Source organism: Pygocentrus nattereri, chromosome 28, assembly GCF_015220715.1.
Source record: "Pygocentrus nattereri isolate fPygNat1 chromosome 28, fPygNat1.pri, whole genome shotgun sequence".
NCBI classification, from domain to species: Eukaryota; Metazoa; Chordata; class Actinopteri; order Characiformes; family Serrasalmidae; genus Pygocentrus; species Pygocentrus nattereri.
Genome location: NC_051238.1, coordinates 8693530 through 8765618, shown reverse-complemented (window position 1 = coordinate 8765618; position 72089 = coordinate 8693530). Strand labels below are relative to the sequence as shown.

At 39.7% G+C, this 72089-nt stretch overlaps 2 protein-coding genes and 2 long non-coding RNA genes across 7 annotated transcripts in view; 1 reads left to right on the top strand and 3 right to left on the bottom strand.

Moving 5' to 3' along the window:
• Positions 1 to 14143: 14143 nt before the first annotated feature.
• pnck (pregnancy up-regulated nonubiquitous CaM kinase) lies at positions 14144 to 35472 on the bottom strand. Of its 4 annotated transcripts, none has more exons than XM_037535896.1 (13): positions 35318 to 35472; positions 35199 to 35251; positions 34595 to 34682; positions 32313 to 32444; positions 31287 to 31361; positions 29865 to 30003; positions 26712 to 26835; positions 25756 to 25831; positions 25291 to 25403; positions 24320 to 24398; positions 20085 to 20172; positions 18217 to 18307; positions 14144 to 14515 (listed from the first exon to the last, which is right to left on the bottom strand). In XM_037535896.1, the coding sequence occupies exons 3-13, from the start codon at positions 34669 to 34671 to the stop codon at positions 14505 to 14507; spliced, it is 1005 nt and encodes a 334-aa protein (XP_037391793.1). In that variant the 5' UTR covers positions 34672 to 34682; positions 35199 to 35251; positions 35318 to 35472; the 3' UTR covers positions 14144 to 14504. The 4 variants fall into 4 exon arrangements, with proteins under 4 accessions (XP_037391793.1, XP_017575941.2, XP_017575940.2 ...); XM_017720452.2 differs by having other exon boundaries at positions 35352 to 35450; XM_017720451.2 differs by lacking the exon at positions 35199 to 35251.
• A 7976-nt stretch (positions 35473 to 43448) lies between these two features.
• LOC108441113 lies at positions 43449 to 44081 on the bottom strand. The gene is made up of 2 exons (XR_001858907.2): positions 44003 to 44081; positions 43449 to 43724 (listed from the first exon to the last, which is right to left on the bottom strand). It is a non-coding gene; the product is annotated as an uncharacterized LOC108441113 (long non-coding RNA).
• Positions 44082 to 56865: 12784 nt separating this feature from the next.
• On the bottom strand, positions 56866 to 57501 carry LOC108441112. The gene is made up of 2 exons (XR_001858906.2): positions 57413 to 57501; positions 56866 to 57146 (listed from the first exon to the last, which is right to left on the bottom strand). It is a non-coding gene; the product is annotated as an uncharacterized LOC108441112 (long non-coding RNA).
• A 12873-nt stretch (positions 57502 to 70374) lies between these two features.
• Positions 70375 to 72089, top strand: part of slc6a8 (solute carrier family 6 member 8) — a 45711-nt gene continuing 43996 nt past the window's right edge. Inside the window, exon 1 of the mRNA XM_017720427.2 lies at positions 70375 to 71348. Coding sequence (XP_017575916.1) covers positions 71108 to 71348 — 241 coding nt within the window. The 5' untranslated portion in view covers positions 70375 to 71107. The remainder of the gene's footprint in view (positions 71349 to 72089) is intronic.

The following is a 72089-nucleotide window of genomic DNA, read 5'->3' as shown; positions in this document are numbered from 1 at the left end:
CTGTCCCAACTTCTTTGGAACGTGTTGCAGGCATCAAATTCAAAATGAGTGAATATTTGCAAAAAACAATAAAGTTTATCCGTATCCGTAAAGTTTATAAAGTTTAAACATCTTGTCTTTGTAGTGTATTCAACTGAATATAGGTTGAAAAGGATTTGCAAATCATCGTATTCTGTTTTTATTTATGTTTTACACAACGTCCCAACTTCAATGGAATTGGGGTTGTATACTAATAGGTAACAAAGCTCCTCTTCTCCTTTAGAAGGCCATGATTGCTTGGCAAGAACCAGCAAATTCTAAACAAACTACATCTTGTGGTGGAGGAACTGTTTATTGCAGAGTGACCAGACTGAATGTGGAGAGAACATCCTAGATTCTTCTGATAATTAAACCCAGTTATGGCCATTGGCCTAACATTGTTTTTACAAGTGCTTGTGAAAAATGAGGGCCAGGTGAGAAAGTAAGAAACATGCTTATTACATGAGCTATGCTGGTTCAGATAATGTTATATGTCATGCTGCTACCCCATATCATGCTGAATAATTATTTGTCTTAATCTGTTATTACGTAGCACCCACCCCCTGCTATTCTTAATTGTTATTAATGTGTTGCACAGTTGCCAGAGTGTTATACAGGTTTTGTTGCATGCTTCTCTGCACAGTCTGTAAGTGGTCTAATGGTCATATTACATGTGTTCTTGACTTTCTAAGTGAGAAAAAGTTAACACATCGTCTACAAAGAACTATTTTAAGAGCACAATTTTATTTCATTTGACATATTTTGAATTTAGCATGTTGGGAAAAAATGCACAGGTCATATTTCTTTCCCTGAAATAAAAACAAGAAAATCAAGAACACATGTAATATGACTAGGAAAACAAACTAAAATATGTGATTTTTCTAAAAATATTTCTGCAAAATTACCAAATTTTGCACAGGCCACCTTTTAGGTTTTATTTTTCCTCAATTGGTTAAATTCAGCAGATAAACACTAATTGTGCATCAAAATGTGTTAAGTGTGGTCTCTTTAGAGGATGTTAACTTCTTTTCAACTGGAAAATCAACAAAACCATTTGACCAAGGATGCCATAAATTTGCATACAACTACGGTCTTCCCATCTCTTTAAGCCAATGTCCTGACGGTCACTTTAATCCTCTACTGCTGTAAAAACTTCAGCAGAGCAGAGACCATGGTGCCAGCTATGGGGAAATAAAAGCAGGAGTATGCAGGACACATTACTCTTCATTATTCCCACCAGCTCACCAAAGGTAACTGGGCTAATTAACCTCACGGCTCTGCCCTGACATGTCTGGATCTGGATTGGAGTGCCAACAAGATGTTTGGTGTCACCTTAAAGATTAGCCCACAGCCGCCTGGAAGTTAGCAGGGCGCTAATCGCCTGCACCCTTTGATGTCGCCCTCCTCTTCGTGTGCAAACTCAGGGTAATAATTGAAACCATCAAAGGCTCCCTGTTCCTAATCCCCGACCATGGTAAATCTCTCCCTCTCTCTTTCTCTCATTCTCTTTCTCTCCCTCTCTCTCTCTCTCTCTCTCTCTCTCTAAACCACACAGCAGAGGAAAAAATGAGGGGGTCTTAAATTAATGTGCTTAGCGTTTCCATCAAGACATGACAGATCCTTGCAAATTATCCCTTTGAATAGGTCACGGTTTCACAGTTCTTCCTTGCTGCAGTTTCTCTCTCCCTCGTTTTTTTTATTATTCCTCCTTTCATATTTTCCAGGGTTTCATTTGTCACTTACACACTGATTTGGGTACACAATTCATTCTTTTTTCCCTTAAAAGCATTAACACCTTCTGTTTGTCTGAGAAAGGAGGATGACCGCAGCTTCGTAACTCTTGTGATACTGCAAAATGTTGGATGATGTGGTGTCCAAGACTGAAACATGCTGTAGTATATACAGTCCTTATGTTAATCTCCATCAGCTCCACCAGTCAGAGTCACTGTAAGCTCCATATCAAACTCAAATTCCTATGGGCAAATATATGGAGTTAATGGGTCTGTTTTACATAAATCAGTGTCAAACCAATTCTAACAATATGACGTACAGTCATATATCAAGAAACATCAAGAAAAGAGGTTCGGATTTGAAGTTTTTCCCCCTAAAAGAGGAGCAAGTGGTAAATTTCATTACATAGGACTAGGCTTCAAAATTCCATAATTTTATAGTAGCGACCAAATTACTTTGGTATTACCAAGTAGTACTACCAAGTATCAAAAAAACTGTCATTCAGTACCAAGTTTCAGTACCTAAGCAGTCACAGTCTTCACATCCATGAGTCAATAAGAATTCTTTTTGGGAGACTTGCTTTCAGTTTTTCAAAGAGATGTGCAAAAATATTTTTCCACACCTCCAAAATCCAGTCTTAGAAATTAAATGCATTTTCATCTCACATTCTAAGTCATCCCAAACACTTTCAGTGATGTTGCGGTCTTTACTCTTGGGTGGCCAGTCCATTGTTCTAAGAACACCAGCAGCTTCTTTGTTTGATTCGCCAATGTTCCTTCTACTTTTTTTTCTCAGTAACAGTTTGACAGATACCCATTCTTCCAGACCCACAGCATTAAGCTGTCCTCTCACAGTGGAAGGATGGACAGAAACTTATCTTGATATTTCTGACTGATTTGTTCTGAGTAGGTTTTTATCAAAGTTCTTCCATCGCTTAATGGAGAAAGGAATATTTATGGGTGATTAAGATTTACTGGGAGGCATGTTAATCCAACCCAAATTACAATCAAGAACCCTCCAAAAACTGACATTTAAGAGTATTTAGAATAAATACCCAAAGTTGGGTGTTGGTATGACTTTTGTTCTAGGATGGCTGTGGAGAGCTGTTCACACAGCAGCCAGCAGCACCCAAACCAAAATCTCAGATCATCTCTTTCCTGCACAGGCCCTGGGTGGAGCTCATCCATCTCCGCAGTGCAGTCACACTGGTGTGCTCTTTGAAATTGCATTTGCCTAATCCTTCACTTCGAAAGGCATTCCCCCAAAACTGTGACCAATTAGGATAAAAATCAAGGAAATTTATCATCTTTTTCAGGCTGAATATTTTACTGTGAAATGTGAAATAATGATGCAGATTATTCATGAAAAGTGGCTGAGCTAATTTGACACTCCATTTTCATGTGCTTTATCAATGTTACCTATCAACCTTAGTTAGATGATGCGCTGTACTTTCTTTATTAGTGGGGCATCGGAGCAGGAAATGGCAGACACAGAAATGGCTTTTTAAAAACACGAAAATACAAGGGGGGTTAAAACGCAATCCATCACAGCGCATTATGCACTACCATCTGCTACCTTTATTCACTCATTTAAGCTTTTAAATGATTTGTTTTAGCATCAGCACTGCTTGATTAACTCGATGAGCGTATTTACTTTGCACAACTCAAACCGCCGTTTCCAAATGTCAATCACATGCTCGGCTGCATGGTCTCACAGGTCGGAAGCTACAGCGCTGTGACACTGCTGATGGACAAGGCCTTTGAACCAAGACGGATCGATAAGGGGGCAGGGAAAGATCCAGTTTCCTTTCCCCCCGTCTGCTACAACAATGACCAGTTGCAAGCAGCCTGTCTCCCACTAAATGGAAACAGTCCGCACACAAAACGGTCTTTATTGCTGCAGAACAGGCCCGTCTCGCAGACACAATGCCGTAGCTCGGTCGTCTCTGTGTACTGGGGACTGGATGTCAGCTCCCTTCGCCTGCCCCCCCAAAGGCTGCTCTCAGCACCACCCCAGCATTTCCATAATCACTTTATCCACGCGATGTGATCGGCCTAGTGCACAAAAAGGAAGACATTACCCTCAATTTGAACCGGCAGAGTTTCTGGCACAGCATAAGGGGGCTGTTTTGGGTAGATAAGAAGGAGAAACGGTTTGGCATGACAGAGATGGTGGAGTGCGGGAAAAAAAGAATGATGAAAACCCTAACTTAGACGACCCTGCTTTTATACTGGCCTAGTGATTACTGCTTCACCCGGCTTGGAAAAAAATAAAAACATTTCAAAAAAAGATATACAGCAAGGAGGTAGAATTTAATTAGTCCCTTTTTCCTATATTCAGTTACAACAACTGACATAGTTTGATATGCCACTAAAATGCTTTAAGGACATTTTCTACAATTACACCATAGTTTATTTGCAGTGCTCCTGTTTTCGATGAGTCACTGTATTTTCTGCCTGTAGTTCACTTCTTTAAACTTTCACTCTGAGTGCTGCTGGAGCTGCAGTCAAGACAAGAGGCAGAATCTGGCTAAATGTTTGACTGATCTGTCCAAGACTAACTCAACTGAAACCCAGCGTCAGATTATGATGGCATACAGCTGCCGAATGTCTTCTTATGGTATAGAAGTCATTGCCTATTGCTGAACCAAGACTACACTGGTAGATCTACACTGATATCTGTTTGTGTGGGATCTACCCTGACCTGCAGTGTTAAAAGTCCGTTTTTTTTTCTAAATTTCTGCTGAAGTTCTTCATTAAGATGTGAACAAAGTCATTCAGAGTGGGTTGATGTGAAATGAAAAAAAAAAACAGACGTCTACCTGCAAAACCTTACAAATACTTACAATTATGCTGCCTAATATCTGAGACATACACTCACCAGCCACTTTATTAGGTACACCTGTTCAGTTGCTTGTTAACGCAAATAGCTAAATCAGCCAATCACACGGCCGCAACTCAATGCATTTAGGCATGTAGAGGTGGTCAAGACAACTGGCTGAAGTGCAGACCGAGCATCAGAATGGGGGAAGAAAGGTGATTTAAGGGACTTTGGTGGGGTCAGAATTTGGCGTAAACAGCATGAAAGCATGGATCCATCCTGCGTTGTATCACCGGTTCAGGCTGGTGGTGGTGGTGTAATGGTGTGGGGGGTATTTTCTTGGCACACTTTTGGCCCCTTAGTACCAATTAAGCATTGTTTAAATGCCGCAGCCATGTCCATCCCTTTATGACCACAGTGTACCAATCTTCTGATGGCTACTTCCAGCAGGATAATGCACCATGTCACAAAGCTCATATCATCTCAAACTGGTTTCTTGAACATGACAATGAGTTCACTGTACTCCAGTGGCCTCCACATTCACCAGATCTCAATCCAATAGAGCATCTTTGGGATGCGGTGGTACGGGAGATTCACATCATAGATGTGCAGCTGACAAATCTGCAGCAACTGCGTGATGCTATCATGTCAATCTGGACCAAAATCTCTGAGGAATATTTTCAAAACCTTGTTGAAAGTATATCTTGAAGAATTAAGGCAGTTCTGAAGGCTAAAAGGGGTCCAACCTTTTATTAGCAAGGTGTACCTAATAAAGTGCCCAGTGAGTGTAGTTTTTTGATAGTTATTAGATAAGATAAGATAGCCTAAGCTCAATTTTTAAAACACATTGGAAAACAAAACAATCACCAAAGAGAAGATTTTGTCAGGTTAACCTGCTTCCTATCACCACTACAGTAAAAAAATAAAAATCTGAATGAGTAATTTTCTCTGCAAGGCACCATTTCATATCAAACAACTCTGAATAATTAGAACAATCATGTTAAAGAAGCCATATCCTCCATTTTTTCCTGGCAATTTATTATTTATTTCCCTGCTGTCCATGCATAGTGTTTGTATATGTATCAAGTTCATTTTCACAGGACCATTTCCCAACCTCTCTTTATCTCTAAGAATTCAACTGGTTGTTTTTTGTTATGGTGCATTTAATTTAGTTTAATTTAGTCTCTATAGAGCTTTTTACAGGCGTTAAGCTTTAAGACAGATATATGTATATGACCTCTGCACTGACTAGCTACTGTATGGTATATACAATATAATTGAATACAATATATTCAAAAAGCATTCCAGGCTGAAACATCCCTTGAAACTTCATGGGCAATAAGTGAGGCTAACCTGCTGTTGGCTTTCATGACGTCAGAAAAACATCTGCATGGGATGGGGAGTAAATCATATCTTTTGTTTTGAAGCCATCTTTACACTTCAAATATTTCCTTCAAAAAAAAAAAAGAATGTTTTTCCACAGTAAGTAGAAAAGGGCAGAAGTTGATTTGAAGTGTTTTTCATGTTTGAATTGACGTATATTTTTGATTTATAACCTGTTCATTTTTGCTTGTCCTGTTTTATTCAAAACATTTGAGTTGAATAAAACCAGATAACCACTTAAAAACCCAGGCTTATTACATACTAAGGCTTATTATTCAGTAGCTACAGGGACTTCAATGCAAACCGGCTGAGTTATTCTTAGGTTACATAAATGTGGAATAAACCTTTGGGCCTGCCGGTGAGCCCTGGCTGTTTAAGGGGTTAAACAGCTTATTACAACATGAATATTGTATTAGGTTGAACTAACAAACCACTTTTTACAATGAACTGTGTAATTCAAATAGAACTCGACATTACAGAGGTTTTAGTACCATTTAGCACCATTTTCAGGTTTTCGTAATTTCCCCTGTAGACCCTCTGTATGGGTTTTGTCACATAGCCGAGGCTTACACTGATGAAAATGCAGGGCACACACACTGTCTGTTGCTAATAATTTGAACATGAAGGGTGATTTATCACTGATACGTTTTCAACCCTGCCTCGATCCTCATATCCCCAAAAGCAGGTCAGGTCAGGCTGGCAAGGCTACTTCTCACACATCACTGTGACAGGCTAATCCAAAGTAAAGTGAGCATTTGGTCTTGTCAAAGCACATGTTTCACTCTGCTCTTCCTCGGGAGAAGCGAACATGCACACGCCCATGAAGTGAGCCTTGAGCAGAGCGGACAGTTCCCCTGAGATCTGCCTGCCAGAGCAACGTCCCTCAGAGCCTCAGTTTTGCTGGCATCAGAAATGGACTGCGTTCATTAGTAACACTTCATTTTGAGGTCTGCTTCTTAATGATTACTATACTGTTAGCAAGCAATTAACAATGCTCTAGTAAATATAGGCACATAATTTGTAAGTTAGAAATATGGTACAAAAGTCTTTATATAATGCGTTAATAAGGCCTTGTGTAAATGTGTTATTAACTGTTTGTAGATGAATAAGTTGATTGTTATCTAATCATAATCTTTCAGTTGTAATCACACTTGAAATATCTTTGAGAGGAAAATTATCAGGTTATAATTATCTGATTTCACACTGCTAGTAAATGGTTACATTTAAGTTGCAAGCAGAGAAATAGTCTACAGGCATCTGTGTGATCCATATGATGGGTTAAGGAAGCGCTTACAAATGTTTCCAAATTCCTTATTCATGCTTAATAACCACTGCCTTAGTAAGTACTATAAAGTAATATTTCCTTGGTATAAACTGCTAAGAATGGACATTTTCCTCCAGATTGTACAGGAAATTACAGTGAAATGAAAACCTTGGTTTGTTACTGTGTTTTTGGAAAACAAATACAGTACTCAGCATCACAGCTGGGATAGGCTCCAGCATCCCCCGAGACCCAGAAGGAGAAGCGGCTTAGAAGATGTGTGTGTGTGTGTGTGTGTGTGTGTGTGTGTGTGTGTGTGTGTGTGTGTGTGTGTACGTATGTATTCAGCATCATTCGAACAAATTATGTAATGTGACCATTTAAATGCGTTTGCTACCATGTTATGTCAATGTGAATTCAGATCATTACCGTATTTTCCGGATTATAAGTCGCACTTTTTTTCATAGTTTGGCCAGGGGTGCGACTTATACTCCGGAGCGACTTATAGTCCGGAAAATACGGACTTCACGGCAACCGGGAGAATGCGCCACGCTACGTTCTCGGAAGTCATTGAATGGATCAGCAAAGCATGGGCTTCCGTGAAAACCGAAAGCATCCTGCTGGGATTCAGAAAGGCTGGAATAATTGCAAATGTAACTGACGACGAGTCTGACAAAAGCGACGAAGAAGAGGAAGCGGCGCTTCGTCCACCTCCAGAGTTAGCGGAGTTGTTCATAAGTGACACTGAGGATGAAGAGTTCAATGGATTTGATGATTTGGAGTGATATAAACTTTGATAAAAATGGTTTGATAAACTTGTTAGCATGTTCTTTGTTATAGTTTGTCATTGTTATCTGAATAACTGTTCATGTTACGTTAACTTGGATTTTATTAAACCCCCCCCCCCCCCCCCCCCCAAATGCGACTTATACTCCGGTGCGACGTATAATCCGGAAAATACGGTATTTCCTGTTCATATTTTTTCATTAACATAATTTCAAGTATGTCTGCAACTGAAAGACTGCAAGTAATTAACATTTAACTCATTAATCAACAAATAGTTGACCTTATTCACGCATCATATAAATACAATTACACCACAAGCAAATGATACGTCTCTATTTACAGCGGCAAGCTTGGTAATAGTTCATAATGCATGCTAACAGGGGTCAAAAGGAAAGCACAACAAAATATTTACCGCAGGGTGGAAAAAAAGCTCTATTAAAGTGATTGGTCCAGCATTAGGGGTTGCCTGACTATTCATTTTTACTAGACAACTTGTCATTCAAAAAAGTAGTCAACTAATGATCATTCCTATATATATGAAAAACGTGATTCAGAGGCATCGCAGAAGAGTATTTTCTTGTATTTTCGTAAGTGTCAGGCTCTACCACTCTGCCCACAGTCATACAGACTGTCCAATGTAAACTAAATCCTAAAATCACCACAGCTCTCAGAATCTCACCTTGCACAGAGAATTTAAACTGACTGTGGCCTTTTGTGCACATTTTATCAGACCAATAAGAAACAAATGATAAATGCTAGTAGCAAACAGCTGAATCTATAGATAAACTGTTGAGAACAAGAGGCTTAGTCAGTGAACCAGAAAACATTCACAATATCCATTTTATAAATTTATTCCTATTTTTTGGTTAATAGTAATATATATACCATGGCGACCACAACTCCACTTAATCAAACACCAGTTTGTTTTTGTCTCGCTGAACACTTGTGATTTAGTTGTTTTGCATGTCAGTCAAATGGCCCTTTCCTATTAGAGACAATGATTCTACCTGGTCTGACTCAGGAGTACACAGCTTGCCATGGAATTGGTTTCACTACTTTCCACACAAGTAAAGTACTTTAGGCCACTGTATTTCAGGTACTGTCCTCAGCTAGTCAACTGCTGCCCACAGCACCAACAAGTGGATTTATTGCTGGTCTACGCCGCCCCTAATGCATGCAAAACTTTCTTCCTGTGATAATGTGAACAGTGCTTAAGAGAAGAATATCAGTCAGTCTACATTTGTGTTTTCTCACAATAAATAGAATACAAATATCTTTTTTCCCCATCAGATCACGTTAAACACGTTGCCACTTGTAAATGATCCAATTAAGATGGAATTTTGACTGTGATTTAAAGAGAAACGTCTTTGACAGGAGAGATATGTATTGCAGCAATGGCGGGATGTAAGGAGAAGACAAGGCTAAATCAAACAGAAGTTTATACTCGAGCATGTCAATATCAGAGCTGATGAAGCATATCGCTGCTGTCAAAAAAGAACAAGTATCTTCAAGTATCTTACAGGAAAGGTGAAAACATTGTTTACTTTCAGTAAGTCAGTGTAAATATATTTTTTTATTCCAAGTAATTTTAGGGCATTGCTTTTGCTCCGTTCACCATGAAATCTTCACACAAGGACGGCCACCATGTTCAAATGATGCAGAAAACTGAAAATCAATAAAAATGAAGAAACATGTTTCTCTTTGGGCAGTGAAGATATATTACATTTGTGTGTTGGAAGTGTCAGAGAGAGCTCCAACACTCCATCTTTCTCACTCTGGGAAACATCGCAGCACTTTCGACTGTTCACAGAAGACAGAGGTACTGGAGACACAGCCAATGTCTCCTTGATTGGCTTCTCAATGAGCCGGACAGATTCCATAATGATCAAAGAACAAAAGAAGTTGCTTGACATTTCTTTGCACAATGTGAAAGCTTGAGAAAAGGCCCAAAATCATGAAAGCCACAGCAAAAAGGTGAATAGCCATGAGAACGAGGACAGTTTGTAATGGACGCAACATAAGCGTATGTTCATTTTGTCCAAAGTTGTGTGATTTGCGAGTATACACCAAATACTCACTAGGACAGCAATAAGACTTGCATGTACCTTCTAAAGCATACCCAATCCCTTGTATATATGGCCATTAATACCATCATATGTGAACTATGACCCTTATAAATGAACACTTAAGCCTAAATCTGAACTGCCACAGAAATAACACCGCTCCATCACTTCTTACAGGCTCACAAATTGAAAACCTAACCTTAAGATATTCTGCAAATGCACTGCTCTGCGGCTGCTAGGTTAATCTTGTTAACAGCTAGTCACAGTATGCACTTTTTTAGCCTAGACTACACCACTGGCTCCATCACATTCCGAACATCTGGCTCCAGTGCTGGGCAGCGGGGCGTCGGAGAGGCTTGTGGACGGCTGTCTTGCTCGAGCGGCACTAAGATGGCGGACAGTGCGAAGACTGATGTCGCCAGGTGTTGTAGAACCATCTCAGCACTGCTGCACGCACCACTTGTCACCACACGTCAGGAAGTGACTCAGACTTGAAAAATCTGCGTGACTAAAGGCTCTCAGCCTCCTCCCTTCCTTATTTTGTAGAAACTCACTGTCTTAATTAAAATGAGTTATGCCAGATGGGAAGCAGATTGCAGTGTGAAAAAAATGAGCCAAGTTAGCAGTAAACACAGTTCTGTTTAGCAAGGTTGAGTGTTCAGTAATTACTGTGCATTTTATTAAAAAAAAAACAAAAAAAAAAACAAAACAGTTATCATGACTGTCCTTTTTTGGGGACTTTTGTTTGAGCTTTAGAGTCATGTGGTCCACATGTCAGTCTAGTTTGTAACACAGAGTTCTCTGCTCAGCTAACCTATAGCTTCCTTCTTATCAGCAACACCTTCCCCATCAGACTGACACCTACAGATGGGCGTCAAAGGAAAAACTAACATACAATGTCTTACTCAGGTGTAAGGCCACCACGAGCTGCCAGAACAGCTTTGATGTGCACTGGCATAGACTCTACTATCTAGAACTACATCAACCCTCCAAAAGATATTTCCTCAACTGGTGTTTTGGTCCTGTGCATTACTGTACATGGTTAGAAATAAAGGTTCTGTGCAAGCACATTTTTCATTCACCAAGATCCAAACAACGTAAATGTTCCCTCAAAAGGTACAACAGTAGTTTTAAGGTCCAATTGTGTTCTTTACTAAGTTTTTCCTAGTGGAAAAATGTACATTATCTGTATCTTTTCATAACCTAATGTTTTAAAACAGAGCAATAAAATAAAGTCCTGGAGGCGAGACGGGGTGTGTGGAGTCAAATTTAAAAATACAGTTTCAATGGATTATTGTACAATTATGTTCCCTGACTAAAGATGTACCCTTAAGGGTATCACCCCAGTGGCAAGACAGGAACTGCCCCAGTGACAGTTTCGTACCTTTTTTCCTGAGACTGTAAAACGATTTTTAATCTGACATCTTGGAGTCACCCACTCACTTTTTTCACCTTTGAAATGTTGTAATAAAGCATTGTTAGAGTAATTAATTTGTTAGAGGAATAAATTTTTAATTAATTTTGGACAGCTCACTTTTTGACTACCAAATTTTTTAAATTATCCATGGTCTAACATCCTGTGATGGACTGGCAACTTTTCCAGGGTGTTTCCTGCTTTCCTCCCAATGGCCGCTGGAATAGGCTCCAGCTCCCCCGCAAACCCAGAAGGATAAGCTGTTTAGATAAGTGGTCCAGCAACAGCAATGAATTTTGCTACTCAGAAATTTGATAAGAACTATTTTGTCCAGTTTTATTCAACATTTGTGATGATGAGGGGGTAGTTCAGGTCAGACTTGGGTAAGTTTCAGACTCTTAACTTGATGCAGTGATTTGGATCAGGTTCAGACAAAATTTTGGCTTGGGTCGCATTCACAAAACTTAAATTATGTGATTCGGGTCGATTAAAGTTTTATCATAATTAGTTTTTTTTGCTGGACTGCATGAATACTTCGATTCATCAAGATACCCACAAAATCTCATGTGTAGCTGTGATTGGTTGCTCAAAACAAATAAAACAATGACTACTTAGAGCACTAATTTGCATATGGCAGCCTTCTGTTACATCACTACTGCCAAGGCTAATATTGCAATAATGATTAACAGATGATTGTGCAGCTCTCACAAATACACGCTTTCCAAATACATCTATACATTGTACCTATGGGAGGCAAATCCAGCCAAAGAGGAAATGAAAATAAAAACAGTAAAATGTAAATGTAAACTTCCTTTTGCCATTTCTCTTTCCAAACATCTGAGCAAATATCCTGCCAAAACTGAAAATGAAATGAAATGCCTTTAATTGCAATTTCATTTTTCACATGAGCACGAGCCGTTTGAGACAAAAATAAAAATAAATTGAAAACGCCTATTTTTTTGTTTTGTTTTTATTTCTCTTTTGTTTTATTTCTGAAATTTGCTCAGATGTTTGGAAAAAGAAATGGCAAGAAGAGGTTTACATTTACATTTTACTGTTTTCATTTTCATTTCCTTTTTGGCTGGATTTGCCTCCCATACTGTACCTACACTTTGTCCATGACCTCACACGCACAGTAAGAGCAAGTGCTAGTGCTGGCTCCCTCATTCAGTCCTGTCAGCAGTAATCCAGGTCAAACCGTATATTACATCAGCCCTTGCCATCTTGCATCGCTGCGTGATTAAAAAACCTCCATATTAGTTATTTATTCACTGCATTAGCTGGAGCTCCCACTACAGAAGCCACGCTTTCAAATCGACTCTCCGACATAAATCGCTTCCCATTGGTCAGCAAGTCATCAAGCTCCATCCAATCTGAGATCTTTGTACATTTTTCCCTCCGATGTCTTGACAACACATTTTAAGTGCTGGGAGTGCCCTTACCAAGCCGCCCTGGGCAGGGACTTATATATAATTGCTAAGGGGTTCTCCAAATTGCTTCCACATGGGTGCTCTAAAATCACAGGAGCTGTGTTATTACTAGATATTTGTTCTTGAGTAGCAGTGGAAGATTCCATGTTGTTGATCTTTCATTTTGGCTTTTGCAGGAAATCAGGAAGTCTGCATCATGCATAAAAAAATAGTAGCACTATTTCCACGGGCACTAGGGCTACTCCCACCCTTCGGCCCAAATTGCAGATTACAGAACAGCCACTAAGAGCTGTTGGGTCAGTGTGACACTTCTCAAACACACTGGAGTGCTTTCAAGAATGTGTCTTGTTGGTTTAAGGTAAGGCTGGCTGGTTCTGAGTGTAATGGTGGTATTTTACCCTCCATTTCACCTCTCTTTGGACACCTGCCCTGAGATCTGTCACTGTATTTCAGCACAAAAAATATCTATTATTTCTGACTCAAACAAAAAATGCACCCAAATAATCTAATGATAATAATTTTACAGTGAAAGAAGCATGAGCTTTTTAGTCACATACTATAGCCTATATATCTCATATTTCCTGTTAAATAGGTGGACAAAAACAGTATTTTAGAACCTGATTCATTATTATTGAGGTGACCTTGGCATACTTTCATTAAGACACTTTAGTGATGACAGTCTGCAGCGTTTCCATTAGGTTTTCCATTTGAACAGCCCTTCATTAGGCTGTCCATTAGAATAGTCTTTTATCAGGTTTCTCATTAGAGTAGTCTAATCAAGATCTCAGTTTTCTGTAAGTAAGATTTTTTATGCTAATGTGGTGATGTCCACTGAGAGAGGATGCTTGTTATGGTGCAGGCAGATACAGTCTGGTTACCTGCATCTCCTCGTCCCTCAAGATTTGCTTAAAAAGTGAACTGCACTGCCCTCTGCTGGACAGAAACACATCATCGTTTAATTAAACAGAAATTTCTTCAGCTCACAAGTCAGACCATTTTGAGAAATAAACTTACATCACAGTAGTTTGTTCATCACACAGGGACAATTTTGTTTTGCATGCAAATATCAACCAAAGGTATTCCCTGCATCTATTGGGAATGAACTTCTTCACTCTAATATGACTAAAGCAATATAAATATTGTGTAAAACAAGAGACCATATGGTTATTCTTTCAATAATCCATTTAAGCTGTATTAATTCCCAGCATATTATTTTATCATAGTGAATGTCCATATGTATGCTTGTATGGCCTGCACAGATATATTTGCCTCCAATTTCTCAACAGCTTGGAATGTTTCCAAGTTAATAATTGTTGGTAACATAAATAGCAGCACGCTTTTATATGTAAACACACACAGAACAGTGCAATTAAGCATTTCTTACAGTAATAGTGCGGTAAAATGCAGCAGTAGCGACTTACACAAAAGGAGGTTCCAATACAGTTTCCATCTGGCACCAGTACAATTCATACTGGTTTGTGTCAGGCAAAGCAGAAGATAGCGCCTACATCAGCAGTTCGTGGCACAGGCCCTGCTAGGACAAGTGCGCAGCCAGATTTGTGAAGTTGACAGACTTTTGGTCTTCTGCCATCGGGTCTTCATGATGTCCCTGCAGCAAAAACCAGAAAGGAAGAATGTCTCCAGTTCTTTTACAAGACTAAGAGATAAAAAAATAACCTTGTTCAGGGCTACAGTGCTGGTCCTAAGACAGCGTAGAACAAATTAAAATACTGTAGCACTGAAGTGAAACTTCTCCAGCTATAAAGCCTAATTAGCAGGACAATTTGTCATCTTTACTGAGAAAAAAAAAACAAGCAGCATGTAAAAAACTGAAATTTAATGTTCATTTGTGAAATACACAATTTCTTTTCTCCACAACAATTCAGATTCCCCATAAGGGCTCAGGATTAGCACTCAAGTAAGGTTTATGTACATCATTAGGGAGGAGGTAACACACATTAACCCACACCAGGAGACTGTTTTACTGGTTGAATGGTTGCGGTCACAGACCTCAAAAAAGGAAGCAAAACATTTCATTAGCGAAAGGTTTGTTATTAAATGTGTGAGTTTTAACCTAATCAGTTCATTTTAAAAAGGTATTACAATGGCTAAAGATAGCAAAGACACAGAAGGAAGTGCCTCAGCCTCTGAATTTTTTCAGCAAACTCCCAAATTACAGCTGGCTTTACGGATGGTATTACCCCCGTCCCCCCAACAGCCCCTAAAATGAGCAACTTGTGCACATTTTTTACACTGGGAGGATCTTACATACACACCAGAACAACACTGCAGTCCACATGACCCCACTGAGGAGATGACTAGGGAAGCAGGAAAAACTTCTGATATCACACAAGTCATGTAGCGAGAATAATTCACGAGTTACTCATCTGACTTCCAGCTTTCATGACTGAAGAGAAAGATTTTAACCCACTCAATTTAAATGGTATTACTTTACAACCATCTTGTCACTAAGCCTCAGTCAGTATTATTTCTCTCACACACACACACACACCCCCTGCTAACCACACACACACACACGCACGCATGCGCACGCACGCACGCACGCACACACACACACACATCCACACCCCCTGCTAACCACACACACATACACACACACACACAGACACACACACGCACGCACACACACACACACACACGCACACACACACACACGCACGCACGCGCACGCATGCACGCACACACACACACACACACACACCCACACCCCCTGCTAACCACACACACATACACACACACACACAGACACACGCACGCACGCACACACACACACACACACACACACACGCACACACACACAGACACTTCTTCCTCTTTCTTTTCTTCTCACACTCATTCTCGCAATTTTCTGAGGTAACTCAGCTAGTGCCAAGTAACCAGCTGGTGTAGTAATGTTCAATAAAAGTAATTAAAGAAGACACTAGCTAGCATTACCCGAAACCTGCTTATTAACTGTACACAAAATTAATGTTATCTAAAAAACACACTTTACAGCCAAATTCAGTCCACCAAGAAAGAATTAATTATCACTCCCTCTCATGAATACATGTCAGCATTGGCCTTTGGATCGACTAATTTTGGTGCTCTGTGAAGGTTTCAAAATCATTCTGACTGATTAGCTCAGCTGCAGCCACTGAAGCGAGTCTCTCTGGTCTGATAAGGAAAAACTTATTTGCTTTTCATAACCAGTATGCAAACACTGCGGGAAACATATTTATGTTCTCATTATGGCTCTCAGAACACATTTGTTTTTGCTTTGTAAAATAATCTTAGGCCAGTTGTCATTTTTACCTTGTACAAACTGACACGTATATTTAATCATCCATTTGTCTGACGCTATCTTTTACTTGCCTCGGACAATCATTAATGTGGATAGCAGAGGCGATTCTAAGATCAGAGCTTTAGGGTTGAGACCGGTCCCCAGCCCCCCATATCTTCTATCATTCTATAACATTAATTAGCTGATACAGACAGTACTAGTCTAGCACCTTGGCTCTAATATCAACATACATGCCTACCATTGGCACAACAAGTAACTTCTCTCACTCAAATTCAAACATGCAACATTAGCTTGCTTGATAAAAAAACATATCAATTCGCTAACAATAACAACATAGAGAGTGATCTGTGACTCAGTGCAGCAAACATGAGGACCACTGCGAATGACTGTAATGTGTTGGTGCTGGGTGATAAGAAATCCTCATCTGCACTACTTACTGGAGCCACCACACCACACAGTCACACTGTAACTGGCTCTAGTGCACAACTTCAGGGAGACGGGGGCAGAGGAAGAGTAGGAAAGAGAAAGAGGATCATGACATCTGCTTATCAGAAACAAACTTCCGATTAAAAAAATAAATAAATAAAAACACTGCTTACTCTTATTTTTAGGTTGCGCTGGGACTCAATTTAGAGGTGCTTGTGCACCCTTAAAAGGGGCCAGACATGCCTGGGGTGGATAAGGTTGTATTTTTCCAATTAGTTAAAAAGCTAAAGCGTGCATTTACTATGTTATTTGTCATGTTATGTAGTATACTGTTGTGCAGCTTTGCATCTCTCAGCCTCATCAGTATAATAGAATTCACACTTTTTGGCATTTTTGTCCATCAATGTTGAATTACTACAACACCAAGCATGCATCACACAAATATGACAACTATGGGGATGCTAAATAAATTCACTGATGTAGAGACTAGTAAACACAGATGTGATATTCAGTTTGTTAGCAGTAAAATGATCAGACTTCATTGTGCATCCATTAGCTAACAGGAGGAACATTTCTAACAGCCCGTCCTCAAATACGCAGATAAAATCACTTGCTGTTTTTTAAAGTTCCACCCACTCTCAAGCTATATCATCTGAAGGTTGTTTTCCTAGTTTCTAAATTGGGAATTTTGATTCTTGTCTGGTCATCATGGGCCCACTATAGAGGACGAGGAGGCATGTTTACAAAAGATGAGACAATGGCTGCATTTTTCATTTTGGCCGAAGTGCCCCTTTAATGTTTTGCTGATATATTTACAAACTGTACGCTCTCAGAAAAAGGGCAACAAACTGTCACTGGGGCAGTACCCCTCTTGTCACTGGGGTGGTACAGTCAAGGGTACATTTCAGTACCTTTAGTGAGGGAACATAACTGTACCACAATCCACTGAAACTATATTTTCTTATATTAAGTTGTACTGACTCTACACACCCCGACTCACCTCCAGACTTGTTATTTCATTGCTCTGTTTTAAAACATTAGGTTATAAAAAAGGAACAAATATGGTCTTTTCACCTGGAAAAAAAACTTATTTAAGCTACACAATTGGACATTAAAACCACTGTTGTACCTTTAAGGGTACATATTGTTTGTACCTTAATGAATGAAAAATATACCTGCACAGAACCTTAATTACTAACAGTGCACTAAAGTACATAACATACGTTTTAGTTATGCATGTACAAAATGTATAAGCTGTTATACATATCCATAAGGATTTATGTACATCACAGCAAGTCCCATTTGCATAATGCTAATCATGTGGGTCAGCGTCCTCCCACATAGAGATTTATTCTACTGTCAGAATTTTCAATGAGAACTTCTGAGACTATACATTCATGAGGGATTAGGCATTAAGAAATATTTCACTCAAAAAAGTTAACATGGCTAACAGTAAATGAGAACTATGGTGATCAATCAGCAAAATCTTATATGCATAATCCTAACTGACCTTGTTAGAATTATTAGCATCATCAGCGGAGTTGGGTGACTCCCTTGATCAGTGTGAATCAGTCATAACTCACCTGTTCTCATGGATGTGTCCCCTTCCTCCTCCTCGCTGGCATGAGCCTTTTTCCTGAGGTGATGCACCACCATAGTGGCATTAAAGGCTCTCTGAAACACAAGATCCATCATGCTTTAAGGCCAAAAAATGTAAAATCCAACTTCAAAATACTTTGGCAATTCAAATGTTCCAGAAACAATGGCGGAGAAGTCTCCAATGACAATCTATTGCAAACTGACCCAATGTTAGTTAGATGTTAGTCCACTGTGGGATGAGCTTCAAACCCAGCAACGTAGACCTATGAAATTGTGTGACCAGTCTGTTGTCAGGATCATGTCCATATAAGTCTAAGCGGATTTCTTTTTGGGGAAAGATTTATGGAGTTTTCAAATATCATACCTTGTGGCAAACAAACAAAATGTTTAAAAGTTGATACTTTTTGCCTTTCAGATATTTTTATTCCTAAATGCTCTGAATAATGAGGTGGTTAAATAGTCCAAACATGAATATTGCTACATGTAAGCTAACAGTGTGCACTGAACTGACAGCAGAAAAGTGGCATCCTTACCAAAATACCCCACACAAACCAGCAGTCTTCGTAAAGTATGGTAGTTAGGTTGCTTTGGCAGTAGAAGCCTAGAATTCGACTGGCTTGTGTTGGTATATAACAGCATTGAAATTTCATAGTAGACTACATTTCATGCAGTGTCATTTCATTGAACAAAGGCGCTAGGTTGCTTGTAGCATACATGCAGCAAAATATATTACATCAACACTGTTATTTCTAAACATAAGTAAACTTGCTATATTAATATAAGAGTGAACTACTGTACAAATGCTTGAGTTACATGCTGATGTTCTTGTGCCTAGTAAACATGAAATCTCTATGCTAAATCCAGGAAAGATCGTTCTTTATATGTAAACACTAAAAAAACTAAAGAAGAAATGGAATCCCACCAATCAAAATTTTCCACATTATAAAATCATTCATTTGCAAACAAAGTCATTCAGAGTGTTTTGATGCTCTAGAGAAACTTACCAAGGCATAATTTTTTACATGATAAGAATCTGATTTTCAAAGAGTTCAATGCTTTTAAAAGCTACATCTGATCAAATTATGACATAAAATGGTTATAAAATTATTACTGATAGATACACTTTGTTTATAAGTGTTGAGATAATCTTTTGGCCTAAAACATGTTTTTAAATACATTCGTGGAGGAGAGGTACATGAAAGGTGCTAGGAAGCAAACCAGTATCCAAATAAATTTTTCTCAGATGTACCACTATTTTATCATGATTAATAAGGAATATAAAACCTCAGAGGATGCATTTTATTCTCACTGATAAATATAAGAGCCATATTTGTTGCAGACATCACAATCCCAGAGATCAATTACCACCAGTGTGAAAAAAGTCCGTTTCTCTACAATGTACCATTTCACATCAGACCACTCTGAACGACATTGTTTACATCTTAACAGCAGCATTATCAAGAAATCAGTTCTTGGCTTGGACTAAGTAAAACCTATTGGCACTTTTATTTTATAAGAGTGTAGGTCTATGGTCATCACGTACTAACAAGGCCTGAGCCAGCACTCTCTTCAGTTTCCAGGACATATGAGTGAAATCCAGCATTTGACAGCAACAAGCAGCTTCGATTATGTATCCAGTCACACATCTCGTGTGAAGCAGCGGGGGAGAATGTGCTTTAATGATGAATGTTCTCTAAGCAGCCTGATATGAGGTGCGAGCAGATGTGTTTCTCTCAAGCGCTTGCAGAAGGCTCAGTGTGATCTGTGAGATGCAGCGGTAAGTAACAGAGGCTTCACACGACTTCACACATCAGCCATCACCATCCACCACTTGAAACAAGTGCTGTCTCACCTTCCACTGGCTCTTGGCAAAGTTCTTCTGAATCTGCGCGGAGACCGAGCCGTGGATGTTTTTCTCCAGAGCAGCTCCCCCTGAAATCCTGACACAACATGGAATAAAACAAATTACACTGCTGTTCAACAGCTTGGAATCACTTAGTCATAATCGATATAGGTATTTTTTGGTATTTTTAAAACTAAAAATAATCTATACAATATTTAGATTTATATGGTTTTAAATTAAATGAATATAATATATGACGTGTGTATAGTAGATTTAAACTAGTGTTAATAGATGTTTTATGCAATATTTCAGGATTCAATATTCAGTATTTTAGGAAGTGTACTGCATAAATAAATGTCTATTTACACACATTTTTTGTCAAAGCCATCTCAATATTTGATCACCACTTTTGAAATGCACAGCATTCTGGTTATTAATTTGTGCTTCTCAGAGTAACACTCAATGCTTTCAGGGTCATCTGTTGATCATTCTGGACATGTTTAACATTTCTTTTGTACAGCTTCTTTGTGATTATTTGAAACTTGTGAAGGAGCACAGCAGGTTTGTACAGAGCCCAGCTAATGACATCCTGTATGATGTCACATGGCCATGACTTTATTATCTCATTCCCATGCCTTGCTGAGTCGTGGCCATGCATTAGGTTCTAATTCCCACACGTTATAAGGCGGCGTGGGCATGCATTATTTTCATTTATACAGGATGTCACCAGCAGGGCTCCATTGGTTTGAGTATTCATTTTAAATAGTGCATAATTAGGCCTGTTTGATTTAATACAGAACTAAAAATCGTGATACGGCGCTGATGGTTCTTTTTTACCTGTTCTAACACATCAGTTGGAAAAAATATCATGACATCTTGAATTATTAAAAGTCTTTAAGTATAAGTGACATATTTTTGGCACTAGCTCTAGGTCTAGCTATTTCTGCCTGACAGAAAGCTGGAGCTGTCATAATAATAACTAGATGTGCATTTCCTGAAGGAACTGAAAAACTGCTTGAAAAGAGCTGCATGTGTGTGTGTGTGTGTTTCTGTGTAGGTGAACAACATCTCTTAGGTATGTGTGTGTGTGTGTGTGTGTGTGTGTGTGTGTGTGTGTGTGTATGTGTGTCTGTCTGTGCAGTGTAGTCATTCAAATTAACAGTCACTCTGATGTCATGCAGCTCTTAGTGGAGAAGCCTTGTTTGAGTCTGATTTGCAAACTCTGAACAAACAGGCATAACTCGGGAAATGTTTACTCTATCGCTTAACCAGATAGATGGTGTGAGATAAGACCCCTTGAGGATTATTTTGGTGTAGTTGTGTGTATTGAAAAGAAAATGTCTGAGTTATGATGAGTTAAACACAGAGAAAATCTTGAAATAAGCAGAGGCTGATTTTGAGAAATGTACATGCGAGTGAATGGGGCAGTTTTCTGTGCCTTGTACCAAACAGATACTCATAACTCTTATGGGAGGTTTTTAATTTTTAAACTTAATTTTATTAAAAACTCCCAATCCGATTGACTCCAACAACACATAGTACAATCACAGTGCTGAGAGCCTCGAAACGCAGTTTGAACGGAGTCTATATGTTAAGCGGTTCGGTCTGCATTAATCGCAGAAAAGTGTGTAAGAAGAATAAGAAGAAGCATGAGAGATAACGACAGAGCGCTTCTTCACTCTAATTAATTGTCTTTGTGGTCATTTTATGCCACTCTAAAGCAACTCATTTGCCAAACCAGCTACCTTGCTTGCCGATTAGCTTAATTTATTGGCTGACAGTGAAACAACATATTACTATTTTGCACTCACTCTGAAGTATGCTATTACTAAATCGTGCAGAAATAAACTAAGCTTCTATCTCTGCTGAGTGTGAAAAAATTCATAGTTAAACCTCTTATGTGAAGACTAGCATAAATGCTAAACTAGCTTAAACTAGCTTACCTTATCAAGCTCTTTACAAAGTAATAATTCTACAAAAATCAACATAAACACAGTTAAGCTACATTATGGTGCACATTGATCATATAATAAAAATTTCCACATGGAAGAGTAAAGACGTCGTTGTGTTGGCATGAGCTAAAAATGTTAGCTAACTAGCTACCAAAGTCAGAGGAGTAACGTTATGATCAGTAACAGACAGGCAGATGAAACAGTCATTTCTGATCCAGCAACAGAAAAGTATATATATATATATCAATCAATGGAAATCAAATTTATGTATACACACACACACACACACACACACACACACACACACACACACATATATATATATATATATATATATATATATATATATATATATATATATATATATATATATATATATATATATACACTGCTCAAAAAAATAAAGGGAACACTTAAACAACACAATATAACTCCAAGTAAATCAAACTTCTGTGAAATCAAACTGTCCACTTAGGAAGCAAAACTGACTGACAATCAATTTCACAGCTGTTGTGCAAATGGAACAGACAACAGGTGGAAATTATTGGCAATTAGAAAGACACACTTAATAAAGGAGTGGTTCTGCAGGTGGGGACCACAGACCACTTCTCAGTACCTTTCTGCTTTCTGGCTGATGTTTTGGTCACTTTTGAATGTTGGTAGTGCTTTTACACTCGTGGTAGCATGAGACGGACTCTACAACCCACACAAGTGGCCCTCCATGTGCTCGACAGAGGTAGCCTGACTGCCATTAGGTACCGAGATGAGATCCTCAGACCCCTTGTGAGACCATATGCTGGTGCGGTTGGCCCTGGGTTCCTCCTAATGCAGGACAATGCTAGACCTCATGTGGCTGGAGTGTGTCAGCAGTTCCTGCAAGATGAAGGCATTGAAGCTATGGACTGGCCCGCCCGTTCCCCAGACCTGAATCTGATTGAGCACATCTGGGACATCATGTCTCGCTCCATCCACCAACGTCACGTTGCACCACAGACTGTCCAGGAGTTGGCGGATGCTTTAGTCCAGGTCTGGGAGGAGATCCCTCAGGAGACCTGTTGTGGTTGGTTGGTTAGTGTAGTGGTTAACACCTCTGCTAACTACTAACACTTCTACGCTGTAGACTGGGGTTCAATCCCCACCTGGGCAAACAGCCTACACTATACCAATAAGAGTCCTTGGGCAAGACTCTTAACACCGCCTTGGCCTACCTGTGTAAAATGTTCAAAACTGTAAGTCGCTCTGGATAAGAGCGTCAGCCAAATGCCGTAAAAAAAAAAAAATGAGACCATCCGCCACCTCATCAGGAGCATGCCCAGTTTTTTAGGGAGGTCATACAGGCACGTGGAGGCCACACACACTACTGAGCCTCATTTTGACTTATTTTAAGGACATTACATCAAAGTTGGATCAGCCTGTAGTGTGTTTTTCCACTTTAATTTTGTGTGTGATCCACAAATCCAGGCCTCCATTGGTTAATAAATTTGATTTCCATTGATGATTTTTGTGTGATTTTGTTGTAAGCACATTCAACTTTTTACAGAACAAAGTATTCAATGAGAACATTTCATTCATTCAGATCTAGGATGTTATTTGAGTGTTCCCTTTATTTATTTGAGCAGTGTATATATATATATATATATATATATATATAGAGAGAGAGAGAGAGAGAGAGAGAGAGAGAACAGATATCTGTTACAGGGGAAACATTTCTCTATATAAGTGGTGAGATGTAAGCAGATTGATTGATGATTGAGTTTAATGCATCTAAAAATCACAGAAAGCCAGTTAAATGGTTACAAATACTCTGCCTGATGCCTGAGACATTGTTTTAAGATAGTTTACGATGGGCCCATACAGGGCGATGTAAGGCAAAGTTGTTTGTATTTTTAACTATTTCATCATTATCAACTTGTGCAGGCTCATTGGTCATTTTGGTTTTTAAAATGGCTGTAATTATGTTACAGACATTGAAGCACCTGGTTCCTATCACCACAACTCTAAAGAAATCCAAGTGGGTAAATTCTCTAGAATGGAGCATTTCACATCAAACCACTCTGAACTACCACTGACTACTTCTGTCAGTGACTAAATTAAGCAAACATTTTGAAAAATCATTGGAATTTTCCTTTAAGTTGTGTTTCTCAGACTGCAGCTCAAACTGTGTGTAAACTCCTACACACAGTTGCAAACACTCTCTCTTTCTCTCTCTCTCTCTCAAGGCCAACGTCTTTTTCTCCAGCCATCGACCCTTCCATTCTCCCACCACTCGACCGCTGCTATTTATAAACTCACCAAGGATGCTGCAAGGCCTGCTCACAATTGAACCTCCTCTCTGGATCCTTCTGCAGTAAGTGGACTATGAAGTCTTTGGCTGGGAGCATTAATGGAAAACGCAGGAGAGAACAGGATCAATACCATTTAGTGAGCATAGAGGGTGGTCCAGGGTGGAGATAATAGAGACTTTTTTTTTATTAACTCAGTGTGAAATTTTAAAAAGGCATTTTCAAACACTATTTTGGGTTTTCCTTAGTTTTAGGTTGCCCTAAAACTTTTCTGTAGGAAAAAGTGATCAGTTTCTGTGTTCTACAGAGTGTTTCCCACTCTCAGCTCTGAATAACCCCTGATCTTCCTTTTGTTCAAACCCAAACACTACTCCTGCAGGGCTCTGAAACCTGGCTAAAAGTTCTATTGCACTCTTATAATAAAGATGCCACAGAGAGTTCTTTATGGAAGCCCATTCCCATCATGTACACTCTCAGAAATAAAGGTACTAAACTGTCTACAGTGTAGAAGAGAATAAACATGTCAAAACATTAGCTTAGCATCTCAAAATCTTAACTAACTAGGTTACAATAATGACTTTATATCTTGTAATAATGATTTATCATTCTTGAAATTGAATGTCATTATATTGATGTACCTCAAAATCTCAAGAAAAAAAACAACATTTTAGGATTATAAGTCACTGTTTTGAGATACTAAGTGAATATTTCTGGAAAAAAATATTATTTCAAGATACCAAGTCAATATTTTTACACACAACAAGTTTTTTGTTTCCCTAAAAACGGGCTAAAAACAGATCTGTGAATGTTAAGAACCTTTAAAAAGCTTAAAGACCCTTCACATCAAGTAAAGGTTCTATATCAATTTAAGGTTTCCTGCTAGAACCTTTACATTACGTGAAGGCACTGCAGACTTTAAAAACTACCACTGTAATTATATAGGCACAACAGTTTTGCCTCCACTGACTGTCCTGGCAGTACCTGAATGTGAGATGTCATCCCAGTATGGCGAGTCGAACTCGAAATCAGCCTTTACGATCTGCTTGTAGAGCTGAGAGTCATTTTCATCGTAGAAAGGAGGGTATCCACACAACCTGCAGAGACAGAGGACACTCTCAGTGAACTGTCCATCAAGCAGCTGGGTTAGGACAGTGTTGTTTCAGCCATTTAGTCCATCACATTGGATTTAGAGTGAGAGGATTCAGATGTCAGAACTACCTGACTTACACAAAGGCCTATGGGCAAGTAACAAAGTTATTACGGTAACAGTCCCCAGTCATGGTAAAAACACTTGTTGTTCAAATGTTGTTCATTTATTGAGTCATCATAATGTCAGTGCCAAGACCAGGGTGTTCATTTGTCAGTTTATGGCTAATCATTTACATCAATACTTTGTCCCTGTAATAGGACCTGCTTACAGTGATGTATACATGTTTGTACACTTACAGTATGAATGAAATAACTCCCAGGGCCCAAAGGTCGACTTCTTTGCCATACGTCTTCTGTTGTAACAGCTCAGGAGCTTCACACACATAAAATCGAGGAAGAAGCATGCATACATGGCAAAAATGAGTGGGCCATATTTAACAAAAGCATTACAGTTTTTAAAGCTTAAAAGTTTTTAAAGCAGCAGCCACTCTATCACCTGATGATGATCTCTGCGCTATGATGCTTTTGGGGAAACTCAACCCAGATTACTGAGAGCCAGAATAAAAAATGGGAAATGAGTTCATTAGACCTGTTAATGTTAACCTGGGATGAAGTCCCCCAAAGGCACTGTAGTGATAAGATAAAATGGCAGAGAGGGAATCACTCCAACTGTCGTTCTGAACTGAAAAAGTAATGCATTGAATTTAAATTGAATCATTTCCACATGAATGAAATATTTTACATCCACACAGTTTTGGTTTTCAGTTTGCTTACTTTAATAGTTGCATTGATGTAATGTATTTTATTCAGGTCAATATGACGTACATTCAGTGCATCAGATTTTTCAGCATTAAAGCCAAAGAATGTATGAATCCTTTGGGAATGAGCCACAAGCTCATAGCTCATGTTGGCATGGTTTTTGCTATAATAATCTGTCTGGAGATAGGTGGTTAAAGATTTTTAGCAGACTTAATTAAATGCGCTTAAATATTATAAAGCAGTCTCCTACCAGTGTAAGCATTATTGTCATTACTATTCTGGGATGAGTTTCTCCGGTAACATTATGGTACTATTGAACTCTCGCTAAAAGCATTAAGATGATGTTACAGCCAGAGAGTGTCTGGGAAACTCACAAGCCACAAGCATGCATAATGATCCATATCACCAACCATAAGCTAAATCTGTTTGTAAAATAACTTACCAGAATAGCTTTTAAGACAGAGTTAATTAAATATCTTATAAGCTTCTCTTACCTACGTAAGCAGGAGTTCCACAAGCTGTGGATAAAGCGCCCTGGTCCTCCATCTTAGACAGTCCAAAGTCACTGATGACAATCTTCGAATCTTCTAATGGAGTTTCGTACAGCAGGTTCTCAGGCTGGTAGTAACACAGAGAAAGGTTGAGCAGTCGACTCTAATCACACATTTACTTTATAATAATGTAAAGGAAAGTAACATAAACAGCTATGTGCTAATCCTTTGGGTATTTTCAGCGTGAACATATCCTTAGCATTAAATGTTTCTGTTGGTTCTTGACATTTTTTAAAATTTATCTTGGCTTATGGCTTGGGTTGATGCATTATATGGACAAAAGCATTGGGACATCTCCACATTACACCTACAGGAGCTGTTATGACATCCCATTCTAGATCCATAACCGTTAATATGAAGTTGGTCCCCATTTGCAGTTATAACAGCTTCCACTCTTCTGGGAAGCTTTCTACAAGATTATGCTAGAGCAGAAAAAGGTCTTCACCAAACGGTTCCCACAAAGTTGGAAGTGTACAATTGTCCAAAATGTCTTGGTCTGATGAAGCACTAGGATTTCCCTTCCCTGGAACTAAGGGTTGTAGGCCAACCCCTGAAAAACAGGCCCATAGCATCATCCCTCCTCCACCAAACTTTACAGTTGGCACAATGCAGTCAGGCAGGTAACAATGTCCTGGCATTCATCAAATCCAGACTCATCCATCAGACTGCCAGTAGAGAAGAGTGATTAGTCACTCCACAGAATACGTTTCCAATGTTTTAACACGTGACCAATGGCTGATTCTAAAAGCATTTGATGGTTGCTAATGGGGTCTAAATATGAAACTAGTGGTCTCTACTCCAATTCCCATTAGAAAGCAAAGATTAGGTTTTAATTCTATTGGTTCCTAATGGTCCTTTTTCAGCTGGGCAATACTTTGACAGCTTTCAGTTCTAAACTGTTGTTATAAGCACATATTGAAATCTTTTGGTCCAACGGTGGTTTAAACAGCTGAAGAGTTTGAGTGTTGATAAGTGCTTACATTTTAGCTATGGACATATGGAGTTTTTATAAAGAAAATTGGCAAAATCTAAACAGCTTTCTGCATAATATGTCAAGTTATTGGAAAAGAAAACATATTATTGGAAAAGAAAACATATTATTGGAAAAGAAAACATATTATTTAAAGAATTCTTTAAAAAGGTTCTTCTATTGTTACGATAACAAGCTTTTTACAGTAGAAGAACCCTTTTTGGTGCTATATAGAACCCTTTTTAAAAAGGTTCTACATAGAAAAATACACAACACATTCTCCATTAATCTTTCATGATGAAAACGATCATTTAATCATGCAAAGTGCTCTTTAAGTGTTTATGTGTAGTCCTATATAGAACCATTTTTTCTTTACTAAAGAATCTTTGAACAACCATCTTTTTAAGAGTGTAGGATTTGCTGCACAATGCTGTAACATCAAGCAAACACCTCACCCAACTTGAATAACCATGCCCACTCACCCAGCCTTCATACTTTCACCACAGCAACTAATGTTTTACATACACAGGTGTAAACCCAAATCATGTACACATATGAAATTAAGTTAACTTAATCAAGTTGTATCTAAATGAAGTTATGTCTCAGTTTAGTAGATATACAGTTGTATAAGGTAAATTGAACCTAATACACCTTCCTGACCAATAATTGTGATGTGCTCAGATTTGTTTTTCACTTTCTGTTTCTGTTTTTTTTATTTATTTAAGACTAAGCCTACAAATTAATCTGAGCAGGCAGCTGGTGGTGCGGTACCAGCATAGACATATTCATTTATGTGAAATTCTTTTGTTGTGTGCACAAATGTTCTGATTCTGTATTTATAAATGAATATGATGACCATAGTTATATATCAGAGTCATGGAAATCGAAATGGGATGTTGCTACTGATTTTAAAGTTATATACTATACAGGTATCAGTTGTGGGTAGAGTAGGGTAAATCAATACTCAAGTAAAAGTATTAATATCTAGGTAAAATAATGACACAAGTAAAAATATATTCTCAAAAAAAAACAAGAGCATAAGCACAAAAGGTCAAAAAAACTAGTATGTACTGAGTAACTTATAGAACTGCATTGGAACTTCTTAGTAAATTCAGCATTTATCAGCAGGAACTGAAGATTATACAGCTCTATTCTTCTTGTTTTGCATTTCTTTTGGTCTAAAATAAAATGATAAAACTCCAATCTGAGAGATGTGACCAATTACGTAGCAGCACAGATGTCACCAACAAAAATAAATTACACAGAAATGAGTTAGTAACTGAATAAAATGGCTAAAATGTAACTGAGTAAGAAGGAGGTTTCTTTACTCACTAATATACTTGAGTACAAGTAAAAGTATTATGATTTGAAAATAATTAAGAGTACAAATCCATCAATATTTCTGTACTTGATTAGATGTAACTGTTACTGCCCACCTCTGAGGGCATACAGAAGTTTCTGATGAACAAAAAAATGTAAAGTGGCAATGTGATGTCATATAATGCTAATATGAAATTTCCAATTTCATTAATGGTAACAGCACAGCAGTGTTAGCTTGCATGTAGCATTACTTATATTTTAGCCTTTAACAATCTCTTAATTCAGATGATCTACATCCCATTGGCCAGATCAGGCACGCCACACAATCCTATCCGGCTCCAAATATTTTTATTTGTGTTATTTGTTTCAACAAGCACAAGGATCTATATGTAAAGGGCCCATATAAAGCGAAACAAGCTTTTCTTCTTTGTTTAAAAAATTATGTGGTATGTAAACATTGCAAGGTTCAGCTAATCTGCCCTATTGTATTTACATATATCAGGCGCAGAAAGAAAAGCATCCTGTTTAATTCTAAAAGATAATAAGTGGTTTTGCAAATGATCATAAAAAAATTAATTAAGTCTTTTTTGGTACATAAATCCACCCACAAAACTATAGGCAGACAACAAGGAAAAGAGTAAAATACAAGAAAACTGTAATATATGGGCTTTTGAGTTGAAGAAAGAGCATTTAAAACATTCTGAAAAGCCAGCTGCCATGACTCTTTTGTGGGCATTAAATGAATTAATGATCATTTACAATAAAAATCGCAAAGTGAGAATGGTTGAATGCATGTTCTTTGTTACCTTTAGGTCTCTGTGTACAATGCCTAGCTGATGGAGGTACTGGACGGCCTCTAGCACTTGCTTTATGACCCGGCTGGCGTCCTTCTCTGTATAGCTTCCCCGCTCCAGAATCCTGTCAAGCAGCTCTCCTCCGGTCACCCTGCAGCACACACACATTCCACATTCAGCACACCACAGGCCACTGGACAGGGATCAGACTTTTGGTCCCTTCATTATTTTAACTGCTGGGGGTACAACACCAGTCTGGCTCAAAACCAGCCTTTAAAGAGATGGCACAGCCAAAGATCACACTTGTGTAATTTTTTTTGCTTACCACAAATGTAGCCGATCTGCAAAGAGATGTTTGGTGTCTGTTTCTTTATTTTTGCACTGGAGTGCATGTTATAGATGATTCTATGGCTTGTTATACCATATGGTTATGAGCCAAATAGGGAAATCTGTCTGAGATTAGTTAAAGGGCCCATGTTCTGCATTTTTCAGAGGCCTACTTACTTCGTGTTGATGGGGTTTTTGTGTACCAAAACCATCCTAATTCATTTTACATGACCATTTTCCAACCTCTCTACATCCCTTACACCAAAGCAGCTTTTGCTGCTGTGCCTTTAAGACTAATATATGTAAATAGGCTCAATTCTGATTGGCTGTCCTGTACTGTATTGCATTCAAAATGCAGTCGTGCCTGAACCACACCTCATGAATTCAGTGTGAGTGGATGGGGCTAAATTGCTGTATGCTAAATAGGCGTACATGTACAAATGTTTTGGTTTTTGTGGCATCACAAAAACAGTGAATTCAAATTAGCTGTTTTTGCAGCTTAGTTTCCATATATGGATCATATAAAGTGTGCTGGGAACTTTAGCAGTGTTTACATACTATATTTATCTCTTTACTTTAAAAAAGTTGGGTTTTCCATTCAATGGGCTCTTTAACAATTTTTTGTGGCAATTATGTTTTGAAGCTTTAGGTAGATGCAGTTGCACAATCCTAATAGGTAGAATATGTATTAGTGTACATTAGCATAGCTCATATTGCTCTAGGGAGGGCAAAACTAAAGAAGTAAACCTTAGACACTAAAAGTGTTGGCTGAAGTACATTTGGGTTTAAGGGAAAATGGATTAAATTAGATTTTTCATGTTAAAACAAGCTCTGGCTCCAAAAGCAGACAGGCAGGAGCACAAATTTAGCTCTACGTCTGTTTCTTTCCAAGCATTTGAGTCTGTGATCTTATGTTTCCATTTACTTTTCAGCTATGACTTGGCACACATACAGATGTACATACTTGAGTGCAGCGAAAAAGAAAAGCTGAGAGATTGAGAAGGGAGATAGAGACCAAACTGAAGTTGTGTGTTTAATTCTTCCAGTAAAACAGGCTACTGTATGATGGTATGCTAATCCCCATGCTTGCTGAATAGGTCTACTCACAGTGTCATTACCAAATAAAGTTTTGTAGGCGTTTCGAAGGTTTCCTCCAGCGAAATGATATTTTCATGCTTGATTCTGGAAAGAAAATGAAAAAACATTACCTGTGTACAGTTAAAGCCATCTGTCTATACACACCCATATGGAAGACATATATCGCTGTCAGATGAAAACCTCGTATCTCCATTTTTGTCATTTTTCAGTTTTTGACATCATTTCAAAGGACCCGTTGCCCTTTACATTGTGCATAAATTTCATGATGAATGGAGCAAAAAAACCAGCCCACAATTACTTGAAAAGACGTCTGGTTCCTTTGACTTGCATTAAAACTACAGTAGGTTTTCTCTTTCTCCTGTAAAGTTCTAATTTTGGACATAAAAGGTCCATCCTTTTATCCATCCTTTAATCAGTGAACCATGCTCAATGACAAGCATCAGCCAGAGGGGCATTTAGCCTCTCAGCACTGGGCTGTGGAGCAGTGGCACATCTCTTGAGTCATGCTTTTGCGGCTCATCGATGATCAACATCTAGTGGAAAGCTTTCCCAGTAAAGTAGAGGCTATTACTGCAGCATAGAGGGGACAAAGTCTCTGTTAATGCTCTTGATTTTGGAAGAAATCCTACAAATCTTTGGATATGTAAAGCATTTTGTTTTACATATGTACTTCTCCGCCATGAGTGGATTGTTTTAGGCCAAGGCATTAGACAGTATATTCATAACCAAAGTCGTGTAATGACTTTCTGTGAGGCAGCTTTCAGAGGCATTAAACTCTTCAGACATCTGGTTCCTATCACTACCAGTGTGAACAACTCTGATTAAGCATGTTTCTCTAAAAAAAAGAGTATTTCACATCAGAACCACTCTAAACATATGAAAATATGAAAAATTAGAGGAATTCCCTTTTATTAGATAACATGTGTAATTGGTTATGCAGTCTTGAGTAAAGTACACAGTCAGAGTGAATAGAACTGCATCTCAAATTAAGAAATTCCATAAATAAATAAAAATGCAAACACACAAACCACTAACCGGCGTAATACTGCAATCTCGTTCTCCAACATGGATTCCTTGCCCTTTAGTGCCCTCTTGCGGATGCACTTGACCGCTACAAGCTTCTGCGTCCTGCGGTGCTGAGCTACTCTCACCTCCGAGAAGGAGCCTCTGAGAGAAATAAAATTCCACGCTGTATGAGCTCAATGCAGTACTGTTGAATTTAGATGACATTAAAGCATTATGGGTGTCAGAGTCTGGAGCTCTCCAGCGCTGCGTTCAAGGCTGCGTGCTGAGAGCACAGAGGGAATGATTCGCAGCCATTGCTGCAAGCAGAGCTGAATGAGCTCTAAAGAAAAAGCATGATTTGCGTCCTTAATGTGACTCTGTGACCCTCAAACAGGCTGCTTTGTGTGCATGTGTGTCTTCTCTGTTCTCCCCCAGTGTGCATGACAGCCAGAGTCTGAAAAGAATGATGCAGAAAAATGTTCCACATGCTAGAAAAAATCATTTAAATTCAAGCCTGTTATTAGTAAGATATTATGTATTTTATCATGCACAATTTCACTTCTGACTAGTGAGAATTCATGGCTTTTTCCAGCTCATTTTAATGAGAGCAATAATGTTTAATAATATGAAACACATTTTAGATGTGCCAATTCCATTTTCACAAGCAGAACTTTAAATTTGAACTGTCATCTGTGCAAATTCTATTATTGAGAATAGAAAGTTTGCCTTTTACATGCAAGTGCTGCATTTTTACATGTAGCAAAAACATTTTCAGTATACAAACCTGTCAAATTTCAATTTCACTTCTGAGAAGTTAATTAAAGACCCATATACACTGATCAGGACTAACAATATGACCACCTCCTTGTTTCTGTTTCTCTGTATACTTTGTTACCCTTTTACCCTGTTCTTCAGTGGTCAGGACTATTCTCGGTCCAGCAGTTACACTGAGGTGTTAAAAAACTCCAGCAGCACTGCTGTGTCTGATCCACTCAGACCAGCACAACACACACCACCGCCACCACGTCAGCGTTACTACAGTGCTGAGAATGATCCACCACCCAAATAGTACTGAAGAACAGGGTAAAAGGGGGCTAACAAAGTATGCAGAGAAGCAGATGGACTAGAGTCTGTAATTGCAGTGCTTTTTGAATGTGGGCAGCCAATCAGAACAGAGCTCACTTACATATATCAGTCTTAAAGGTGCAGTAACAAAAGAAAATTGTTGAATTCTAAGGAATAAAGCTGAAAAATAGTCATGTATAAATTAATTATGGCCAACTTTGGTACATAAAACAACAAAAATGTATTATATATGCCTTGTGAAAAAAAATGTAAAAATGTAGGATATGTGCCCTTTAAACGTTTATACGAATAAGAAAAATTACTACCACATTTAAAAACTCATTATATCAAAAACTGTTACAAACACAGTATATTGAAATGAGCAGCACTAATATAAGCAAGGTGGCAAATTCTGTTTGGTACTGTAGCACTTTAAACTGTACACTCTTCCAAATAGGTTGCCAACGTTCTATAAAGCTTGTCCAACCTAGCAACAGTTGCTATGAAGGAACACATTTGTGAATGGAGTATGGATACAATGTGGATAAAATTAGCGCTGGACACAATTGACTGTTAAATTTACTGTAATTTACCAGTAAAATAGAATATTTACACTGTAATCAAAATACAGTAATCTCTTGTATTTTTACACAATAACTGTAAAATTAATCCAGCTCAGTTACCAGTAATTCACTGTAGATTTATATTTTTTAAATGGCACTGAACAGTACCAGACATATACATATATGAATTAAAAAACAATGTCAATGTTATATCAATGTTATAAACAATAACATATTTATTCATCATAATTTGTGTATAAACAGAATGTCCCTTAAAATGCAAATACATATTTAAACAATCCAAAAAAAGTAACATTTTAAAACAATAAAAGCTGAATTGTAAGAATAAAATCACATCGTTTCTGCCCCTTTTTAACTATTAGTTGCTGTTATATCCCGAAATTGCTGCGCAATTTATCTGCACATCAACCTCACAGTACTTTGCTGTAAGTTAATTAAAGTAAAATGATGAAAAAAGTATTTGTCTTTGAAAAAATGGTGTTAAACATTGTGAAATCCAGGCAGTGATGAACAGTAGGGGACAGCCCTTATGTTTTCCACATGGATCTCAAGGTAACAGATAAAATGATTCTCCTGCCAGCATCGCATCCTGATGCTGGCATTAACAAAGCCAGTGCACAGTGTAGAAACACAAGCCATACATGTAGAAGAAACATGACTCACTCTCCTAGTTTCTCCCTCAGCTCATAAACAGCGTTGATGTCGTCTGCTTTCTTATGCACATCTCTCATCAGTGGCATCTTCACCCTACCTGAATGAATAACACAAGCACACATACACTTACACTAAAATAACATTTATACTGCATCTGACCACACATGCCTTTTATATTTGCTCGAACTAAACATGCACTCAGCTTCCCCCAGCACATTTGCATCCTTGCACAGAAACTGTTCCCTTATTAATTCCATATTAGAATCCAAGTGACTTATGATGGTCCTTTCAAACGTTTCAACAAGCTAATCTCATATTCCTGCCAAATTCACTGACAAAAGACAGCAGACGGAGAGGTTAGTTTTCTCCTGCCAAATTGTTTGCCGTTGGATCCATAGCTTGCTGTAAGCAATAATCTAGCTATTTATATATAGTATTATAGCAGTTTTTATTATAAGAGTATTTATTTACAATGTGTGACAAAGCAATAACTGAAAAGGAATGGCAACATGCTATTTCCCCCTATCTTCTATAGGTCAACATCCACAAAGAAAGCCTATTCTACTGATAGGAAACTGTCGACTAGACAGGCTGAAATGATTAATCATGTTACCTTTATAATCTCCAGACTGATCTGCTCAGTTAGTCACAGTCGCCTGATGAAACCTGGTGAAACAGAGCTCTGCTTATTATGAAAGGCCAGAAAAAAAGAGGTACAAAAGAGGCAATTACCTGCTGTAAGCTGCCACCAAAATGCGTTAGGTACCGTGTGGAATCAGGTAGTTAAAATTTTGCCTTGTGTGTCCACCTCTCTCAACTTCCACCCTGCTCTGAGCTGTGTAATTGAAAATCACATTCACTTTACACAGGCGACCTTGGCCACCCACACACTTTAGAGAGGAGAGCTGACTTAGAGAACGAGTGAAGAGTATGTGTCTGTGGTGTGGGAGAGAGAAAGAGGGAGGGAAAAGGCTCAAGCGAGAGAGATTCTTGGCCTTCTTTTAATTTATTAAAAGGTATTAAAGGTATTAAAAATGTTATTTGGAAGGATGTGGTAGGTGTGGGATGAAGATTTTTCATCATTACACATATTCATAGTAGAAATATAGAAATATAGCATTTAATGCATAATTACTGTTTATTTGCTAAATAATAGAACATAAAAACTTGAAATGTTATGAAAAAAGGTTATGACATGGTGTGTATGTATATATAGAGTATATATTATATACATACTCGAATATGTAACGGAGGTGTTCAAACTTTTGCATTGTCGGAACAAAACATTTTATGTCCAAAATGATCACTTTACAAGAGAAGGAAAAAACATACTTTACTTTTAATGTAAGTGAATGGAACCAGACATTTATTCTAAGTCATTTTGGGTTGCTTCTTTTGGTCCATTCATCACGAAATGTACATATAATGTAAAGAGCAACAGGCATTTTCAAATTATATCAAAAACTGAAAAATAGAGATACAAGGTTTTGTTCCGACCACAGTGATATGTACCTATTTTGCCTCTACAGCTAAATGTAATACTAAGTTTTCCAGTATATTGTGTTCTTATCTTTTTATTACATTCTTGACTTTAGCTTTTTAAAGAAATCTCTTCAGGCATATTTTTCTACATCTCCAAAGTTCAGCAATCCTAAAAACATTCAGTGACATAGAGGCCTGGACTCTTGGGTGATCAGTCCTTTGTTCTAAACACCATGGTAAAGGTTCTTCTTTTTCACTATTGTCTTTTCTCAGTAAGGGCTGAGGAAGCTACACATCCTTTCAGACCCATAGCTTTTCCACTCTCACAGGGGAAGTGGTTGGTGTAGTGTAGTGGTTAACACCTCTGCCTGCTATGCTGTAGACTAGGGTTCAATCCCCCACCTGGGTAAGCTCCCTACACTAACATCACCTTCGTCTACCTGTATATAAATGGTCAAATTGTAAGTCGCTCTGGATAAGAGAATCAGCCAAATGCTGTAAATGTAAATGGAAGGATGGACAGAAATAAGCACCTGTGGATTTTTCAGACCTGAAGCAGCTTGATTCTCCCCTCTCACTCAGTATTTAAACAGGACTTTAAATACTCTTTATCTGACAGTGCTAAAGAAGTAAGAGTGATATTTTTGGCCTTTTAATTTATTCGTCTTGCCTGCCCTGAAGAAAAGATTAAAATAACCTTTAATTTAGAAGGGAAACTAATCATATGATGGGCATTCTGTAACTATTTTTCATTCTAAATCGCTGGGCTAAGTTAGTGATTGTCATATCTCATGCGTGAATTAACAGAGCCTCTGTCTGTGTTTACATTGCTGCGTGTGTTTTCTGTACAGTGGAAGAAGTCTAGGCCTCCTCGCTCACTCCTTGTATGGGCACAGGGGTAACCCACCATCTAACACTGTCCTCCTCTCTTGGAGAACACTTTGCACCCAAATGCATAAACTGTTCACACCCGGTCTCAGAAAGAAAAGAACATTCTCACAAAACAGCTCCTTAGCTAAGGCCTTATCAAGATCTGCCAAGTATGTCTGTGAGAGGGCATCTAACTCACTAATGTCACAGTCTACACTGAATATTTGTTTATTTTCTCTGAATTTTACCCACATAGATGCTGCTGTCCACCAAATTTAAAGTGGACCTTTTCTTTTTTCAAAATGTCAGCATGAATACATCTTTAAGAAGTAAACAAAGTCATTTGATGCGACATGCTCTGTTTTAGAGAAACTGAATCAGAATGGTTCACAGTACTAAGGCTATTATATGAAATGGTCGATGCCCGAGACATTAGTTGATAGCAATTTTCACATATTTTTAAATTAATTATTTTTATTTACAATGATTTCACCATAATAAACATAACATATAGAAACACACATTTAGAGGTTCACTATTTATTTTGGATACTAAACAAAATCTATATTTGTGGTATGATACTGTATCTCGTTTTCTGTCCGCACCACTGTAAAAAATTCAGAATCAGCTTCTTTAGTTAACTTTTACATTAAACCATTCTAACTGACTTTGGCTACATTTCAGTAATTACATTTTACAGGATATAATGATCCCTTCCTTGATCGGGGCCTTGTCGTGGCGGAAGGGCTTGTGTGGTCTAGGGATCTTCAGAGCTAAGTCGTCGGGAGCAATATGCTCCTGGTAGGGTCTCCCAGGTCAAACAGGTCCGGAGTGAAGACCCAGACTAACATGATCCAAAGTTTCTCCATGCATATCGTGCACAAAAAATGTGGTGCAGTGCCATATTGGCAGTGGGAGATTGCGGGGAGGCCCTAGGTGGCCTAGGCCCCTGCAGCAGAAACTAGCTCTTGGTACATGGAATGTAACCTCACTGGGGGGGAAGGAGCCAGAACTTGTGCAGGAGGTTGAGAGGTACCAATTAGATATAGTTGGGCTCAACTCCACCCACAGTGTCGGTTCTGGCACCAAACTCCTGGATGGGGGTTGGTCTCTCTCCTACTCAGGGGTTGCACAGGGTGAGAGGCGCCGGGCGGGTGTGGGGATACTCACAAGTCCCCAGCTGGTGACCATGCAGTAGGAGTTTGTCCCGGTGGACGAGAGGGTCGCCTCAATGCGAATTAAAATCGCAAAGAGGAAAACTTTGACTGTTGTCTGTGCCTATGCACCAAACAACACGTCAGAGTATTCAGCCTTCTTGGAGCGAGTGGGCGGGGTTCTGGAAAGGGTCCCGTCTACAGACTCCATAGTCCTACTGGGAGACTTCAATGCTCACTTTGGCAATGACTGGGAGACCTGGAGAGGCGTGATTGGGAAGAACGGCCTGCCCGATATAAACCCGAATGGTGAAATGTTATTGGACTTCTGCGCCAGGCATGGATTGTCCATAACGAACACCAAGTTCGAACAGGATGTTCATAAGTGTACATGGTACCAGAGCTCCTTGGGTCAAAGGTCAATGATCGACTTTGTTGTTGTTTCATCTGACTTGGGACCATATGTTCTGGACACTAGGGTGAAGAGAGGTGCTGAGCTGTCAACTGATCACCATCTGGTGGTGAGTTGGATCAGATGGCAGGGAAGACTGATGGTCAGATCCGGTAGGCCCAAGCGAATAGTGAGGGTGTGCTGGGAACGACTTTCAGAGGCCCCTGTTCTGAATGATTTCAACTCCCATCTCCGGGAGAGCTTTTCTCACGTCCCGGGGGAGGTAGGGGACATGGAGTCTGAATGGACCCTGTTCAAATCCTCCATTGTGGAAGCTGCCAGGCGTAGCTGTGGCCAAAAGCTTGTGGGTGCCTGTTGGGGCAGTAACCCAAGAACCTCCTGGTGGACACCAGTGGTGAGGGAGGCCGTCAAGATGAAGAAAGAGGCCTTTAGGGACTGGTTGGCCCGAAGGACTCCCGATTCAGCAGATAGGTACCGACAGGCAAAAAAGGTGTCAGCTGCAATGGTGGCAGAAGCAAAATCCAGGACATGGGAGGAGTTTGGCGAGGCCTTGGAAAAAGACTTTCATTCAGCCTCAAAGAGGTTCTGGACAACTGTCCAGCGACTCAGGAGGGGTCGGGATGGCTGCGTCCAAGCTGTATTCGGCAAGGGTGGAGAAACTCTGACTTCGAATGAGGATATTGTCGGTCGGTGGAAGGAGCACTTTGAGGAACTTCTTAATCTGGGAGACGTGCCTCCCTCACGGGAGTCAGGGCCATAGGCTTCTTGGGTGTCAAGTTCCATTTCTCTGGTGGAGGTCACTAAGGTAGTTGGTAAGCTCCTCAGTGGCAAGGCACCTTGGGTGGATGAGATTCATCCAGAAATGCTTAAGGCTCTGGATATTGTGGGGCTGTCATGGCTAACACGCCTCTGCAATATTGCATGGACCTCGGGAACAGTACCCTAGGATTGGCAGACTGGGGTGGTAGTCCCTATTTTTAAAAAGGCGGACCGGAGGGTGTGTGCCAATTGTCGGGGTATCACACTGCTCAGCCTCCCTGGGAAAGTCTATGCAAAGGTGCTGGAAAGAAGACTCCAACCGATAGTTGGACCTCAGATTGAGGAGGAACAATGTGGATTCCGTCCCGGCCGTGGAACAATGGATCAGTTTTTCACCCTCTCACAGACTGTTGAGGGGGCATGGGAGTTTGCCAACCCAATCTACATGTGTTTTGTGTACTTGGAGAAGGCTTATGACCATGTTCCTCGAGATATTTTGTGGGAGGTCCTCCACAGTGAGAGCTGTGTCCGTATACTCGGCATTAAGTCAGACTCTTCCAGTGTTAGCGTTGGACTCCACCAGGGTTGTGCTCTGTCTCCACTCTTGTTCGTGATATTCATGGACAGAGTGTCAGGGTGTAGCTGGGGTCAGGAGGGCATTATGTGTGGAGGCCGGAATTACATGGATGCCTCCAGCACTCGCTGGAGCGGTTGGCAGCTGAGTGTGAAACAGTTGGTATGCGGATCAGCACCTGCAAGTCTGAGTCCATGGTCTTGGCCCGGAAAAGGATGGCATGCCCACTCCAGGTAAGGGGAAAGGACCTGCCCCAGGTGGAGGAGTTTAAGTATCTTGAGGTCTTGCTCACGAGTGACGGGAAGAGGGAAATTGAATCCAATCATGAGATTGGCCGTAGGCTGGGACAGGCGGCAGTAGTAATGCGGTCACTGTACCGAACTGTAGTGGTGAAAAGTGAGTTGAGCCAAAAGGCGAAGCTCTCTGTTTACCGGTCGATCTACATCCCAACCCTCACCTATGGTCATAAGCTGTGGGTAATGACTGAAAGAACGAGATCGCAAATACAAGCGGCGGAAATGAGCTTTCTTCGTCGGGTGGCGGGCTACACGCTAGGCGATAGAGTGAGGAGCTCGGTCATCCGGAAGGAGCTCAGAGTAGAGCCGCTACTCCTCCGCATTGAGAGGAGCCAGCTGAGGTGGTTCAGGCATCTGATCCGGATGCCCCCTGGACACCTCCCGGTGGGGGTGTTTCAGGCACGGCCTACAAGACCACGGGGTCGTCCTAGGACCCGCTGGAGGGATTATGTCTCCAAGTTGGCCTGGGAGCGGCTTGGGGTCCCTGGGAATGAGCTGGAGGAAGTTGCGGGGGACAGGGTAATCTGGGATTCTCGGCTCTCCCAACTGCTACTGTCTGGAATAGCGATCAACAATGATGGATGAATTGAGGATATAATGATCAAATCAAAGCTTGACCAGAGGAGGATGGGCTCCCCTTTTGAGTCTTGGTTCCTCCCAAGGTTTCTTCCTCTTGCTCTTAGGGAGTTTTTCCTTGCCACTGTCGTCACTGGTGACGCTCATGGGGGCTCAGACCCAGATATTTCTGTAAAGCTGCTTTGTGACAACACCTGTTGTAAAAAGCGCTATATAAACAAACTTTGACTTGACTTGGCTTGACTTCAAGTCACCCACAATAATGATGCCATTTCAATATTTATGACTGAATTACTAGACAGTATTCAGTGTGGTGTGCAGTCAACTGAATGTTTATTTGAACTGATTTACATGAACTGATATTTAAAATTAATTAAAACGTGCACCTTTTTGGAGAGATCTTTTGGTGCCCCTAGAGCAATCATCGCCCACATGGCAGATCCAGCCATGGCTACTAATGATGGTGTACTATTTTGACATAGTGTTTAGAATGTGGTATGTGGTTTTGGACTTTGTGATATAGTATCCTTGTGTGAAGTCCTGACTAAAGCTATATCAAGAGCATATGTGACCTAAGTTACAGTGCTTTTTCAAATATGCAGCGCAGTTATTCTTACATGTATAGCAAATCTTAATGCAAAGTAAAGTCCATAGTATGTAGTATTAACAGGTTTAAAATCATAATGTTACATCACACAGAGGTATATATTTTTTATACTATTATATATATATATATATATATATATATATTGGCATTTTAGATGACATGGACCTGGACTTTACCTTGCAATAAGATTTTCCTCTAAATCTATAGTGTTTACAAATATGCATAAATTATACACATTATCAGGCATAAATTCAATTTTGACGGTTCACATTAATGATTATTGCAACACAGTTTCTGTTAAGAGCAACCCATATTGTCTTATGCAACAGTTAAAATGGCTCTTTAAAGTCTCCTAAATTATAGTATGCTATGTAAAATGCCACCACCAGATGACAGTATTGTCAAACTCTAATCTACAGCATGAAAACTCAGCAAAAGTTGAGCAAAAGTAAATAACACATGCTTATATACACAAACAGTACTGTCCAGAAGTTTGGAAGTTGTCATATTAATAATTGGTGTTATTTTACAAATATATAATTACAGCTAAATCTTGTTAAACAATAAATAATATACTGTATTAATTTTTTTCCAACAAATCCTTGATAGGTTATCTGCCTCAAGATTTGATCTCGAGGCATTATAGATGTTAATTTTATTATTATTTGTTTTACAGCTTTCTAAATTTTTATGGAATCAACTCCAGGTCTGTTCATCACTCTGGACTCATATAACATCTCTTAATTTTTACACTTTCATACAAATCAGCTGAAACCTAAACATCTGTAGGATGCTAGCAATCATCTTATACAGGTACATGCAGCATTGGTCATTTTTAATAATCTAAATGAAATCATAAATGAAAACAGCGAATCTTGTGAATCTTGTGAAACTGTTCAAAGGTTTCAGGAACAAAGTGTCTGATAGGCCAGGTTGTTGACAAACATGCAAATGTCACTAATGTGAAGACAACTTTGGTCTTTCCCAACATGGCTCCACAAGCACACAGGCCTGTTCTGGATGTTCCAGCCAAGTGATGACTCTTACTACAACTATATAAGTCTCATTGTCATCATTGTGATTTAGGCTCAACAAAAAAGCCTGCAGTGGCATTCAAAACAGCACTGGAGAAGACCCTGTTCTTTCCATCATGCTAATCACTCTTATTAGCTAACATGTTTTCACTACAGGTCAGTTCTGATTTCAGGACATTTTTATCACTCTAAATTCTGGTAGCAAACATCTTGATACCTGATCATTTCAACATGTGCCTCCAGAGCAGAATCAGCTCTGCACATCATGACCCACTCATCTCTCACATACTTACTATCTTCCCTTTAACACTCTTAAGTAACACATATGTGTAGTTAGTCAGATGCACATGAGCTTCCAGAAAGTGAAGGACCATACAGCCGCCAGTGTTTTCAAATAGTGTAAAAAAATACACCAACAGTGACCAACGTGGACAGCATTTTCAAAGACACAGACTGATTTGGCTTTGGATGCTAGGAAATGCTATAAGCAGTAGTATCCATCAATAATAGTATAACCAATGTATTTTATAAAATTCTACAGCCAATGCTAAACCCAGGTCTGTTAGAACACACTATAACCAATATATGTCAGTAAATGCCACAAATAATGCTAAACCAGTGTAGAAAATGCCAACAAATGCTAAACCAATGTGTGCTAGAATGCTAAAACCTATGCTAATGCTAAACCATTGTAGAGTAGAAAATACCTCAACTAACACAACGCTTAGTAGAAATGCTATCAGTGTTATTTTTTATTTCATAAAACAGAGAGTAACCAGTTCTAAACCAATATACAGGTTATCAGTTCAATGAAAGCAGTAAGGACTGGAACTGAAAACCATTTTATGAAGCTTATTATTTAATAAAGTACTTACACTATATACAACCAATGCTATCTTCTTAGCTAACATGATAAAGATGGTATGAATACCTAACTGTACTATTCGCAGTTCCAAAAGGGCTAAAACAACATCAAATACTACCCTGTTTTAAAAAAAATAGTAGAAGACATTGTAACAGTAGAAGAACCCTTTTTTGGTGCTTCTAAGGTTCTATATAAAACCATCTACAGCATATTCTCCATCAATCTGAACAACCATTTCACCAAGCAAAACACCTTTTATTCATTCTTACGACCCAATCTAGGGTCAGGCCGTAACAGAAAATGAGAGTGGGCTCTCTCCAGACCTGCTGCCAGACCAAACACCAGACACCACTTAAACCAGAAAATGGGAGGTTTATGTTCTTCAAAAGCTGGTCTGGTCTGGACAGGTGTTCTTCCAAGTGAAGTCACAGGGGAGAGTGCCCTAAACATCTCCGAGATGGTGGCTCTCCCAAGAGTCATCAGTGCGCCCTCGTGTGGACAATCACAAACCTGCACATCATAGGAAAACACAAGGTAAAACACAGAGGCCACAGAAAGACACAGAAAATTACTTAAGACTGGGAGTCGTAACATCATGCAAAGGGTTCTTAGAGTGTTCTTGGTTCTAAAAAGAACCACTGAAGAATCTTTTTAAGAGTTTACTATGTTGATAGGCATATGATTTACATTTTAGCCAACATTAAAGTGGACCAAGAATGCAGTTTCACACTAAGCACATAATTAGTGAGTTTAATGTTAGTGAAGTCATTTCTCTGATTTCTATTCACCTCCCTCTGAGCTAAAGCCAGAGTGCTGTAAAACATTTAAGGAGGGTCTACACTGGTTTGAACAGCACCACAGACATCCATGCTAGGCCTTATCTCTGACATCATAAACTGGTGACCTAAATTAGTCTTGAAAATGAACAACACCTGTTTAACCTTTCATCACCGCACTTCCAACTGCTGCCATGGAGCAGTGTCCAGCTGCTGGAGTCAGACAACAGCACACTGACCACCATTGCCTACTTTTGAAATAGAAAGCTAATGATTCTGTTTATGTTGACAACATTAGTGCCATCCAGACATAACAGTTGTTGAAGTGGTTTAGTTTGATAAAAAGATGCTATGATTCATTCGGTCATTGAAAATTGATTGTTTTCTTGCTGTGATGCAACGTCATCTTTGCTCCCCAGCAATGAAACTCACACGTTGTCTGTTCTGGCGCAGGCCAACAGCTTGACCATCATGTGACTTGAGATATATGGCAGCTGTTTTGATAGTGAGTCTGACAGGGATGGCATGAGTCAGAGTTAGCACAAAGGTACACGATGCTCCCAGGCCAAAATAGCCATAATGTAAGCGATATGTCTTACAGGTTTCTATTTTTTTGTAATTCTATAGCAATTTTCACATATTTTTAAATTAATTATATTTATTTTTTTATTTACAATGATTTCACCATAATAAACATAACATATCGAAACTCACATTTAGAGGTTCACTATTTATTTTGGATACTAAACAAAATCTATATTTGTGGTATGATACTGTATCTCGTTTTCTGTCCGCACCAATGTAAAAAATTCTGAATCAGCTTCTTTAGTTAACTTTTACATTAAACCATTCTAACTGACTTTGGCTACATTTCAGTAATTACATTTTACAGGATATAATGATCCCTTCCTGGATCGGGGCCTTGTCGTGGCGGAAGGGCTTGTGTGGTCTAAGGATCTTCAGAGCTAAGTCGTCGGGAGCAATATGCTCCTGGTAGGGTCTCCCAGGGCAAACAGGTCTGGAGTGAAGACCCAGACTAACACCATCCAAAGTTTCTCCATGCATATCGTGCACAAAAAATTGTGTACCCTGCCCAGGAATTGGCATATTGTTGTTTAACACTAAAAGACTGGTTTCGGGTGTGAAGAAAAGGCTACAGACCTGAGCAGTTTGACATGAGCATGTGGGCTCGGGTGACTGACAATTCAACTGAAGCATGCCATCTGCCCCTGAGAATGGGGATTGAGTTCTGTGTACGCTATCCTTGTGAGGACTAGCGTGGGACGAGTGTTTGGCTAAAGCACATGCTGTGCCGGCCACCCTCCTGATTGACTCTTTAAGTCACCCAGGACAGGATGTCCATTACCAGCTATTCCAAATGTATTATTGCCATCCTATTTGGATTGTGTACTGACATATTACTAGCTTCCTGTAATATCATACAATATACTGATTTTCTTTCCTTTTTAGCAGACTTGGGAAGGTAGATGTATTTGGGAGGAATGGTAAGATGTAGTAAACTGTATTTAGAAACAGACACATTTATCAACAGAATCATTTATCCAAGAATCACAAACAGAAACATTTAATCACTTGATAGCTATTATAAGCATATATAAACACAGAAGATGTATGGTTCGCGACTATATGTCGCGAAAGGGGGAATGATGTAAATTAAAGATTCTCAAAATTAAAATGCCATGTATTATACAGGATAGATCATAAATAAGGCCTAAGCACATTGGAGCAAGTGCCCTAAAACAAGCTTCCTCAGTAGGGTGTAAGAGAGAAGACAGATACTTTATAGGGAGAGAGTGAACTTGTGAACCTTTCAAGGCCAAAAGCCGAGATGGAAAAGTACCAGCATGCGCCTGGCACAATGTTTTTTAAAAAGGATTCAGACTAGACTTGGAGATAATGGTTCACACAAGACCCTATTTGATAGACATATGAAGGTCAATTTGGATATAATGGTTGTTTTGTGAAGTCAGGAGATGACAAAAAAGAGGTGGGGCGATGTCACCCCACCTTCACCGAGGGTATAAAATGTGTACAAACTCTGTATATTTGGGAGTGTCATCCAACGGCCTTTGGAAAACATTGTCCATGCTCAAGAAATAAAGGACCTGCACTTCTGAATTCTGAAGAGTCTTCTCGTATTTCTTAGTTCGTTCGATTCTTTTTATTTTCTTTCAACAAACAAATTGAATTCGTTTTATTTTACAAGCCATAGATAGAACTTAGGCTTGGTGGTCAAACAAGTGTCAAGGAACGACAGGTGGAGAAACTGACTTCGAATGAGGATATTGTTGGTCGGTGGAAGGAGCACTTTGAGGAACTTCTTAAGACAAAAAACCGTGTACCCTGCCCGGGAAAGGGTCACCGGGACCTACCCCTGGAGCCAGGCCTGGGGGTAGTGTTCCACGGCAAGCGCCAGGTGGCCGGGCAGCCCAAAGAGGCAACGTGAGGAGGCCATGTGGGGCCACCACCCGCAAGGTCCAGCATGGGGGAGCGGTGCAGTGCCATATTGGCAGTGGGAGATTGCGGGGAGGCCCTAGGTGGCCTATCCAGAGCGACTTACAAGAAGTGCTTTGTCAATCTAGAGAAAGTATCTTTGCTAGTTACCAATAGCTTAGAGAAAAAGACAGTCCTGAGCTCAGATACTGCTAGAAACACAGTCACTGCAGACACCAAGAGAAAAAGAACCAGAGTTGAACGCAGAACTCTGTGCCATTCAATGCTATACAATAACAATAGGATACAATACAATAAACTACAATACAGAGTGCAGTACAATAAAAAAGTGCAGCTTATAGTTCAATGCTCATTTAAGTGCTGTGTAAAGAGATGAGTCTTCAGTCTGCGTTTGAAGACAGCAAGAGACTCTGCTGTTCTGAGTTCATTCCACCACCTGGGTGCCAGTACAGAGAACATTCTCGACGCTTGTCTTCCGTGTGCCTTGAAGGATGGCGGGTCAAGCCGAGCTGTACTCGAAGCTCAAAGGGCTCGTTGTACAGTTCGAGATTTCACCATTGCCATCAAGTAGGTAGGGGCTGGTCCATTTTTGGCTTTATAGGCAAGAATTAGGTTTATAAATCTGATGCGCGCAGCTACAGGAAGCCAGTGAAGGGAGCGCAGCAATGGGGTGACGTGGCTGAACTTGGGCAGATTGAAGACGATTGAAGTCGTGCTGCCGTAAGGCTGCCGCAATGACCCGGAACTTGTGCAGGAGGTTGAGAGGTACCAATTAGATATAGTTGGGCTCACCTCCACCCACAGTGCCGGGGTGGCTGTGTCCAAGCTGTATTCGGCAAGGGTGGAGAAACTCTGACTTCGAATGAGGATATTGTCAGTCAGTGGAAGGAGCACTTTGAGGAACTTCTTAATCCGGGAGACGTGCCTCCCTCACGGGAGTCAGGGCCAGAGGCTTCTGGGGTGTCAAGTTCCATTTCCCTGGTGGAGGTCACTGAGGTAGTTTGTAAGCTCCTCAGTGGCAAGGCACCAGGGGTGGATGAGATTTGTCCAGAAATGCTTAAGGCTCTGGATATTGTGGGGCTGTCATGGCTAACACGCCTCTGCAATATTGCATGGACCTCGGGAACAGTACCCTTGGACTGGCAGACTGGGGTGGTAGTCCCTATTTTTAAAAAGGGGGACCGGAAGGTGTGTGCCAATTATCAGGGTATCACACTGCTCAGCCTCCCTGGGAAAGTCTATGCAAAGGTGCTGGAAAGGAGACTCCAACCGATAGTTGAACCTCAGATTGAGGAGGAACAATGTGGAGTCAGGGCGTAGCCGGGGTCAGGAGGGCATTATGTGTGGAGGCCGGAGGGTGGCGTCTCTGCTATTTGCAGATGATGTTGTTCTTTTGGCGGAATCACATGGACGGTTGGCAGCTGAGTGTGAAGCGGTTGGTATGCGGATCAGCACCTGCAAGTCTGAGTCCATGGTCTTGGCCCGGAAAAGGATGGCATTCCCACTCCAGGTAAGGGGAAAGGACCTGCCCCAGGTGGAGGAGTTTAAGTATCTTGGGGTCTTGTTCATGAGTGACGGGAAGAGGGATCGTGAGATTGGCCGCAGGCTGGGACAGGCGGCAGTAGTAATGCGGTCACTGTACCGGTGAAGAGTGGTGAAGTGGTGAAGAGGGAGTTGAGCCAAAAGGCGAAGCTCTCTGTTTACCGGTCGATCTACATCCCAACCCTCACCTATGGTCATAAGCTGTGGGTAATGACTGAAAGAACGAGATTGCGAATACAAGCGGCGGAAATGAGCCTCTTCGTCGGTTGGCGGGCTACACGCTAGGCGATAGAGTGAGGAGCTCGGTCATCTGGAAGGAGCTCAGAGTAGAGCCGCTACTCCTCCGCATTGAGAGGAGCCAGCTGAGGTGGTTCGGGCATCTGATCCGGATGACCCCTGGACGCCTCCCGGTGGGGGTGTTCCAGGCACGGCCTACCAGGACAAGACCACGGGGTCGTCCTAGGACCTGCTAGAGGGATTATGTCTCCAAGTTGGCCTGGGAGCCGCTTGGGGTCCCCGGGAATGAGCTGGAGCTGAAGGAAGTTGCAGGGGACAGGGTCATCTGGGATTCTCGGCTCTCCCAACTGCTACTGTCTGGAATAGCGATCAACAATGATGGATGAATTGAGGATATAATGATCAAATCAAAGCTTGACCAGAGGAGGATGGGCTCCCCTTTTGAGTCTTGGTTCCTCTCAAGGTTTCTTCCTCTTGCTCTTAGGGAGTTTTTCCTTGCCACTGTCGTCACTGGCGACGCTCATGGGGGCTCAGACCCAGATATTTCTGTAAAGCTGCTTTGTGACAACACCTGTTGTAAAAAGCGCTATATAAACAAACTTTGACTTGACTTGGCTTGACTTCAAGTCACCCACAATAATGATGCCATTTCAATATTTATGACTGAATTACTAGACAGTATTCAGTGTGGTGTGCAGTCAACTGAATGTTTATTTGAACTGATTTACATGAACTGATATTTAAAATTAATTAAAACGTGCACCTTTTTGGAGAGATCTTTTGGTGCCCCTAGAGCAATCATCGCCCACATGGCAGATCCAGCCATGGCTACTAATGATGGTGTACTATTTTGACATAGTGTTTAGAATGTGGTATGTGGTTTTGGACTTTGTGATATAGTATCCTTGTGTGAAGTCCTGACTAAAGCTATATCAAGAGCATATGTGACCTAAGTTACAGTGCTTTTTCAAATATGCAGCGCAGTTATTCTTACATGTATAGCAAATCTTAATGCAAAGTAAAGTCCATAGTACGTAGTATTAACAGGTTTAAAATCATTGTATATATATATATACCCATATGATATGTGTGTGTGTGTGTGTGTGTGTGTGTGTGTGTGTGTGTGTGTGTGTGTGTGTGTATACGCATGTTAAATTATCATTTTTATACTAGGTCTTGGCATTTTAGATGACATGGACCTGGACTTTACCTTGCAATAAGATTTTCCTCTAAATCTATAGTGTTTACAAATATGCATAAATTATACACATTATCAGGCATAAATTCAATTCTGACAGTTCACATTAATGATTATAGCAACACAGTTTCTGTGAAGAGCAACCCATATTGTCTTATGCAACACTAAAAAATTGCTCTTTAAAAGGGGGGCTCACGTGACCCTGGCGAGGATGGTTGCATAGTGTAGGGACTCCTCTCAATTTCGCACAAAAACTACCCCAAACATTTACAAAGTTGACCCACTACTCGGCTTTGATTATGTCAAATCCTTTGTCAGTCAGGGAATGCGACGTTTTCACTAAAGCACGCAAGACAAGCTCGCGACTTGCGAAAACGACGCCGTCGGCTGAGGATACCGAGGCTAACGGCATGGCGAGTGTAGCTGAGGTGCTAACCGTTCTGAGTTTGGGTCCAAGCTCGACGGAATAGACAACCGCCTGGGCGACTTGCCGAACTCTGTCACGGTGATAGAAAACAAGCTAGCTGACATCAAAGGAGACGTCACGGCCAACAGAAAATGCATGGAGGAAGCCGAAGCCCGTATACTAGCGGCCGAAGAAACGCCGAGTCAGCGTTGGCTTCAGCTACAAAGCGGCTCGTGTACCTGGAGGCAAAGACGGACGACTTGGAGAACCGCGCGAGGAGGAAGAACATTCGGGTGCTCGGTCTTAAGGAGGGAGCTGAAGGTAGTCGCAGCCTCTTACATTTTGTGCACGACATGCTTCCCAAATGGTTGGACCTGGGGTCCGACAGATCCTTCATACTGGAAAGAGTGCACCGTACCCTGGCACCTGCTAGACCTCACCGCAACCGAGCGGTTCTTATCCGTTTCCTCAAATTTCAAGACAAAGAATTCGTCCTACGTACCACAAGGCAACGAGACATCACATATGATGGAACCAAACTCTCATTTGCCCAGTATCTCTCTGCAGAAACCATCAGACGGAGGCGCGAGTTCGACGGCGTCAAGAAGTTCTTCATTGATATGGGGACTTTCCGCGGGTTCCATCATCACCCGTGTAAGTTGAGGGTGCTACACCGCGGGAAGATCCAGCTGTTCGCATCACCGCAAGAAGCCGAAGATTTCTACCATAATACCAGTGCCAGGTAGACTGAGTGGTCTTTAGGGAGAAGGGGTGAGAGTTCACACTGATAAACATAAGTATAAGCGTATTATCCCAAACTAAGCTTGACTGAATTATGATGTAACTATGTTACAGTGATCAGTGGGACCGGACATTGCAGGCTGAAGCTACAGAAGGTTCTTGTGAGGTTTAGTGTTCAGTTTTTTGGATAGGATAATGTCGTTTTGTTTCTAAGCGTAGCAAGTTTGCTTGGCCTGCATTTCTCCTTTAGCAATGGTTGTATGTGTCTGCTTTCCTGCAGAACTGTTAGCTCTGGGAAATAGGCACTCTTTCTTTAAAATAATTAGATAATAATTCAGGTACATTGTGCAGTGTTGGGGGGGCGTTTGCTGTGTGCCAGTCTAGTTGAGGCTCTATTTGTTAACAGAGGGCTGTCTTGTCACCTGGGGACAAGGCTTTTGCTTTGGGGAGTGGGGTGGGATTTTTTTTTTTTCCCCCAAATGGTCAACCATTATCAACATGACATACAAATTTCATTATGGCTCACATCCTTAATGTGATGACATTTAATGTCAGAGGTCTAGGTCACCCAATTAAGCGTAAAAGAGTGCTTACGTTTCTGAAAAGGGAGAAGGCAGAGATTGCCTTCCTACAGGAGACGCATCTGTCCAGCGAAGAGCACAAAAAGCTTAAGAGAGATTGGGTGGGACAAGTTTATTTTTCAGGCTTCACAAGTAACAAAAGGGGAACAGCAATACTCATTCATAAAAAGCTTCCTTTTATTTTTAAAGAACAAATCACTGACTGTGAGGGTAGGTATGTATTGGTTCGTGGGCTCCTATATGGTCAAGAATTTTCATTGCTCAATATCTATGCACCAAATGAGGACTGCCCTAAATTTATGACAGATAAGATCACATTGTTCAGTCAGTACACCTCAGACTTCGGAATAATTGCTGGGGATTTTAATTGTTGCATGGATAGTAATCTAGATAAGTCTTCAATGTTAACATCTAACCCTAATGCATCAAGGACCTTAAGTGTGGCCTCTAGAGAAGCAGGCCTTGTTGATGTATGGAGAGAATTCAATTCCACGTCAAAAGACTATACTTTTTACTCAGCCAGGCACAAAACATATTCCAGATTGGACTTTTTTCTTCTACGTAAAAATTATCTTTCTTCAGTCATCTCTTGTAGTATAGGATCTATCCTTATATCGGATCATTCACCGGTTTACCTCCAACTCTCTCTTGCTCAGCAGACATACCAAACTAAGTATTGGAAGTTTAACTCTTCACTTCTTACAAACACAGAAGCCTGCGATAATATTAGACTTTGGCTGGAACAGTATAGACAGGATAATGCAACCTCCCCTGTCACCCCTGCTGTAATCTGGGACGCAGCTAAGGCTGTGATTAGAGGACAGCTGATTTCATATACTTCTGCTAAGAAAAAGCTAGCAATTAAAAAATCAGAGCAACTTAAAAAGGAGCTTCTTAATTTGGAACAATCGCATAAACAGTCACCTACAGATGAAAATTTCAGGAAACTAAAGTCTGTTAGTAGTAGCCTTAATTCTATTCAAACTGAACATGTTAAAAAACTTATATTTTTCACTAAACAACATTACTATGAATATGGTAATAAACCTAGTAGGCTCCTAGCATATCAGCTTAAAAAAGAACGTTCCGATCGCACTATAAAATGTATACGCAACAAAACAGGTCAATTAAAATATGATATACAATCACTACAGTCCTCATTTCTTGACTTCTACACACAGTTATACACATCAGAAAATCCCCCAGAACCAGATATCTGTGCATTTTTAGAAAATATACATCTACCCTCAATTTCTGAAGATGACAAGGAACGTTTGACCTCTCCATTTACTGCAGAGGAGGTGTTGCAGGCAATCATGTCACTGTCCTCTGGAAAAGCTCCAGGAATGGACGGCTATCCTGTAGAATTCTATAAGGCCTTTTGGCCTCAAATTGAACGCCTTTTTATGCCCATGCTTGCAGACTTTTTTGAAAACGGAACTCTTCTGGAGTCGATGAGGACAGCGGTGATATCGTTAATACACAAAAAAAGATAAGGATGATACAGACTGTGCCTCTTATCGACCAATTTCATTACTCCCAGTTGACTTCAAGATTATATCTAAACTATTTGCCCATAGATTAGAAGCTTTACTCCCCCAGCTTATTGATCCAGATCAGACTGGTTTTGTGAAGGCCCGGTATGCTTCAGACAATATTAGGAGATTATTAAATATAATTGACTACTCGGCCCTACATGCACAACCAGTGTTATTAATATCACTTGATGCTGAAAAAGCGTTCGATAGGGTTGAGTGGCCATACTTATTCTCCGTCCTAAAGAAATTAAATTTTGGTGATAGATTTGTTGGGTGGATTAAATCTATGTATAGTAAACCCCAATCCCAAATATGTGTAAATGGCTCCCTTTCCGAAAAGTTTGACTTGTCTAGGGGCTGCCGTCAAGGCTGCCCACTATCCCCATATTTATTTAACTTGGCTGTCGAACCATTTGCAGCAGCCATACGGACGAGTGGACAAATTTCAGGAATTACTATTGGAAAGATGGACAACAGGATATCATTGTATGCAGATGATATTATGTTGTTCTTGACCAGCCCAGAGCAATCAATTCCAGCAGTATTGGATCTTATAAATACATTTGGAAAGATATCAGGTTATAAAGTTAATTTAACAAAATCCAATGCATGTTTATTAAGCTCCCCAGTATCTAGTGAACTCAAGAGTACATCACCCTTTGCTTGGGCACAGGAAGGATTTAAGTATCTGTGTGTGAATGTGTCCCCTAAGCTTAAAGGCTTATCTCATATAAACTATACCCCATTACTTCAAAGAATCAAGGAGGAATTTGAACACTGGCATCTGCTTCCCATCTCATTCCTTGGACGAATCAATGTGATAAAAATGAATGTCCTACCTCGACTTTGTTATTTATTTCAGTCATTGCCTTGTTACTTAAGGATAAGATTTTTTTTAGATCCATAAATATATCGATAAGCTCTTTTATCTGGAAGAAATCCCTACCTAGAATAGCTCTAAAAACTTTAACCAAATCCAAAGCAAAAGGGGGATTGGGACTCCCGGATTTACAGTTATACTATTGGGCTGCTCAGGTGAAGGGTTTGATTGGCTGGTTACAGAACTGTGGATCTGCTCGCTGGACAGATGTTGAGGGAGAACTTTGTTTTCCTACCCCTCTAGATTACCTACCATTCATTACTAATATAAATGTATTACATTCAGTGCCAAGAACATTTGTAATTTATAATATTTTTCAGGCTTGGCAAGATGTAAAGAAGTTCTGTGGTTCTTTTGGCAAAATATCTTTGTTAGCTCCAATATCCTCCAATCCGGATTTGCCGCCTTCAGTTGGTAAGTCCCTATTCATTAAGTGGAAAGAATATGGTATATACAAGTTTCAGAACTTGTTTAGTGACGGCTTCCTTAAATCTTTTTCAGATTTAAAATTGGAGTTTAAAATTCCGAAACAGGATTTTTATAAATACCTACAAATTCGGCACTTAATTACTACACTGAGGAGGAATGGGCGTCTGACTTTGGGGCTGTCCGGTTTGGAGGAGATTTTGGAAAGTTCCACGCCATTGAAAGGAAAAATTTCCCTACTCTATAGTACCTTGTTAGACAACCATAGTTCCTCTTTGACGTCACTGAAGAGTGTGTGCCAGAAAGATTTGGGATGTGTTCTCAGTGATGAACAATGGGATACTATCTGTCAGAATGTCTTTATCTCATTGTCTAGCAACAAAATAATTGAACAGAACTATAAATTCTTACATAGGATGTACCTCACCCCAGTTCGTTTAAACAAAATATACCCTAACTCATCCTCCAGATGTCATTGCTGTAAAATGTGCTTAGGGTCATTTATTCATGTTTTTTGGTTTTGTGGGGCATTAAAACATTTTTGGAAAGAGATACATGATTTAACTGTTAAGGTTTTGGAAATCCCAATACGTTTTGCACCCATATGGTACCTATTTGGTACCGATCTGGACAGGACATTGGATCCCACAACTGTCAAGAGGATTGGCTTAATATCACACATAGCAAAGAAGTGCATCTTGCTTAATTGGAATCAACAAAGGCCTCCAACACTCAGTCTGTTCAAAAAAACGATGAATGAAACATTGCAATTGGAACAACTTACTTACTGCTTGAAAGATAAAGGAGACATTTTTCAGAAAATATGGGAACCACTTATGGACCTCTGACTGTTTTATGTAGCCGCCACCGTCTGTTGTGATTGAGTAGTTACAGGATATGTATTGTGACCATTATTTATTTATTTTATATGTATGTGTATCTATTATTATTATTATTATTATTATTTTCTTTTTTTCTAAATTCTATTATATTTGATGGGATTTTTGTTATGAAAAAACATAAATATGGTAAAAAAGAATTATTTAAAAAATGGCTCTTTAAAGTCTCCTAAATTATAGTATGCTATGTAAAATGCCACCACCAGATGACAGTATTGTCAAACTCTAATCTACAGCATGAAAACTCAGCAAAAGTTGAGCAAAAGTAAATAACACATGCTTATATACACAAACAGTACTGTCCAGAAGTTTGGAAGATGTCATATTAATAATTGGTGTTATTTTACAAATATATAATTACAACTAAATCTTGTTAAACGGTAAATAATATATTAATTTTTTTCCAACAAATCCTTGATAGGTTATCTGCCTCAAGATTTGATCTCGAGGCATTATAGATGTTAATTTTATTATTATTTGTTTTACAGCTTTCTAAATTTTTATGGAATCAACTCCAGGTCTGTTCATCACTCTGGACTCATATAACATCTCTTAATTTTTACACTTTCATACAAATCAGCTGAAACCTAAACATCTGTAGGATGCTAGCAATCATCTTATACAGGTACATGCAGCATTGGTCATTTTTAATAATCTAAATGAAATCATAAATGAAAACAGCGAATCTTGTGAATCTTGTGAAACTGTTCAAAGGTTTCAGGAACAAAGTGTCTGATAGGCCAGGTTGTTGACAAACATGCAAATGTCACTAATGTGAAGACAACTTTGGTCTTTCCCAACATGGCTCCACAAGCACACAGGCCTGTTCTGGATGTTCCAGCCAAGTGATGACTCTTACTACAACTATATAAGTCTCATTGTCATCATTGTGATTTAGGCTCAACAAAAAAGCCTGCAGTGGCATTCAAAACAGCACTGGAGAAGACCCTGTTCTTTCCATCATGCTAATCACTCTTATTAGCTAACATGTTTTCACTACAGGTCAGTTCTGATTTCAGGACATTTTTATCACTCTAAATTCTGGTAGCAAACATCTTGATACCTGATCATTTCAACATGTGCCTCCAGAGCAGAATCAGCTCTGCACATCATGACCCACTCATCTCTCACATACTTACTATCTTCCCTTACACACTCTTAAGTAACACATATGTGTAGTTAGTCAGATGCACATGAGCTTCCAGAAAGTGAAGGACCATACAGCCGCCAGTGTTTTCAAATAGTGTAAAAAAATACACCAACAGTGACCAACGTGGACAGCATTTCCAAAGACACAGACTGATTTGGCTTTGGATGCTAGGAAATGCTATAAGCAGTAGTATCCATCAATAATAGTATAACCAATGTATTTTATAAAATTCTACAGCCAATGCTAAACCCAGGTCTGTTAGAACACACTATAACCAATATATGTCAGTAAATGCCACAAATAATGCTAAACCAGTGTAGAAAATGCCAACAAATGCTAAACCAATGTGTGCTAGAATGCTAAAACCTATGCTAATGCTAAACCATTGTAGAGTAGAAAATACCTCATCTAACACAACGCTTAGTAGAAATGCTATCAATGTTATTTTTTATTTCATAAAACAGAGAGTAACCAGTTCTAAACCAATATACAGGTTATCAGTTCAATGAAAGCAGTAAGGACTGGAACTGAAAACCATTTTATGAAGCTTATTATTTAATAAAGTACTTACACTATATACAACCAATGCTATCTTCTTAGCTAACATGATAAAGATGGTATGAATACCTACTAACTGTACTATTCGCAGTTCCAAAAGGGCTAAAACAACATCAAATACTACCCTGTTTTAAAAAAAAAAAATAGTAGAAGACATTGTAACAGTAGAAGAACCCTTTTTTGGTGCTTCTAAGGATCTATATAAAACCATCTACAGCACATTCTCCATCAATCTGAACAACTATTTCACCAAGCAAAACACCTTTTATTCATTCTTACGACCCAATCTAGGGTCAGGCCGTAACAGAAAATGAGAGTGGGCTCTCTCCAGACCTGCTGCCAGACCAAACACCAGACACCACTTAAACCAGAAAACGGGAGGTTTATGTTCTTCAAAAGCTGGTCTGGTCTGGACAGGTGTTCTTCCAAGTGAAGTCACAGGGGAGAGTGCCCTAAACATCTCCGAGATGGTGGCTCTCCCAAGAGTGTGGTCATCAGTGCGCCCTCGTGTGGACAATCACAAACCTGCACATCATAGGAAAACACAAGGTAAAACACAGAGGCCAGAAAATTACTTAAGACTGGGAGTCGTAACATCATGCAAAGGGTTCTTAGAGTGTTCTTGGTTCTAAAAAGAACCACTGAAGAATCTTTCAGAGTTTACTATGTTGATAGGCATATGATTTACATTTTAGCCAACATTAAAGTGGACCAAGAATGTACAGTTTCACACTAAGCACATAATTAGTGAGTTTAATGTTAGTGAAGTCATTTCTCTGATTTCTATTCACCTCCCTCTGAGCTAAAGCCAGAGTGCTGTAAAACATTTAAGGAGGGTCTACACTGGTTTGAACAGCACCACAGACATCCACGCTAGGCCTTATCTCTGACATCATAAACTGGTGACCTAAATTAGTCTTGAAAATGAACAACACCTGTTTAACCTTTCATCACCGCACTTCCAACTGCTGCCATGGAGCAGTGTCCAGCTGCTGGAGTCAGACAACAGCACACTGACCACCATTGCCTACTTTTGAAATAGAAAGCTAATGATTCTGTTTATGTTGACAACATTAGTGCCATCCAGACATAACAGTTGTTGAAGTGGTTTAGTTTGATAAAAAGATGCTATGATTCATTCGGTCATTGAAAATTGATTGTTTTCTTGCTGTGATGCAACGTCATCTTTGCTCCCCAGCAATGAAACTCACACGTTGTCTGTTCTGGCGCAGGCCAACAGCTTGACCATCATGTGACTTGAGATATATGGCAGCTGTTTTGATAGTGAGTCTGACAGGGATGGCATGAGTCAGAGTTAGCACAAAGGTACACGATGCTCCCAGGCCAAAATAGCCATAAAGTAAGATATATGTCTTAGAGGTTTCTAGTTTTTTGTAATTCTATCAACCTGTTCTTGAAGAGGGTGTGGGGAGGGGGGCAGTCTCTCTGCAGTAAGGTAGCTCTTTCCAAGAGCTATAAAAAAAAGACGCCTAACCTTTGCAAGGCAGCTGCTGTCACAGTCACGAGGTCTCACTCCAGCCTAAACTTAGAGAGACGGAAACATGCAAGTGCAGCCGTAGCTGTGCACCCTTCAAACCTGAGGGAAATGTGCCAAGCTTGCTTCTTCAAGCTGGAGTTGCAGACACAGACAGCAGCATACTTCAGCCTAGAGGGCAGATGGATTTTCAATGGAGAATCACCATTAAGGGTGTAATTTAGCCCTCTGCTTTGACTAGGCCTTATCTGTGTCTGAAAAATAGCACCACAGGGGCCTGCTCTGTGGTTTTAAAGGAACACTCCAACCTAATCTCTAGCTACTGCATCTGCAGCATACGGTTCATAACCACAGACAGTAATTTTGACACGTTTCCCTGTACTTAGTAAAAGAACAGAAGAGCCGTTGGCATAAAATGTACATATAATAGAAGCTAATGCGCAGTTCTGTCCAAATTATTGTCTGTGGTTTTTGACTGGATGCTACAGATGCAGCGGATAGGGATTAGCTTGAAAGCTGCTTCACCAAAAAGTGCTACCATGGCAGTCGAAGGAAGCTAATCAGTGGCCTGTTATTCACTTCTTTAATTTCCAGTCAAAAGTAGAAGTTAGATAGATAGATCTATAATCTGCTTGCATAAGGAAGAGGAAAGACAAAGGAAATTGAGTGAAAACTGGGGTGAAGCAATGGTTAAAGGTCTCAAAGCATGCAAAACTGGAATTTCCTCCTCCAGAAGCTCATTACACAGAACTACACAGAGTGCAGATACGAGACAGTGTGAAACGAGTGCAGAATATAAACCCTAATCAATACACTACACAATAAAAGCTCCAGACAATAAATGCACAGAACAATAAATATCCATGACACACGGCACAAAACAATATACAGCAATCGAAGGCCTTTAGCAGTGTTCACATATTAATATTTAAAGGATTTGTTTCATTTTCTGATTAATATGTTTTCTGTTTTATTCCCGATGCTGCAAAATGTATAACTTGTGCTTCATGGCAGTTTTTACTGAGAGCTAAATAAGTGTGTCCTTTGCCACATTAGTATTTCTGGGGTAAGTAATGGAGTAAACAGCAGGGGACTGTTGTTTGGCCCCCTTTATGGCTTTTTTAACTCTTTGACCATTGAGTGGGCTGGATGTGTTGCTGTAGTAGGTAAGTGATAAAGGAGATGACGACGCCATGTAACAGCAACCCTGAAGTAATGTGGGAACGAACCGTTTAAGTTTCAGTGTGGGAGTCCCGGAAGAGAGCTGTGTGGTCACCGTGTGCTCCGTAAAAAGCACTGGGGGATCACATGTGCTCTGTAAAAAGCAGCGGGGGTCACCATGTGCTCACATGGGTGATATACAGTAAGAGGACTAAGGAGGAAATGAATACTACACTTGAGAATGTACTGTAACTGACCAGTGTAACTGACCAACATGTCACTGGTCCTATGGACATTTTAGGGTGACTCACATGAGAAGGGAATAAGAGAATTAAAGGTTGATACTTCGAGTAAGAGAGAAATGCAATGCTCTTTACAGCTTAGTGTCTTGAAATAATGACTTATTGTCCTCAAATATTGACTTAGTATCTTGAAATAATGACTTCTTTTCTCAAAATATTCTCGGAAGTTATTATTTTGGGATGGTAACCCAATATTATGAGATGAGTCATTATTTTGACATGTCAATTTTGCAAGATACTAAGTCATGTTTTCAATGTAGTACATTTATATTTTGAAGAAATAAGTCATTATTTTAACATAATAAGCCACCATTTCAAGTAAAGTCATTATTTTAAGATATTAAGTCAATATCTTGACATGCTGCTACCAGAAACTACAGTGCCCTGCTGGTGACATCCCGAACAATTATAAATAATGCGCCAGATTAATGTGTGGGAATGAGGTCTTAATGCGTGGTGACTTAGTAAGGTGTAGGAATGAGATAATTAAGTTGTGGTCACAACTTAATAAGGTGTGTGATGAGATCCTGCCTTATTAAGCAAGCTTAATTATCTTATTTCCATGCCTTAATAAGTCGTGACCACGCATTAAGATCTTGTTCCCATGCCTTACTAAGTCATGGCCACAACTTAATTATCTCATTTCTAGATTTTACTAAGGTGTGGCCATGGTTTTATTCATACAGCGATGTCACAAGCAGGGTTTCATAAGAAACAGACAACAAGAAAAAAATATAGACAATTTGTTTTCTCTGCATCTGGTGGCAGTGGGCTTCCATATTTTCCATTTCTCTGGATTTCTATAAAAAAGCAAAACACGACTTTTATTATTTAAATCAACTTTAAATCTTCTTCTTTCGGCTGCTCCCTTTAGGGGTCGCCACAGCGGATCATTTAAATCGACTAATAAAACCCAACAAAGTTTAGGTGATTTGACAAGACGACACAAAAAAATTGTTTTTCTGAAGTAGAATTGTTCTGACTGTTCATATTTTATTAATTTATTCGCAACTTCCATCAGTTATCTGTCAAAGAACAGCAACTACCACAGTAAAGAAAACAAAAAAAAACTTTGGCCCAGAACACACTGAATTTGGATATCGCTGCTGTCAGAACAAAACCTTATATCTCCATTTTTGTGATTTTTCCGTTTTGGACTTAATTTGAAAGTATCTGTGGTCCTTTATATTGTGTGTAAATTTCATGATGAATGGACCAACAGAAATGACCCAAAATGACTTGGAAAAAAGTCTGGTTCCACTGACTTACATTAAAAGTAAATTGTTTTATTTGGAGATACGAGGTTTTGATCCGAAATCAGCGAGATGTATTTGACATTCATGTCTGTGAATTTGCTTTTCTTGTGCTTCCAAACAAACCTTGGCATCACCACGGCATCAATCAGCCTGGGATCAAAATCTTGTTGGTAGTAAGGTGAATGGGCAGGCTTCTAATATTTTTGCATAACATTATACTTAATTTTAAAGGCCAGTTAGATTATGAGGTTCCCACATAGTCTTACAAAACTAATTACCTAACTGGGTCCAGCTCCTATGACTAGATAAATTTTTTTCTGCATTAGCATGTCCATCGCTGACTTAAGTTAATAAGCCATACAGAAAAAAAGGGGTAGCACCACAAACCAGGAATGAGATATATTTAACAAGATACATGTAGACTACTTAAGTTCAAGCTTGAGAGATTGCTACTTTTCTGAATGTTTTAATGAAGTATTGATTATTGAATTATTTAATTATTACATTGCAGCAATTTTCATTTAGTTCCTAATATCTTTTGTACATTTACTGTCATTTTGTTGATGACAGCTGTGCAGATGTTGCTGTAAAAGTATTGTCATACTTTTGTAAAAGTATTATCATACTTTTCTGCATTTTTATACTCCGCATGTTGGAGCTTCAGCATTTAATTTTAGACAAAAATCATCCAAAAAATACAGACTAACCAACTTCAGTTCCAGTGCTGATAGAGCTCTTGCATGCTAGGAAGTTCCCCTGCAGTTCTATAGGGAACAGTGCAGTGGTTTTTGGATCATATATTTTTTCATATCTCTTTGCTACGTTTACATTTATGGCATTTGGCAGACGCTCAACTTACAGTTTGATCATTTTACACAGGTAGGCGAAGGTGGTGTTAGGAGTCTTACCCAAAGACTCTTATTGGCGTAGTATAGGGTGTTTACCCAGGTGGGGATTGAACCCCAGTCTACAGCATAGAATGCTGAGGTGTTAACCACTACACTAACCAACCACATGCTACATGGCCAGAAACAGTTTCTTTTATATATTTTTAGCTAGCTACAACCTAAGCTCACTTTTTCCTTTTCCTTTAGGAACCTGAAGGCTTCATATGTGTACATTGTATGCTTGTTCCTCATTATAAGCCTTCCTGTTTCAGCCTCAGCTTCTTTTTTCACATACACATCACATGGTGAGGACTGGCTCCAGAAGCTCATTAAGATGTGAGTATTTCAAGGAAAAATAGAAACATGACCTGTGAGAAATTCCAGTTTTTAAAAATAAAGCCAGTTTAGACGCTATCAGCCTTATATAAAGTGGTCAAATATAATTGTTGCCATAAGTCAACAGCATGCAACTGTGAATAGCATATTGCACTTTTGTAAATTACAAGTTAAATTTGTTCAGCCATAAAGTAATTATCACACTTTTCTGTTTTTTTATGTATGTATGAACATTACACACAACCATGTCTGGATGATGTTGTCATAAAGCAACATCGGCAGTGAACACCATAGTGCACTGCCAAATCCAGCGAGTTAAATTTATTTCATACTAAATTATTATCATACTTTTCTGCATTTTTTTATGCGTATATGGCCATTACACACAACCATATCTGGACAATAAATGTTGGACTACTACTATATGTATTGCAGATTGCAGTTTCATTGTCCCACGCTGTTGCTATCTGTTTTTAAAAAAATGAGGGTGGCTTTAGGCTAAATTCCAGATTTTTTAGTCAAATGTGTACAGATTGGATCTGATTACCTTAGAAGTGCTGTCTTTCTGATTACCTTAGAAGTGCTCTTTCTCTGAATATAAACTGGTGTCCCGTGTGTTCACTCTAAAATTGTGAACTAAATGGAAGCTTAAACCTGATCCATACCGGGACTTTGAGACCCTGCCTGATTAGGCCTGACAGGTACTGCTTAATTTAAAGCCTGAACCCCTGCGCATGCACAGAGACAAATTATCACAGGCATAGTTTTACAGAACGTTGCTTTGGTACTAGAGCACTTGTTGACATAAATGTCATGTTGGGACAAACAGTTTTTGCAACTCACTCATCATCATTTATCAGTCCAGGAAATTTACAGATTTGTGCAAGAAATGTTGGTGTTGTGCAAGAAATATTGGCCGACCCTGGGCCGAAACTTGATATTCTGTTGGGCCCTTTTGGGCTCGGGTCACGTAACAGCCCTCTAATTCACCCTAACATGTTACCTCTTCTAGTATGTCTGCTTACTTGAAATAGGTCTAGTTCCCCGTTTGATACTACAGGTCTGTACATTCAGGGACAGCTCTGACCTTTTGGGGCCCTAAGCAGTATTTTTTGGGGCCCTCATCTTGCTAGCTGATGAACTGTAAAAACAAAAAGGTAGATCATTTACACTTATTCCTCACTTTCTGTGTATTTCCGATGATTGGATGCTCATTTGGCATTCTAATAGATCCCATCCATCCATCAATCCATTTTCTAAGCCGCTTCTCCGTCAGGGTCGCGCTGGAGCCTATCCCAGCAGTCATCGGGCGGAAGGCAGGATACACCCTGGACAGGTCGCCAGGCCATCACAGGGCAGACAGACAGACAGTCAGTCAGTCACTCACACCTAGGGGCAATTTAGCATGTCCAATTGGCCTGACTGCATGTCTTTGGATTGTGGGAGGAAACCAAAGGAAACCCACACAGACACAGGGAGAACATGCAAACTCCAAACAGAGAGGACCTCGGTCACCCAGCCAGGGAATCGAACCCAGGCCCTCCTTGCTGTGAGGCAACAGCGCTACCCACCACGCCACCGTGCTGCGTTCTAATAGATTGCAATTTAAAATAATTCAAATGAAAAACCTCAGCTTTCTCAATCCAAGTTTGATCTAACCCTGGTTAACAGTGGTGACAGCATTACTTTTTTTACTATTATAAAAGCTTTACTTTCTATATATTTAGGTAGTATGATACAGTATGACTTTTTCCTTCTTTGGTGACTCCTCATGTTTCACACAAGTGGGTGTTTGCCATAAGCATCACGTTTTCATCTGCATATGCACAAGGATTAACCATTAGTCTTAGATTAATTTCAGCCTGAGTATCTAAACCTGGATTAGTCTAATGGGGCCAGATGCGCTCTAATAATGAGGATGTCTGGGGAAAACAATCAGAAATTTTGGACTGAATGTGGATGGTAATGAAAACTTATTGGGGTGAGAAATTTTTAAACCAATCCAACAACTCATGAAGGCAGAGCGCAAAGTAGGGGGTGATAACACACTCGTCAATATTGTCCGATGAACGACAAGCCTGATGTTAGCCCATGGATGTGAGTTACCATTGTTTATTACATTTTGTGAAGCTATAACTCTGTCAGAAAGACTAAGTTGAACCTGCATCATTAGACAGACCTCAAATCAACAACAGCTTGTTGTCCAACTACAAACAAAATACACAACATTAACAACACAGAAAACCTGCCTTTGTTTATAAGCTTTTTCCTCTTCATCTTCTCTCATTTTTCTCCATGAAAATGCTTTGCTTTTTTCTCTCACTTAAGCATCATAGAGAACATAATGGTGTAGTAATAATACAGAAGTTGTCAGTGGAACCCGGTGGCCGTGGAGCCCTAAGCAGCTGCTACTGCTGATTATTAGGTAAAGTGGGCACTTCCATATATTAAGTAGTTGAATTCAAAGCATTTTTGTATTTTGCAAAAGAAAAGGAAATAGATATATACAGTGTATGTGTGTGTTATATAGAATATGAAGCAGTTACTTATTACCTCATGCAGTTAACCTCTGAGTATCAGTTTCCCGTAGGCCTTCTGTACTTATCATGACTGGCAGCTTGTAAAAGCACAGCATGTGAGGATGTCTCCCACACAGAGGTAAGATTTCAGGCTGCTGCTGGAATTTCCATTTTAGTGATGCACCGTGACCCTTAACATAGTTGCAGCCTTTTCTATTCAGCGTGCAGATTCAACAGTAAATGGAACTTAACTCACAATTTCTTGTCTTCAGTCTTGGAGCGTCTGAAAGCGTATGAATAATTGTCCAAGTATTGAACTATATTCTTTTTAATTGAGTTACAACAGCTACCGTTTTTATTAGGCAACACACCAACTATCTGGCGTAGTTCTCACATTTGTGTGTTCTTACAGATTGACACATTCCTTTCACTTTGGTGGGGTGATATGTGATTTGCTACATCAAATCAGTCACTGTTAAAGGGGCCAGTTTTTCAAAATTTCTGCTTAATTATATTAAGATGTAAGTAGATTCATTCAGAATGGTTTGATGCAAAATACTCTGTTCTAGAAAACCAACCACAATTGTTTACAGTGTTAGTAATAGGAACCTGTCTCTTTGATTAAGTTATGCAGAAATCTTTAAGAAATTGATGAGATTCCTCTTTAAATGCTTTCAATTTGAACTTTAATGGTCTATGATTTGTCTTGGAATGCAATGATATGAGCAGAACAGTTAGGCTTTATACCTTAGTTAAACGTCTGATTCCGAAGCTAGATATAGTTATATTTAATGAGAAGAGATCTTCAATCAGGCAGGAACATCTTTGATGATACTCGAGAATGGATGGATGAAGGCCTCTTGTGAATGAGATTCAAAGAGGTGTTTTGGAGGTGTGGTCCTCCTCTAATGACATAAACAGCTCTAAAAATGCAGGGTGTTAACATAGAAGAAAGGTGCACAAGCTTTATACTTCAATTCAGAATGCTTTGCCTTTTTGCCTCATATCTTGGAAAACCTTGGATTTTTAAAAAAAATAAAATAGTTCTAGTTGCAAAACAGCCCAATTTTTAATACAAATGCTTTTGTGATGTTACAAAACCAGTGCATTTACATATATCCACCTATTCAGCCTACCACAGTTTAGCTCCACCTGTTCAAGTTATAAATTGAAGTTATTAGTAGTTTTTTTTTTTAATAAAGCAAAACACCAATAAAAACAGAGGACATTTACATACAATTGGAACACACTTCCATCAAATTAGATTATTTTTTGATGTTATATGTGAAAATAAGCTAACAGGTCCTCTACAGGGACTGATCATCACATTTACTTATATACACAGGCTTTAGCAGAGCTCAGTAATACTGAGATTAATAACTGATCACATTGATTTATCAGTCTACTCAGGCTTTAGCAGCGCTCACTAATATTGAGGTTAATAACTGATCATCACATTGATTTATCAGTCTACTCAGGCTTTAGCAAAGCTGAGTACATTTGAGGGGTGCCCACATGTACAGCTGCAACTCTTTATCAGTCTTAAAGATACCGTCACAAAAAACACTTTAATTGCACGGGAGAGGTTGGAAAATGGTCATGTAAAAATTAATGATGACTGTTTTGGTATATAAAACCACATAAGTGTGATAGGTGGACATCAGAAGAAAAAAAATCAAACACAAAAAATGTAGAATATGAGCCCTTTAAAAATGCCTTGGCATCAGGCCTTTGTTTTTAACTCATATAACTCACTGGCCAAAGTGGAAAAGCCTTTGTCTAGCATGGTAAAAATATATAACAGCATATTAACATATTAATATAAAGTCCAGTAAGAAGCCATTGAAAAGTTCTTTTTATAGACTAAAGTGATGCACTGCTTTGGAGCCTTTGATTACTGCCCAAGAAGAACATGTCGTTGGGAATGTGATGCACATGACCTGTGAGTCAACAGCACACTAAAATGAATATTTACAGCTGACTGTGTTTCAGCATGCTCTGCAGAAGCTGTTTTCAGGCAACGCATTTAAACAACATTAAGTATAATTAGCAGTTTTCGGTTTACTGATAATGCTGGATTTAATAACATAAACTAATTGAATGGCCAAGGTTAACTAATTAATTGTGTTTTAATTTAAAGTGGGATAACAGCCCCTACTATCCGTTGAATGCAAAAGCCAATAACTAACGCATTTAATCCAGTGGTGTGCCAACTGCATCACAATCAAGTGTTTCTAAACAGTTCTAATTGTGCGAACATCACACTGGCATTGCCTTTGTGTGTGCAATACAGTGCAGTTATTTTTTCTGTTTCTTTTCATAATAACTGCAAATTGGGTAAATTAAAATGCACATTTTAAGAGAATATTTGAAAACATAAAATCAAAGACACCATCAATGCTTATTTAATAAATATCACATAGACTTTAAAGAGGAGCTTAATAAATGGCTTCTTTGCAAAAACTGACATTCCTAAAGTCTGAATAGACTGACAAATCAATGTACTGATCAGTTATTAATCTCAGTGTTGCTGAGCTCTGCTAAAGCCTGAGTAGACTGATAAATCAATGTGATGATCAGTTATTAATCTCAGTGTCACTGAGCGCTGCTAAAGCCTGAGTAGACTGATAAATCAATGTGATGATCAGTTATTAATCTCAGTGTTACTGAGCTCTGCTAAAGCCTGAGTAGACTGATAAATCAATGTGATGATCAGTTATTAATCTCAGTGTTACTGAGCTCTGCTAAAGCCTGAGTAGACTGATAAATCAATGTGATGATCAGTTATTAATCTCAGTGTTACTGAGCTCTGCTAAAGCCTGAGTAGACTGATAAATCAATGTGATGATCAGTTATTAATCTCAGTGTTACTGAGCTCTGCTAAAGCCTGAGTAGACTGATAAATCAATGTGATGATCAGTTATTAATCTCAGTGTTACTGAGCTCTGCTAAAGCCTGAGTAGACTGATAAATCAATGTGATGATCAGTTATTAATCTCAGTGTTACTGAGCTCTGCTAAAGCCTGAGTAGACTGATAAATCAATGTGATGATCAGTCATTAATCTCAGTGTTACTGAGCTCTGCTAAAGACTGAGTAGACTGATAAATCACTGTGATGATCAGTTACTAATCTCAGTGTTACTGAGCTCTGCTAAAGCCTGAGTAGACTGATAAATCAATGTACTGATCAGTTATTAATCTCAGTGTTGCTGAGCTCTGCTAAAGCCTGAGTAGACTGATCAATCAGTGTGAAGAGCCAGATATTCATTTAAGTGTCAAGCTCTTTACATGGATGATTGAACTGAATAGTCACCTGGTGGACATTTGTGGACATTTTCACCAATGATAAAATTAGCATCTTTTATGAGCTGGACTCATGCATGCATTTCATGGCATGATATTACAGTCATATCATCAACTGAAAATGACATGAATACATACTCTGTAGTCTAATTTGCAAGATTTTGTTAGTGGAATATGACAAATCTTTGATTTTCTAGTATAGTAAGTTAGGCAGAAGTGGGAAAGAATATGTCTTTGGAAAAACAGGTAAAGTAAAAGTGGTGCTGTACTATGCTTCAGGATTTGGCAAACCATGACAACTAGAGCTAGGGCTTCAGTTCAGACCATAAGTGTCAAAATGTCTTAAAACACCTTTACGATAATGCTAGTTTTGTTTCTTTGGGATTCTAGTAGTATGTTAGGACTAAGCTAACAGTGATTCACATTAACATGTTTTGTCCATTCTAGATTAAACACTGACATTTGAAGCTTCTAAAATACATTATATGTTTTGTTTGAAGTTGTTGAAGATCAAGGAAAAGGAAGAATTATTTAGAGTTCAGTGATTTTTAAACTACTGAACATGGCAGTGCTGCTGCTGCATGTCAGAAACCATAAATTGCGCATCCTACAAGAAAAGCATGTCAAATGAAGAGAGAACTGCGTTCCTCTTTAGCTTCCTTCTGAGTCAATGAAGCACAAACTTCATTTGTGCGCCACCTGTGGAGGCTGTTAATGTTCATCAGTGAAAGGAGTTCGATAGTTAGAAACAGTGAGTAATTCGATTTAGAGGAGAGTTATTAGAAGATGAGTAAATGTATTCACTTTATGAGTAATTATAATTGGTATATTATGTCTCATTCCTTAGACATTAAAGGCATTTGAGCCATTATCTGAAGGAGGTTCTACTGAGACAGAGTATAAATAATGAGAAACACAGTACAATCTGGAAATGCTGAACAGGGCAAACGGAGGCCAAATTACTGAGACCAAGGTCAGTGTTTGACTGTGCATGTGATTAAAACCCACAATGAAAAAACAAAAATGAGCACCAGGAATATCAAAGTTATATTTATGAAACTGTTTCTAAATCTTGTATTTCTCAAAACAGACGCTCCCTTTAACTCTTTCATTGGTTGTTGAGCATGTTTCAGTTGACAGTCCCACAGTTTTAAACTGGAAATCCACCAGTTTTTCAAAACCCCTGTATAATTTTACCATTGAGATGCAAACAAAGTCATTCAGACTGTCTCCAAACCATAGTAAAACAATGTTTTTGAGGCATTAAGCAGTGATTTAGTAAGATTTCTGTATAATAACTTACTGTTAGATTTAAAAGGCATTACACGTCTGGTTCCTATCACCACCACTGGGAACAATTCTGACCCAGTAAGTTTCTCTGTAAACTTAAAAACTTGAAATATCAGCACACCTCCCCTTTAACTGACCTTTTTTTGTAGTTGTTTCTTTAATTTACATCTTACAATGAAATATATACATTATTTGTATGATATAGTACTGTATAAGACTAGAGGTTCACACGGCTTACAGCACAGACTATTTCGAATAACTTTATTATAGTATTCACGCTACAGTAAGTTCTGCTGTGTGCCTGCAGTTAGACAGCGGAAAACGGGGAATATTTGGACGATCAGTGCCTCTGTTCGTGATTCTTTTTCTAAAGCTATGTTTAGTGATTGCCTACCTAAGCATTATTTGCCTAAAGTGTTTTGGACTAGGCTACTTTCCGCAGAAAGTTTAATGGAAATTTTACAGGCTGCTTATCTCCGTTAATGGTGCGCTCGTATTTGGGGCGGCGACACCGCATCCAGTTCACTTGTAATTTTCCATGAAACGCTCTATACCGCCGTCCATAAGTCACTGCGTCTCGGTAACGCAAAGGGCAGCGAGTGGCTTATGATTAACTAAGAACCCGCCTACTGACCCGGGATTGGGTAGTGGTGTATCCCTCTTGCTGCAGTGGGATTGCCCAGTATTGTTCCACCTCCTGGCTTCAGATTGGCAACCAGTGGTCTGACTCCAGCGCAAGGACTGTCCAGTACCATTACCGCACTTTTCTTGCCGGTGAACTGGATGGCGATGTCCCTCGTCCGGCGATGTGATTGGCTATCATTGCTACACGGCCGTTGGTCTGCTCGACCGAGAAGTCCCGCCTTCCTGCGCTACGTTTGGCCAATAGTATCTCCGGTGGCGCTGTGATTGGCTAGTAGTATTGCTCTCTTTGCTGGGATTGGCTAGTAGCAGCTAATCACGCCTCCTTTACGAAGATTGATGGCTTTAGCGACTGTTTGGCTAACCGCAGCGCAGCGGGGGGACCAATCAATGCGCGAAGGATGATACTTCTAGCCAATCACGGCGGAGGAAGGCGGGGCCTGTCGGAATTCGGGCGGGAAAATGAGGCACGCGCGTGTTAATGAGAAGGGGGGGTGGGGGGGTTGATGACCCCGTGGTGACGAAAGCAGCCGCAGCGCCAGTTAAAGCCGCGGAGCGCCTTCACAGACTCAGACAGAGAGAGTCGCTCAGAGGACGGTAGCAAGCCGAGGATAGCCCAGAGGACGATGGTCTAGGCGGAGATCTTAGGGTAAATTAGGGAATGTAACTCGCGTACATTCGTCTTTTTTTGGTCGGAGTGCGCCGGAGTCGCTTTAGCATTTCGGTCGTCTCTTTTAAGCCGCTCTTGTTTTTCATTCCGTCTCGTCGTCCGTCTCCTCTTTGAGAGATAACGTTCCCATGCGATTCTTCAGACTCACCTTTAAGTGTTTCGTGGATTGTTTTTGAAGGTGCTATTTTAATTCGGTGTCCTTTTCTTTTCCTTTTTTTAAAACGATCGTATCCCACCTTTATTTACTGTCATTTTACAAAAGGAGAAGCAGGCGAATTGTGAATCACAGACCCCCCTACTCGTTGCCAATTTCGACTGTCAGCGTCAAACAAACAGACAAAAAAAGGTTTGACATTGAAAAACGTGATAAAAAGAGAAGGTGCGTTATAACGAATATAACACTGCAGACTTGACATCGCCTTTTACTGACAAAGGCAAAGGACCAGATCCTGTTTTAAGCTAAACAGGGTCGCCAAGAGAAGAACAAAAGGACATTCTGGTGCATCAGATATTTAAAAAAAGGAGAAACAGACTTTTGGGGTTATTTGGGATCCCAGTTAAAGATAACTAACTAAATATCTAAATAAATAAAAACCCCGCCGGTGGAAACAGAGAGAGTCAGGGATGGAGAAACCGGAGTGCTGCGCCCTGAACGTGATCCTGGCCGAGGAGGAGAAGAAGGGTCCGCTCATCCCCAATGGGAACCATCAGGGTACTAACGGGACCCTGGTGCCCCCGGTGAGGGCGCTCCCGGAGCGTGAGACGTGGACCAGACAGATGGACTTCATCATGTCCTGCGTGGGGTTCGCCGTGGGCCTGGGCAACGTGTGGCGATTCCCCTACCTCTGCTACAAGAACGGCGGAGGTGAGTCGCCTGATCACAACCAATGATATGCAATGATAAGTGACGAAGAACCGGCGCGATGAGCGCATGAATTACGGTGAAGGGAACCTTTAAAGCCCCTCCCACCGCTAGACGTCACAAGTCAGCGAGGGGGGAAAAGCTCGCGGAGGGTAATTTGTTCGCGCGAGACGCTTCATTCATTCATTCATTCATTCATTCATTCATTCATTCATTCTCCTTGAGCGTCAAATTTTAGTGCTGTCCTCCACTCTGAGAGAGTGTCACTGAAATTAGGCCTCTTGTGTTTTTATGGCGTTAAAATATCAAACATGACTGTGAGGTGATCCGTAATGGGACCCAGCTACAGTGATATGTCTGGAATGTACCATAAAATGTGTTTTTTATTATTTTTAGCAGATGGGAAACACATCTGCCATACTTTCCCTCCCTTATTAGCTTCATACTTCTTACACAGACTGAAAAACGACCTCTCCACCTAATGTCCAGCCTGGATGTACTGCAGTGCCACGAGAATAGCAAGGAATAATAGCTGAAGGCACAGTTAAGAGGTCTGACAGTCCAGGGCTCCAGCAGAAGGAGCTCCGCTGAACTTGTGTGAACGAAGACGCGGCGTCCACATGTCCCCAGTTTCCTGGAGTGCATCCAAAGCTCAGTAGCTGAATGGGTTTAGCCTGCATTGAGAATGAAGCTAGCAGCTAGAACTCACTAAATGAATGGACATACATTAGCACTGGAGGGTTA

What these genes read in the sequence shown, in the direction of transcription:
- pnck (XM_037535896.1), bottom strand. Translation starts at nt 34,671, where the DNA reads ATGCCACTGATGAGAGATGTGCATAAGAAAGCAGACGACATCAACGCT. An exon ending in GGATGACATCTCACATTCAG is followed by an intron (nt 24,399 to 25,290) that starts GTACTGCCAGGA and finishes TAATGCTCCCAG; the next exon opens with CCAAAGACTTCATAGTCCAC. An exon ending in CAGGCCTTGCAGCATCCTTG is followed by an intron (nt 20,173 to 24,319) that starts GTGAGTTTATAA and finishes ATGTTGTGTCAG; the next exon opens with GATTTCAGGGGGAGCTGCTC.